The sequence below is a fragment of the Ceratotherium simum genome, chromosome 9 (assembly GCF_057802395.1).
Source record: "Ceratotherium simum simum isolate JZ-2026a chromosome 9, ASM5780239v1, whole genome shotgun sequence".
NCBI lineage: Eukaryota > Metazoa > Chordata > Mammalia > Perissodactyla > Rhinocerotidae > Ceratotherium > Ceratotherium simum.
Genome location: NC_141908.1, coordinates 83,216,763 through 83,288,017, shown reverse-complemented (window position 1 = coordinate 83,288,017; position 71,255 = coordinate 83,216,763). Strand labels below are relative to the sequence as shown.

The 71,255-nt window shown below is 45.4% G+C and overlaps 3 protein-coding genes across 6 annotated transcripts; all 3 read left to right on the top strand.

Moving 5' to 3' along the window:
• Window positions 1-21,368: 21,368 nt before the first annotated feature.
• Window positions 21,369-46,208, top strand: C9H2orf80 (chromosome 9 C2orf80 homolog). Its single transcript, XM_014784628.2, is given in 14 exon segments — window positions 21,369-21,454; window positions 23,155-23,236; window positions 25,200-25,282; window positions 26,567-26,654; window positions 27,031-27,102; window positions 35,046-35,130; window positions 35,413-35,534; window positions 44,354-44,437; window positions 44,536-44,698; window positions 44,701-44,801; window positions 45,939-46,068; window positions 46,071-46,106; window positions 46,109-46,156; window positions 46,159-46,208. Coding segments are annotated over 14 exon segments (1,185 nt in total). The 5' UTR covers window positions 21,369-21,413.
• Window positions 46,209-54,766: 8,558 nt separating this feature from the next.
• Window positions 54,767-56,607, top strand: LOC101403569 (gamma-crystallin B). 3 transcript variants are annotated; one of them, XM_004426851.2, is made up of 3 exons: window positions 54,767-54,775; window positions 54,864-55,106; window positions 56,332-56,607. In XM_004426851.2, exons 1-3 carry the CDS (start codon window positions 54,767-54,769, stop codon window positions 56,605-56,607), a joined length of 528 nt encoding a protein of 175 aa, XP_004426908.1. The 3 variants fall into 3 exon arrangements, with proteins under 3 accessions (XP_004426908.1, XP_087291092.1, XP_087291093.1); XM_087434966.1 differs by having other exon boundaries at window positions 54,864-55,110; window positions 56,336-56,607; XM_087434967.1 differs by having other exon boundaries at window positions 54,864-55,120; window positions 56,349-56,607.
• Window positions 56,608-63,248: 6,641 nt separating this feature from the next.
• Window positions 63,249-65,045, top strand: LOC101403302 (gamma-crystallin C). 2 transcript variants are annotated; one of them, XM_004426850.3, is made up of 3 exons: window positions 63,249-63,257; window positions 63,356-63,598; window positions 64,773-65,045. In XM_004426850.3, the coding sequence occupies exons 1-3, from the start codon at window positions 63,249-63,251 to the stop codon at window positions 65,043-65,045; spliced, it is 525 nt and encodes a 174-aa protein (XP_004426907.1). The 2 variants fall into 2 exon arrangements, with proteins under 2 accessions (XP_004426907.1, XP_014640257.1); XM_014784771.1 differs by having other exon boundaries at window positions 64,770-65,045.
• Window positions 65,046-71,255: the final 6,210 nt, after the last annotated feature.

Genomic DNA, 71,255 nt, shown 5'->3' with positions numbered 1-71,255 from the left:
AGTTAACAGAGCCAACAAGACTTAAGAAGGGAGGGACATGTGGGGACTGGCCCTGTGGCCTAGTGGTTAAGTTCAGCACTCTCCGCTTTGGAGGCCCAGGTTCAGATCCCAGTTGAGGAACTGTGCCACTCATCGGCAGCCGTGCTGTGTGTGGCAGCGACCCACTTACAAAATAGAGGAAGACTGGCACAGATGTTAGCTCAGGGTGAATCTTACTCAGCAACAAAAAGGGGGGAGGGGCATGATCATACTTGCATTTTAAAAATAGTGCTCTGGGCAGCTTAAATGAAGAATGGACAGTAGAGGGGGGAGTGGTGGGTGCAGCTGAGGAAGGAAGACCAGTTCCAAGGCTGCTGCCGTCCTCCCAGTGTGAAATGATGAGGCCCTGAGCTGGGGCAGCAGCACTGCGGGCAGAGAGAAGCGGGTGGACCTGAGAGGAGAATGCTGAATGGACGGGATTGGTGGTCCTGGAGATGCAGGGGGTGAGGGAAGGGAACAAGTCACAGGCTTCCCACGTTTCCACCTCCACCCTGGGACGGCTGTCCACATCCCAGCCTCGTCAGTGTATTGTGGGGAAGGGACTTGAGGCATGGGGAGGAGCTTAGATCAGGCTCACAACACAGCGGTGCCATCTGGCCTGGAATCCAGGACTCTAGCTGGGCTGGGCTCTTTCTGCTACTCTTGCACATGCTCAGGTTTGGACAGAAGAAGAATCACATGGACAAAAGGATGGCGTTGGACTGGGTGATCTTCAATCGTCCCTCCAGCACTCACAATCACCCTGGGTGTTTTCAGACGAGTGTTCGTGGCAGCAAAGCCCTGTTCCAACATCTGTCAGATTCAGCATTTGGCCAAGAACCAGTTAAAGTTCTAAAATAATCAGCAAATGATCAGATCTGACCATTACCTCCAGAGGCTAATGGATTATTGTGTAACAGCATCAGGATTGGAGTTGTTGACCTGGAAGATTGATGGCAGCAGGTCCAGGGACACAAGGGCTCCAGACGTCGAAATCCTCTCAATTGCAAGTACCATTTCTTAGGTGGAATTTTTTACTAAAAATATTTAAAATTTAATCTTAGCAATTAGAATCACAGCTCCGCTGTATTCTTGCCTGATATATTGAATCCTTCTAAGACATTACTGAAAAGTGATTTCCCATCCTCCATTTGAATATTTATATAATAAAAATTTCCCCAAATTAAGGGTCTTATCTCCTTCTGTTAAGAAGAAGATTAGAAACTAAAATTTAAAAAAATAAGGAAAACTTCAAATATGTATATAAATACTGATAAAAATTTTGTACTTTCATCACCTCTCTAATAGAGGTGTTGTTTCATAGTCCCCATTTTTAATATTAGGGATAATGTAGCTTCCAAATGCTAATTTCTCTGGAACAAGAAACTCGAACAACTCTGAATTTGGGTGGTATCTCAGACTCTGAAAGAGGTGAATTTTGCAGACATTGTAGCATTGTTTATAACTTTTGATTTTGACATTATTGCAAATTTACAGAACAATTGTCAGGATAGCATGAAGAAATCCCATAATCCTTTACGAATTTTTTACTTTTGCACCATTTCTCTTTCTTCCTCTCTCCATACACACACACTTTTTTTTTCCTGAACCATTTCAGAGTAATTTGAAGACATTGTGCCTCTTTACCCCTAAATAATCCAGTGTGTATTTCCTAAGAAGAACAAGGATATTCTCATATATAACCACAATGTGACTATCAAAATCAGAAAATTTAACATTTAACATACAATATGGTCCCTATTCAAATTTCAACCTCTTCTCCAATAATCTTCACAGCTTCCACTCCGGGATCTAATCCTGGATCATACGTTGCATTTAGTTGTCATATCTTGTCTCCTTTTGTTGGAAATAGTTCATAAGCTTTTCTTGTCTTTCTAGACCTTGACATTTTTTAAGAGTATAGGCTAATTATTTTGTAGAAAGTCCCTCAATTGGAGCTTGTCTGATGTCTCCTTGCAATTAGACTCAAGTTATGCATTTTTGGAGGAAACACCATTGAAGTGATGAGTACCCTTCTCAGTGTATGACAGTGAGGAGAGGGGGAGGATGTAGGGTATTGGTTGTCCCAATATTGGTGAAGTTTGCTTTGCTCATTTGGTAAGGTGGTAGCTGCCTGGCTTCTCCACTGTGAAGTTAGTTTTCCCCTTTGTAAACGTAAGTAATACGTAGGGAAATGCTATGTAATTATACTGTTCGTCATCAAACTTCACCCATAGTTTTAGCATCCATTGGTGATTTTATAACTCCATCATACCTTCTATACTTATTATATATATTATAAATATATTACATATTTCTACTATAGTGAACGACTTTCCCCTCCCATTTATTTATTCATTCACTCATTTGTGTCAGTACGGACTTGTGGATTCTCATTTTATTCAGTGGGTTATCATCCAACACTATCATTACGTATTTTGATGCTCAAGTTGCCTCAGAGTTTGCCAGTGGGATCTATCAAGCCATGTCCTGCAGCATTAGAAAGTGAGTATTTTGCAAGCAGTTAACCTGGGTAAAGAAAGATACTGTCCTGTATAGGAGGCCACCCAGTCTTAAGACACCTTTACTAAGTGAGGCTTCAGGGGCCTTTAGGAGCAATCTCCCTTTTCTAGCAATAGAATGTGTTGGTCCTTGTCTTCCTTTCAAGATCTGGCCCTCCAAGGGCTCAGCAGAAAGTGTTGTTGGAAGACCACCATTTTCAAGATGGATCTCCAGAGGCTGGAGACTTATTGAACAATTTAATGCTAACGTTAAAGGACAGATCTGGGCTAGAAGCAAATGAAGGCACGAGAGTGCTAAGGTCACTAGTTCCCGACCGTTTGGAAAGATGGGTATATCTACTTTTAAAATTCTATCAAGATGAAATTGTAGTCTATGGGATACACATTTGGGCAGTAATGGGGCAGGGGCAGAATATGGTTGGGACAGGCACGTGAACGGCTCCAGGGTGGTTGGCAGTGTTCTGTTAGTTGACATGGGTGATGATTACAAGAGTGCCTTGTAATAATGTATTAAGCTCTATATTCGTTGTGTGTGGTTTCCTGCACCTATTTTATTTTACAATAAAAACGTTAAAAAAATATTTTAGGAACCCTGTTCTGAGTCTCTCAGCAGTTGCACAGACCACACTGTCCTGGAACAAAGCCAAGAACTTTCTCTCCGGTGTTGGCCTTGCCTCCTGCCAGAGTCTTGGTCTGCCTTTGATAGAGTGACCCAATTCCAGGCACACTGTCTTTAACCTTTTCAAATACAAGCTAGAAAGTGTCTCTGAGAAGATGCCCTGCCTGTAATTTCTGCTGGATTGTACACTAAGTGTTCTGAGTGGAGATACCTGAGGGTCTCTGGTCCTTCCTTCTCTCACCTGGGTGAATCCATGACCCTTTCTTGTTAGGAGTATTGGGTGTAAAGCCTTCTTTTGGTTTCTGTGTGAGAATTATCCTCTTCTCGCCTGGCTTGGTTTTGCCTTGTGCATTACTTATATGTTCAGAGACGAAGCTTTGAGACATCTAACTGAAGCAAGTTTCTATTTTCAAGTCACTAATCCAGATTTTTCTCCTGTTTGTTTCCTACTTCAAGAGTTTTTCAGGCATTTCCACAAGATTTGGATACTGTAAATTTCCCAAGTAAATTCCAAAATATTTAAACTCTCTGATAGAAACTGAAAACTTAACTTTGACTCTGAATTTTGATTCTCATATTCTACACTACTCTCACCTCTTTAAAAATTTCCATATTTTCCAGTTGCAGTTACTCGGTTTGCTAGAATTACTCAATGACTTTATTTTTCTTTTAATCATGTTTCTGTTTTTAACGTTTGAGTTCCCTGTATGTTGGTGAGTTGTTTACTCCTGCTAATTTATCACCACACCCTTGTACTATTCCATGAAGACCTACAGCCTAGATTTCAGCCAAAGTTTTTAATCTGCTTTTTCCATGTGGATCAAATTCTTTATATAAGCAATTTTCTTTCTTTTATCTTTGAACACAATTCACCCAACAAACAGACTTGAGTATGTCCTCTAATCCTGATACTTTCTTGGAATATCAGTGTCCCATAAAACCCACAACCTCTCGATGAGGTACTTCTCTTACAGGTCAGGCTGCACCAGCTACTCGAATTGTGCTAGTCTAAGAGCCAGACAGCTGAGGTTTTGAGTCATTGGGTTTGTTAAAGTGTTTTGGTAAGATTCTCTTCTATTATAATGGGAGAGACTTTCAGGGTTTATTTGGAGTTAACTTGGATCTCATTTTCCAGAATACATTCTTCAAGTGTCCTAAAGCTATGGCCAAGTCAGCAACACCTTTATTTGCACAACGAGTGCTTTAATCCATGCCCTTTGGCACAGTTGTGACTAACCCATCTGGTTCGATGTCTTCCATTTCCTCAAGCAATTAAAGCTGAGCACAAGAGGAGATTTAAGACACGTCATAGGATGGAATTTTCCTGCTCACACATTTATTCCTGGGTCCCACTCTCCATTTGGGGAAGTGGTTTGAGTGCATATCTTTCTCAAAGTCTCTAGCAATGGACTCACTAGTGATTTTGTATACAGAAGTAGTATTCAAATATTATCATTTGGATTGTACATAAGGCCTTAACCCACTTGGATTCTCAACTACATTTGGAATGCTTTCAACATGTCCCATAAGAAACGAAGACGTGCACGTGATAGCTTTTCAGAGTCAAAAAGATGTTAGCCTTCCCATTTGAAATAGTTTGCAGATGGTTATTTTAAATATATAACATGTCAGTCACCTTTGAGGTATAGCAAGCCACTATCTTGCCTGTAAATAGCATAGTAGGAATCCAGTCAATGGGTTTATCTTCTATGTAGCTAATACCAGGTGTTTTTTTCTGAAACAAACTTCACTGGGTTCAAAGCCACAGATTAAAAATATAAAGACACTGCTATAACTATAATCTGACCTTGCAATAGATGTTACCAGGCCCCATTAAGAAGAATCTGTCAAAAGCCAATGACAAGGAGAAAACATTGAAAGCAGCAAGAGAGAAGCTACTTATCATGTACAAGTATCTTCAATAAACTACCATCTGGTTTCTCATCAGAAACAGTGGAGTCCAGGAGGCAATGGGATGATATATTCAACGTGCTGAGGAAAAGTAGCCCAGACACACTTGAGAGTAGTTGGATCTGGATGTGTGTTGTCCTGGGATTGGAGTGATTTCCGAGGGTGGTCAGGTCACCTTTGAGCTCCCTTTCTTACGACCAGGATCTATTGAGCCTAAACACACGTCAATGGAAGTGTCCCAGGGAAACATCCAGCATCTTATTGGTATCTCCCAAACAATTTTTCCTAATCTGTATAAAAAGTTTGGATTTCTATCAACCTCTGAAAAGCCTTGTTGACAGCTGTTAACTCTAACTTATGACATATATGTTTATATCTATCATACTTAGTTTATGTCTGTGGTAAACATATTAGGAAGAAATGCGAGTATTATATAGCCTGAAGCTCTGTGCTATCGATTTTGTTTTATCTCCTATCAACTTGGTTTTTTGGGTTAACATACAATATTCAGTAAATGTGCTATATTGGTAGAAGCTATTTTACATGTCGTTGGAATGACAGTATATTAGATTCCACATTATCCGCTCAGCAGTCAGAGATTTCACTGATAATCTCCAAAATAAAAAGAAGAAAATGCATTTTACAGATCAGCCTTTTTGAGTTTGGATAAGTCAATCACTTAAGGCACAACTGTCAAAAATAGAAAAGTCCCAAGAAGATTGCTGATTCCGAGCCAAAGATACGTTCAGTTATAGACACAATGAATTTGAGATGGGGCAGAACACCCAATTGGAGAATTCCAAGCAGGATTTGAAGATGAAGGATGGAAGTCAGGGCCAGAGATACAGACAGTAGTTGAAGTCTTGAAAATAGATACGCTCTAAGAAAGAATAACAAAATGAGAACAATAAGTGGTCAATGATTGGCCACATTCAGGAAGCAGGAAGAAGGAACAGCCTGAAAGATGGGAGGTCAGTGTCAAAGGAAGTCAGAGGCCAGGTAAGTCACGGAGAAGGGGGCATTCAGGTGGGTGCGAGGGAGAGAGATCAAGGTGAATGAAACAGATAAACTGTCACTGACGACTCGACAATCGTGCTCTAAAAGGTATCCTGGGATTTTTAAACAAACAAGGCTGATGTTCTTTGCCATCTGCAATTAGGAATCACCTTGAGGAGAGGCAGTAAAATCGTCATCATTGAGGGGACAAAACAAGGGGCTTCACAGAGCAACTGAGTGAAGTTCTAGCAGAAATTCATCCCTACAGAGACCCCAAACCCACGGGTTCATTCAACAAATATTTTTGGAGGGTCCGCTGTGTGCTGGGGCCCTGATCCCTGAAGCTTCGTATCACACCATATACATCCCACCAACAGAGAGGGCCTGCAAGATTATACAGCTTCCAGATTGGCATCTGGGGCCCACAAATATAAATTACAGGGACAACTTTTGTAAAACAAATATAAATCCATTTATTATTTCAATAATTAAGTCAATTGCTTACGGAGGATCCCATTTTGTTGTTTATTCAAATATAAAGTGAGTAGGCACTTTTGAAGTTTTAGTCTTAGTCGGCATAACTATGTCATAAACATAGTTTTCTCATTCTGGGCTGTGTTAACCTTATGGAAAATAAAGTAGTTAATAACATTCCATGGGGGTAGGGTGGACTAGGAGAGAAACACAAAGAGAAGAATGCACCCCTGCAGAATCCTGAGATGGGGAGAGTGGTTGGGATAGGTAAGTCAATTATCCCACGTAAGCAAGGTGGTGGAAACGCAGGGGACATACAACAGGCTGGGTTCCAGGCAAAACTCACTGCCTTAGCATTTCTGCTGACGGTCTGTAGCCTTAGAAAGTAAAGTGTTTTCTGGATACGTGGCTTTCTGTAAGTAAGGCTAACATGTACTAGGTTCAAGTTGCAAGCTTGCAAGTAGACCACGTTTCAAAAGTTTGGATAATTCAGCTGTTTGGCACTAGAACATAATTTTTTTGCAGAAGCGATGTAGTAAGCATTCAATTTCTAACTAGGCTAAAGGTTGAGGGAACTCACTCATTTGTGCATGTGGTTTTTTACACGCATTTTCAGTTAGTTCCCACCACATGCTATCACTGCATTTCACACAGGGGAAAACAGGCCCAGACAATAAAAGTGACTTGTGCTGGGTCACCCAACAGGTAGCAGAATTGAGGCCAAAACACCATTTCTCAGTCATCTGGACAAAAGCTTTCTCAAAACGTGAACCAAGGGCCACCTAGTGGGACTCACCAGGGGCGGCACAACACCCAATGGGAGAACCAGTTGGAAACTCCCAGTTGGATACCCAAAGGCAGATTCCCGGGCTCCACCTACTGAACCAGACTCTGCAGGCAGCATTCTCGGAATCTCCAGCTTCACAAGCTTCCCAGTGATACTTATGATGCTGAAGTTTGAGAACCATTGAGGGTAGAGAAGTAGTAAATTCACACAAAGTTTTGATTGGCTGATAACAGCCATTTTAAAAAGAGGATGATGACGATGAATTCCAAGTAATCCCAATGGGTACAATTCGAGGTGTGGTATTTACTTCACGCCCCTTGCTGGCAGCGGCAATGTTTGTTTGAAGGAGACTTTCTCTGAGGTCCACTCTCCAACCTGTTGTTTTCAACGTCCCTCCTCTCTTTCTCTTCTGAACCATAGACTCGCACACAGTTAAATTGGGTTTGGTGTCACTGTCATTCCTTTAAGAACCCCCATAGGGGGGTCGGGAAGGGGCAGGGCTGACCAAGGCCCTTCATAAAGCAGGGCCATTTGTGAGGCAAGAGTTCTCCATTCTCCAGCTGCCAGGATATTTTTCCTGGTTTCAGGCAACTCCACGATATTTTCCCCAGAATCTCCTGGACATTTGCACTCAAAGCCACTTTGGATGTGAAAACCTTCACAGTAAAGGCCATTAATCACAGATACGTGAGGAACTACACCACCACAGCACTGTCACAGCTGCAGCAGGGAGACCCGGGGAGCCCTCGTTATAGTTCAGTGTCGTTTTACAGTAACTCGGATGCACAGAATTCACATTGGCGATGCATTGTCCCATCGTGTGTGTGTGTGTGTGTGTGCGCGTGTGTGTGTCTGTGCAGACCCCCGCTTTCCCCAACATCCCTCTCCACCTCCCCCTGTCCCACACATCAGTGTTCTCTCTCGCTTCTCTCTGTCTGGGGATTAAGTATCACAGACAAGCTTGACTGTGCTGAGTCATGGTGAATCCAGATTCCAAGACAGCCTCCAAAAGCACATACAGACCAGGGGCAAGGACCCGAACCTCAGGGCTAACAACTTGGCATTTTCCAAAGTCTGAAGTTCTAAGCGTTCTTCCAAATGCTGCTTCAGGCTTCTATTGCAGCAGCACAACCCTGCCCGCCAGGCAGCAGCCATCAGCACTTTTGGGTGAAATGGCACCTCCTTGCTTTCTGACCTGGTGCCAGCCCTTGAGGAAATTCAGCCCCCCTGGGGGTAGTCTGCAGACCCCAAGCTCCTCCTAGTCAATCCTATCTCTTCCTCCTTCCAGAAGTTGTCTTCTGGCCTTACTCATGGCGACGCTGAGAACAACCATGTGGTCAGGAGGCAGGAGTAGAGCAGGAACTGCAGGATAACTTATTTTTAAATAAATGGTGCAATAAAAAGAGAACCTTACAGATACTCTGATTTAGCACACTCTGTGCTCAAATTAGCAAAAGAGAGAAGTAAGGCCTTCTATAATGCTTTCTATTACCAAAGGGACTCCCAAGTAGCTCACGTGGTCAAGCAACAGACACTCTCCGTAAGAAAAGGTTCTCTGCCTGCAGGGAGCAGACAGATACCGTTAGCTCTGAAGGCCTTTGTCCCAACAGCAGGAAAGTTATACCTCCGGGGTTGAAGAGGAGGGTTAACTTAAGAGAATGTACAGACAAACCAGAAGACAGAGGTCACCTAAGGGTGTGCTCAAGATAGAAGCCACTCTATGGCCAAGTTCTCGCGGCTCATTCTGTCTCTGGGGAGAAGAGGGGTCAAGGCATTCAGTGTCATTTTGGAATCAACTCAGAGCTAAACGGGCTGTTCTGTTTGGATTCACAGTAGTGACAACAGTAGCTAATGCTTATCCACCTCGTCTAAGCTCTGCCCCGGGGTCTCCCCTGGACCGCTTGTTTCTGCTCACAATAACCTGTGGTGCAGGCACTGCTATTTCTTCATTTCATAAATAGCACAGAGGTGCGCAGGTCACACAGATGGTGTTCTGGTCATCCTCTGTTGCATAATGAATTATCTCAGAATTTGGTGCCTTAACAACAGTTACGTCACTGTCGCCTCTCACGATTCCAGAGGTTGCCTGGGCTCAGCCAGGCAGTGCTCGGCGATTCTAGCTCAGTCTGCCGCGTTGCCATCGGATGGCGGCTGTGGCTGGGGTCACCTTGAATGTTTCCTCACTCATGTGTCTGTTGGTGGGGACCCCAGGTGGGACTGTCATCCAGAACTCCACACACGACCTCTCCACGTGGCCTGGACCTCCCCGGAGCACCACAACTGGGTCCAAGAGGACAGGTAAAAGATGTGTTGCCTTTTTTTAGAAAAACAAAGCAAATTTTATTGTTTTTATTTTTATTTGAGTTAATTATTGACTAACAGGAAGTTGCAAATATAGTAACAGAGTCCTATGAACCTTCCTTCAGCGTCCCTCATCGATGAGATCTTCTATAGCTGTAGACCAGAATCATCACCAGGAAACTGACATTTGCACAACACTGTTAACTAGACTATGAACTTATTCCTTTTTATCAGTTTTTATGTGCACCCATCTGTGTGTGTGTGTGTGTGTTCTGTGCAATTTGATTCCGTGTTAGGAAGCATATATTCACCATACAACAGACAAAACTTCCACTAAGGGCCTCTCATGCTATCCCTGTACAGGAGCACCCACCCCACGCTGTCCTCTGGCGACCACTCCCCTATTCTCCATCTTTACACTTTAATCATTTCAAGAATCTCATATAAATGGAATCATATGTATGTCACCTTCTGAGACTGGCTTTTTTCTCTGTGCCTAATGCTCTTCAGATCCATCCGACTGTGCACGTATCAATAGTTTGGTTTTCTCGTTGCTGAGTAATAGTCCATGTGTGCCTTTTAAGACCAGTCTTGGAAGTCACACAGTTTCACTTCTACAATTCCAGCCCTGTCCAGATTTAAGGGGAGAACTCCCCACACACACACCTTGATGAGGCTAGCGTCCCACCCCATTATAGGACGGGCATGAAGGAGGAGAACGCTGTGGCCAGCTCTGAAACATAACCCGCCAGAGACGGACCTGGCAAAGGTGGGTCCAGACCACGTAGTTTGACTCTGGAGCCTGTATTTTTAGAGTGATGCCACGTGCATTCTCGCCTCTACCGCGGGAATTAAATCATCACAGCCGACTGAGGAATAGGTCTATAAACACATTTTAAATACACGGCATTAATTTTATTTATTACCAGAGCATTCACACTGCCCCATACGGAGCTTGCAGACTGCAGGGGAGGCCAGCCAAGCAAACAGAGGACACGGCATGGTGTCATAAACCTATGACAGGGCACTTGGGGGAAGCATGGCCTAGATGAGAGGCAGGCAAGGGGCTCTCAGGGACACTTCCCAGCAGGTGAGTTTCCTGAGCTGAATTTTGAATTTTAAGTCCTCGGCAAATAGGACTTAGCGAAGGGACTAGGGGGTGAAGAGAGAGTGACGAGCAATGATCCTGGAGGTGGGGGTCAGTCACACAGTGAGGGAATCCAGGCCGCTGCTAGTTCTACACAGATTTTTGTGTAATTTAGAAAAAGGCCTCCCTGCCCTCCAAAGTGCCTTAGAAGTCACCTGCATTCATTTCCTAGTGCTGCTGTAACGAATTACCACAAACTTGGTGGTTTAAAACAACAGAAATTTATTTTCTCACGGTTTGGAGACCAGAAGTCTGAAATCAGATTGATGGCAGGATTGGTTCCTTCTGGAGGGTCCAAGAAAGAACCCATTCTGTGTTTTCCTCCTATTTCTGGTGGTTGCCAGCAATCTTTGGCTTTCCATGTCTTGTAGACACATCACTGCAATCTCTGCCTCCATCTTTCCAGGAAGGAACACTTCACTATGTTTCTCTTCCCCTCTCTGTGTCTTTCTCTTTCTTATATGGACACTTGTCATTGGATTTAGGGCACACCCAGTTAATCAGGATGGTCTCATCTCGAGATTCTTTACTTCATTCCGTCTGCACAGACCCTTTTGTCAAACAAGGTCACATTCATAGGCACCAGAGGTTAGCTTTTTTAAGGATCAACCACAATTCAACCCACTACAACCCTCTTGGCAGATCAAGTGGGCCCTGGAACACCCTAATTGTTTTCCAAGCATGTTTTGAAAACACGGTAGGGCTGGGCTTACCCACACCTCCTACTTCTCAACAAGCCTAAGGAGATAAGTCATCAGAGAAAGCTGTTCTTGCAAGCATCTCCCTTAAAACAACAGAAATAGCAACAAACGATTTAGAAAATTGTCTACCAATCCAACTGGAAGGATCACAAGATCACGCTTCAAAAGTTACCATTCTTTTCTTGTCTAAGAAGGAGTTTTACTTTAAAAATAAAAGGAGAATCCCACTTTCAAGAACTTAGTATAAGAATTGACAAAAAAAGTCACCCTTGAGGAAGATACTTCAGTGATAGTCGTTTCTTCCTCCAGCTCCTCGACGGTGAGATGGACTCTTTGCAGGAAGCCTGGAGGTTCCCCCTCGGAGCACGGTGGAGTCTGAGGGCTCTACCCTCATCCCCGCACACAGCCTGTGCTCAGACTCCTTCTCCAGGGTAAACACCTGTCCCGCACTGGTGTTTGTTGGAGGGGCTGCATTAAACCTCATTGAGTGACCTTTGTTGCAAGCACCGTGCTACCCTCTTTACTCACTGTTTGAGTTGATCCACACCCTCCACACACCTGTTATTACACACAATGTGCAAGGTTTACTTTAGAAACCTTTACAGCATTGCTGCTTAATGTCACACAGCTAGCAAATGGCAAACCTTAGATGCAAAATAAGATCTAAGTCAGGAGCCCACCCAAAGGAGTTTCCAATGGCCAAACGGTGACAAAGTGAGCAAAAAAAAAAAAATCAATAACAGTAGTATTGGACTGTAACCCATAGAATAAAATCAGTATCCGTGAGTCCATACTGATATAAATAATCAATTAGTAAATAAATGGGGGAAGCAGGAGAGGTCTTCCTTACAGTAGAATTCCAGCTGCTAAATGTAGACAGAAAGGGGCAAATAGAGAATTGCCACTAGGTAAACACCACAGTAATAACCGTTGCAGTGGATCCATGGACGGGTGCTCAAATTAGTGGGCAGAAGTTTGACGATAAACAGGATTTGCATAGTCTGAAAGTATCTCCCCCAACATATTTATTAACCACAACCTTACAAGGCTCTCTGAATAGTGACTGTAGTGGGGAGTCCCAAGCAGACCCCACTTCACCGAGTGAGGGCAGTTAATACTGTCTAGCAGGGCCGGGAGTCTCGGCACACGACGCGCTCAGAAGGACACAACGTCATTTCTGCCAAAATCGTAAGATCCCAGGACTAACTCAAATTGAGGCAGATTCTACAAAATATCTGATCTTCAAAAGAGCAAAGAAAAGACTTGTTTTTTACAAAAAACAAGGAAAAACTGAGAGGTGGTTACAGATTGGAGATGCCTCAGGAGAAATAACTATATGCAACGTGGGGTCCTGAATAGGATCCTGGAAGAGAAAAGTCACTGGTAGAAAAACTGGTGAGGGCCGGCCCCGTGGCTTAGCGGTTAAGTGCTCGCGCTCCGCTGCTGGCGGCCCGGCTTCGGATCCCGGGCGAGCACCGACGCACCGCTTCTCCGGCCATGCTGAGGCCGCGTCCCACATACAGCAACTAGAATGGATGTGCAACTACGACATACAACTATCTACTGGGGCTTTGGGGGAAAAATAAATAAATAAAATCTTTAAAAAAAAAAAAAAAGAAAAACTGGTGAAATTCAAACGAGGTCTGTAGTTTGGCTGATAGTGTGGTGCCAACGTTAACTTCCTGAGTTTGATCATCGTTCGATAGTCATGTAAGAGGTTAAACTGGGTGAGGGATAAATGGGAACTCCGCACTACTGTTGCGATTTTTTTCTGTGTCTATAATTACTTCAAAAAAATTTTTTAAATGAGTATTTCTGGCTCTGAAGTCTGCATTTTCCACTAACATGCTGCCTTTCAAGTCTCCCCATTTATGTCCAATATGGTGAAGAAGGAAAGTGTGCTCACTGCAGGCAGTTTTGGCACAGCGTTCCTGTTGCTGTGTATCAGCCTATAACAGGATCTCAAGGAAGGTGAAGGGAAGGAGTCGTTTCTAAGTGATGGTGGTAAGGACAGTGGGGGAATCTGACGGCCACTTCTTGCCAGAATACATATTTCCTTCCTGAGCACACAAGTCAGAAGGTAAGAATAAAGCGGTGGTGTCGCCCACGTCCATGTCTCCAGTCTCTAGCTGTAGCAGCTCCACACGAACCTCAAAATCCTGTCAGTCCCTTCCAGTGGTTTTAGGAGTTGCTGGTTGAAGTGTCATGTGTGATCTGCAAAGTGGGTCTCTAGGTCACCCAGCACTGGTCGTCTTTCCTATCACAGCTCCTTGGGAGTTGGGGTAGTGGTACTCTTTGGTTTCCAAGGAGGACCTGGTCTAGGAACTGACCTTCCCCTTCTCATCTGTGTGGCGCAGTGGGCCTCCGTGTTCCTCAGGTGAGACCCTGCTCCCTGGATGCAGCTGATGGGGCCAGTAGCAGACCCAAGCGGATCCATGCAATAACTTCTGGGGAACTCTCAGAACTGGAACAGAGCCAAGAAATGAGAGAGAAACATCTCTCTGTGTGGCTGGACGAAGTGTGAGAAGCTGGGAGTGTCAGAGGCAGGCATTTTCTGCCTTGGGGGCTGGTGAAGAGAGAAAGCAGGTGCAGAGACACAGAGGGAGAGGAATGGAGCAGACATCCAGAGACAAGCAGAGAGGGGAGATAGAGATGACTCCCGATTCTCCACATGCACACCCCAGCTCTGTCCCTTTGGCCCAGCCTGCTATACCCCGCCATTGGATTCTGTGACAGTTTTTTGCCTCCTTTCAATAAATTCCCTTTTTGTGTAAGATAGTTCAGGTTGAGTTTCTGTTAAATGCAGACAAATGTCCCGTAATACGTCTCTTGCTGCTGTCGTGGTTCTGCCTCAAGGGAAGATGGCAGCTGGTGCCCACAAAGGGCGTGTCATTGCTGCTCTCACAGACGCCCGGCAAGGTGAAGGGGATCAGAATATGCCATCCCACCATATGCCACTATGCTATGAGGATTATTTTGATTTGAAGGCAATTGAGAAAAGTCAGACACAGGAGAAGCTCTCTGCCCTCCCCCTGCCTGCTGAAAATCAGGGCATAAATTCCTCCTGTGACAGTGTCCCCCTCTCCCAGACCAGCAAGAGGAGGATGACTGTTATTACCTGGGACAAGGCGGCACCAAGATGAGTCTGCAGACACAAACTTTACTAAATAACCCTTATCAACCATTAGTTTCCCCCATGTGTTTCCTAGTCACTTTCTTACAATTTATGGCCCTTTGTTAAAACGGTACATAAGCGCCTGAGCCTAATCACTTCTTTGGATTTTCACTTCTTTCCTGTGAAGCCCCCATGCACATAAAAACACTAACATCAATAGAAATTGTTATACCTTTTTTCCTGTTAATCTGTCTTTTGTCAGTTTAATTCACAGGCCGCAGATACATAATCTAAGAGGATAGAGGAAAACTTTTTCCTTCCCTACAAACATCTGCATCAAAGCTACCGACGCCTAACGGCCAAGCTGCTGATGTCTGAAGTTAAGGATGCCTTCCTAGTTTGTGGCCACAGCTGGTGACCTCGCCTCCCATCGTGGCAGGAGCTGTGGTACCATTGCTGCTGCCAACTGGTGCTCCAAAGCCCTAGGTAATCACAGGGACTAATAAAAACACATGCGTTTTATTTTTATTGGCTCTTCTATTGCAGTCCCTTCTACTGAGGACCGTGGCTTGAGTTTCGGGGTTAGATTTAGGGGAGTGTATCACTTAGTCTCCAACTAAAACTGGCTTTAAAAATAAGAATTGTTTTAAAAATAAGAACTTTAAAACATAGAAACACGTAACTGGACGTTCTCTGGCTCTGCCCTCATCTATACAGTATCTTCTTCAGACTGGTGGTAAGTCGACTGCCACAGAGCTGGGTGTCATATCTGAAGACAACGACCGGAGGGAAAAAGTGGTCCATCTTCCTCAGGATTCTTTTGGAAAGTGAAGAAGACTTTCCCTCAGACTAAAGGTTATGTAACTGCAACAATGGGGCATTTCCCAGGATGTCCCCGGTCTCTCGCGAGCCGGTGGATCTCAACGTCATCTGCGTACGGGACCCACAGAGAAATTTAAAGAGTGTGGACGCCTGAGTCCTCCCTCAGAGATTCTTTTTCTTTCTTTTTTTTTTTTTGTGAGGAAGATCAGCCCTGAGCTAACATCCATGCCAATCCTCATCTTTTTTGCTGAGGAAGACTGGCCCTGAGCTAACATCTATTGCCAATCTTCCTCCTTTTCTTTTCCCCCCTTTTTCTCCCCAAAGCCACAGTAGATAGTTGTATGTCATAGTTGCATATCCTTCTAGTTGCTCTACGTGAGATGCCGCCTCCGCATGGCCCAACAAGCGGTGCGTGCCCGGGATCCGAACCTGGGCGGTCGGTAGCGGAGCGCGCACACTTAACCGCTAAGCCACGGGGCCGGCCGCCATAGATTCTGAGTTAATTGTTCTTCGGACTTGTAAATGCTCCTCAGGCGATTCTAAAGCACAGCTGACGGTGAGAACCACTGATGCAGGTAGAATCCTGGTACCTCCGCATCCCTTGTCCTCCAGACTTGCCCAGATGTGCTCAGGCATTGTCGGAATCCTGGGGTGAGCAGTCATAGCCTTGTCACCCTCGAATGTCTGGTCTCTGGTGTTCACACGGAAGATTCCTAAATCTCATCTCTTTCTCCATGCAAGAACATTGTGCTCACATGTGCTGGCTGACCATACGCTGTCTATGTGTGCGTACAGTGTTCCCCCTAGACAACGCAAATGCCAAAACACTACCATCTCATTGGCCCCTTCTGACCGCAATTGTTCATCCAATAAGAGCAAGAATGTTTCTACAAATGAGAGGGCAGAGATTGTATCTGCCGAGATGTGTTCAGAGTTCTCATTACATTCAAGACATTAAAAATTTCCCACATCAGATGATATTTAGTGAGTGTGTGATAAGCACAAAGCATTATAATGCATCTTATGTGTGGAGCACAAAGATAGAAAACATGATGTTCACATGTTAGGAGGTTACCATCGAAATAAGAACATTCCACGTAAACCCACCAAGAGAACACTTTAAAGAGCAAAGGACGAATAAATACAATTGAATGAGATGCAAACACTATAATGGTGATAACCACCATTTGTGAAAGACCTGTAACGTCCTGGGCCAAACATATACCCATGATATTTCCAACATGTGGAACAACGTGCGAGGTAGATATTCACCAACCGCACTTGACACAAGGAAGGAAATAAAGTGCAGAAGTTAAGGAACTCACTCAAAATCACGTAGTTATCATTCCATTATCAGACCATGTAGCAGTGTTACTTTTCAGTGATTTAAATATAAAGTTTGAGGAAGGTGAAAAATTCACATCAACATTCTGTGGAAATGTAATACCATCTCCACAGTATCCAGTCAATATATTATATGTAGACATCATGAATATTTTAGGAATTGTAAAAAGTTTGGAGACGTTAAAACGTCTGGTGAAGATGCAGAGCCTGGGAGTCACACCCGACCAGATGGACTTTCTCCTGCAAATTGCTCCTGTTTCAGTGCCTTGCTTTCCTTTCATGTAAAACACGGATACTGCCCTTACATCTGCCTCAAGGACACGCCATGAAAATGGGAACTTCCTCACTGTGGAATAAAAGTGGTGTTGGCTGTTGCGTTGTTTTGTTTTGATTTTAGTGTCTCGAGAACAAGAAGCGTGAGAAGAGGTGGGTTTTCTCCCAAAGCTAAATCAGCCTGAGTGGAGGGCCCCTCATTTTCCTGGGTCTTCCAAGGCCAGAGGTGTCCTCCAGGAGGGGTGTGGGGTGGAGGCAGCACGGCCCCAGCCTGAGGCCACCTCGTGCCTGGTGGTGGTCCTGGTGGTAGTCCTGGTGGTGGTCCTGGCACTGCTGTGTGCCGAGCACACTGTTAGCATTACCTCCACCAATGGTGGATCTTGGCAGCAAACAGCCCCTGAGGGACCGCTGAGCACCGGGACCCTCTCTTTGTCTCCAGAGACTGGAGCTGGGAGGGCAGCACCGGAATGGACGGTACTCGGCCACAGGACTGGACCAGCTGCAGCAGCCTCAGCTGAGGCGGGGGTTGGGGGGTGGTCAACAAGCCCAGTCAGGTCAAGGCTCAAGTTCTCCACGGGCTGTCCTTGGGCAAGGAGCACTCTTGAGCAGGAAACTGTGGAAAACGTTACAGAGGAGGCATCGCCAACACGGAGTCAGGAAGCTGAAAAACAACTCTCAGTTCATTCTAGTATTTTATTTATGATCAAAAATAAATTGTAAACAGCCACACTAGGGGAAAGACTGAAGTGTCTTTCCAATCTCTCTGTAGAAAATAATATTACAAAATCTTTGTCATATTAAGAGGTAATAAAAGAGTATATAAGAAAAAAAGATTTTAGGGTATGTCAGTCAGTCAATAAGAAAGATAATATTAATACTGATTTTTTTTCTACATTTTTATGTTTGTAGTATTTGTTAGCTCTTTGAAATCTGTAACTTGTGGTGATTAATGGTTCTAAATATTCAATTTTGTGTTCTTTTTCTTAAAGTGTATGAAATTCAAATTGTATAAACTTTAGGCTCACAAAGCCTGGATCCTTCCGGGTGCAGTATGAACTCAATGTGGACAGAACGGCCAGCTGGTGAGAATCCCAGTCTAGAGTCTTACTGTCCCTCACAGAGCACCTGAGGCAGCAGGCGCCAGTCAGTGGAGAGGTGTGGAATGAAGACGAAGTGGCTTGCTCACAGATGCCCAGGCCCAGACAGGCCGAAATGACAAGCTGGGCCCCTGCCCAGGGCATGAGGAGCCCCCTCCCAGGCCATGCTTAGGAGTTCAGATCTTCTTCCAGGAACAACGGGGAGCCATGAGCAAGGAGGGAGTCCACAGATGAGGAGGCGAGCGTGTGTGAGTCACAGAAGTGGCGATGGTTCCTCAGGGTCTCCACAGCTCATGTCTGTGTCCTCAAGTAGAATCACCCTAAGCCTGTGAGGAGTGGAGGGTCACTGGCCTCCTGGGCAACCCCCGCGCAGTCAGTCGACTCCAGGGTCTGCAGCCAGGCGCTACAAAACCCTGGAGGAGACAGGTTTCCTGCCTCCTCTCAGCTTTCTGATTAATCATTCAGATGGGAACCGGAGCCTACTAAGGTAAGGAGATACGTGAACTCCAGGTCAGGATCACGGTCCTGTCCCAGATAGATGACTTTTTTCCCTTCAGGGTAGGGACAGGTTGTTTTAAAAACAAATTATTTTTGTTCAGTCACTGTTGCCTAGCAACCAAAGAAAGCATCTGTCTCCTGATGTCTGTGAGCACCAGCCTGAGTGGAGCGATGCTCCAGCCGCCTTGAGAAGCAGGGAGAACACAAAGGCACCGGACTCGGTCTCAGTCGGTGAGAGATTCTGAAAGGGGAATCGTGAAGAGCTGGCACCTAACAGAACAGTCTGAGAGGCCTGTGTCAGAGACACAGGGGTGCAGAGGGGGCTGTGGGGAGCAGGCAGATGGTCTTCAGGGCACCACATCCTATAGAATATGGGGCTGTGACTGCTCGGGGTTGGTTTCTATGAAACTGCTATCGCCTGAGACAGCTGACATCTTTCCAGTAGGTTCTTTTTGTGTATTTCCAGCCAGAGTCTTGTTTTCGTTAAAGCTCTGTAGACAGAAAGGAAGAGTGACTGGCTGAACTCAGCTCTACACTGCGTGGAGCCTGTGCAGTGGCCCCTCAGCCAGGCCTAGCTCCTCAGTTGTGTGAGTCCCTGAACTCTGCAGCTGGGGGGCCCGGAGCACTCGGTGCTCACAGCAACAGAGAGGCAAAGTTACTTGTCCACGGTGACATGGCTAGCTGGTAGCCTCACAGGGTCTCTGGACCTCCAGCGTTGTGGTCTGGGGGTGGGAGAGGCTCATATTTTAAAGATTTAGGCCTTTGCATGTCATGCCACATTGAACGGCAGGGGGAGGGATGGTGGGTCTAAGAGGAAGCGTCACAGCAACTGAGAGATGCAAACTTTATCATCTGTAAGTCTGAAATTAAAGAATTACAAACCAAGAATGGGTTAAAACAAGTGAGCCCCCTTGCCCCGCAGTCAAGGAATTGAGGAAGGACAAATGTTCTACCAACAAATGACTTTCCAACTTACTGAATTAGAAGAATGATAATACACACCTGCCTTTACGGAGCTGTAGAGAGTTGGGGAAAAAGTGCTTGTGGTGATGCTAACCAGGCTCTTCGTGCTTTAGACGACCCTGAGGCTGGGGCGCAGAAGGGCCGAGAGACTTGGCCACAGCCGCACAGTAAGGGTGGAGTGGACACCACAGCCCGGCATCCGGCCTCCCCGGGCCCGGAGCTTTTCCTTCTCTGGGCCACAAAGCCATCTCTCTGGCTTGCAGTATCCTCTCCTCTGCCTTTCTTGCAGAGAGCAATGTGCTGTCTGTACAGCTAACCCGTGCGACGCTCCTGCTTTCTCCCCTGTGCCTTTCCCACACCCAAGGCTAGAGCAGGAGGAGCAGCACCAAGAAGGGCCCAGAATAACTCAACTCGTCCAGTGAAGAATTCATTTAAACCAGTTTCCTCTCTGCTTGTTGCTGGAGAGCTCAATCAGATGATGCTTAATGTTCATACGCTACAATTAAAAAAACAGTTTCTATAGTTTTTTCCAACCATTTCTAGAGTAATGCTTTAAAAACATATGCATAATTTCAAAAGTACAGGAGGTAATATAATGAACATCCATGGACCTATCATCCCAGAGTCGACAAATCTGAACGTCTTTCTCATATGTATGTGTTAGGGTTCTCCAGAGAAACAACGGACAGGATGTAGATACATACATAGAGAGAGATTTAATGCAAGGAATTGGCTCATGTGATTGTGGTGGCTTGGCCAGTCCAAAATCTGATGGGGTGGGCTAGCAGGCTGGAGATTCAGGGAAGAGTTGCAATTGAGTCCAAAGTCGGTCTGCTCGCATAATCCCTTCTTGCTGGGGAGAGGTCAGTCTTTGTTCTTTTAAGGCTTTCAACTGATTGGGTGAGGCCCACCCACATAATGGCGGGTAATCTGCTCTACTCAGAATCCATTGATTTAAATGTTAATCTCATCCACAAAACACCTTCACAGAAACATTCAGAATAATGTTGGACCAAATATCTGGGCACGTTGACACATGAGTCTACACGTAAAATTAACCATCACAATTTGCTTTAAATCTTTTTTAAGAAATAAAACATTGCAGATGTAACTGATATCCCATTTATACCTCTCCCTGGGCAGCTCATTCATAGTGAAGATTTTTATGTAAAGCCCTTTTTGTGACTTCAGACCCCTTTGACCTCATCACCTAAATTCCAATTTCTGGTTCAATGTTGGCATGGGAATTGAAGACGCGGCCTCACATTTGCCATCAGCACCTGTTCCTGCAAGGATCTCCCAGCCGTGGGAAGTTGTACATGGGTTCTGCAGAAAGCTCCATTACGAGCAGGTGCACCAGAGTGGATTCACTGGGAGTGACCATGTTGAATGCGCACAGAACTCAAACACGCTCAGATCACAAACCATCCGTGTTTGGATGGTTCTGCCCATATAGTCTCACCCACTATTACATGAGCCATGTCTGTCTTACTTGCTAGTTTATTGCAAGGATAAGTAAATGATGAATGTTGGAACTCTTGGAGGGAATAAGAGGTGCCAGATGAACTCAAGGTACAGTGTACTGGCCTCCAGACTGCTTTCCGACCTGGAACCTGCTGGACAAGAGGCTTGAGCCCTGCATGCTCTCGGATCCCTTCCAGAGCCCAGGACTCCATGACTGGTATTTGGAGTGACAGCATCCCAAACTCAAATTCTCTCTGATTTGCTGCTGTAGCTTCTAGGCTCAGAGAGGCTGGGTCTCCCCAAAGGAAATCAGGTGCAGTGTAAGCTGCAGATACCTGCTCAGCTGGATAAACCTCTGATCATGGAAAGACGGCTCCTGAAGAAGGAAATGGAAAAGCTCCTGTAAGTAGGACTGAGAATGACTTTCATTTACTACATGTGACGTCTCGTGGGTTTCACATCATAGGTGGTCTGGATATTGGCGGGGGGTAAAAATCTAAGGAAAATGTACTCCTGCACTGTAGGAGAAAGCCAGATGATCTGGCCTGTCTCCTGCTGGAGAGGCCTCATGTGTGATGCAAAGCAGGGTGCTGAATCTCCGGGCAGGTGTTTCTGCCAGCAGCTTGCACATCCATGCGTCACCCTCCTAGAGCCTAAGATCTGAGCCCCAGCCCGTGTCAACCTGTGTGGGCAGGGGGTGCCTCTGAGAGGGCCCTGCTGGTGAAAGACGTAGGAGAGATTTCTGAAAAACATACCCAGGGCCCAGCATTTAAATTGCAGCCTCTGCCTCTTTTATTGTCAGTCTTATCAACTAAATAATTCATCTCTTTTTTCTTGCCATCTGAACTGTTTCTTTAAACCAACAAAGAAAACATTAAGTTTTCCATGGAAAAATTTTTTCTCCTGTGGTAGCTTTTCTTTACCTTGGTACTTTATTAAGACGTTGGTGACAATCACAGACCGTATCAAAAGGGAAAAAAAGGTTATGTTCTATTTCACGTGTATTATAGGCTCAACAATAATACCCTTTTCATCAAAGACCTTACCACAGTCCTCATCAAAAGTCTTTCCTGTGCCTACAAGATAATTATCTTCTAACAAGTCCTAAAGAAACGCTGGAATAAACTATATATGAATTCACACGTTTACACATATGTGTTTGGAGGCCTAAGCAATAAAGAACAAATTGTAATCAGGAATGCCAATTCCTCCACATAGAGCTGGAATTTCAAAACTGATACAAAAATACTTTTGTATCCAAAGAACACATGCAGGCTACTTTAAATAAAGTACCTTGGAGTTACAAAGCAAAAATTCGAGAATATTTTTTATCACTTTAAGCTTAATAATTCAGAAGAAGAGCATTTAGGAGCCAGAAAGAAACTTACCCCCACAGAGCAACTTGCCCGAAGTGTGTGGTAAAGACGTTGACAGCCAGAACTGGCCCGACGTAAACAGATTTGGAGACTGACCCGGGATACCGCAGAGTCTTCTCCCCGCCCCTCTTCCTGACTCTCCCAGAACAGCGACCGGTCTAGTCTCCTCCCAGGCCCATATCCTGCCCTCCCTCATTATTGTCAGGAGGGGATCTGCTGAGGACACACTAGAGTGGAATTACAATATGTTTTCATGCATAGCTCCTCCTAAGGGTATCTGCATTCTAATGGGAAGAAGCCTCAGGCAAAAGAATCCATGTGTGTGGATCTCACATTAATGGAATTTATCCGCTTCGCACACTCTGCCTGTGCCTAACCCAGGCAGGAGGGGGTCCTTGCTGTAGAGAGTGGGTTTCAATCCTTCTGGTTTTGTAAAACCTCTTCTGTGTGTGGGGATTTATCATTCTCCCTGCTTTCCTATAAATTCTGTTCTATGTGAGTTTAATTTTCAGATAAATGAGATTTGTTAATTACGGTTAGACATTTTACACCTGAGGCATTGCAGAATTGCCATTTAAATCAAAATGAAATATTAACTCAGCTACCAGAGCATCGACAACCTGTCTTGAGTTTTGGTCAGGGGGAAGGGGCTGGGAAGGACCCTATTCTGCGGACTGAGCTCCCGCGTCATTCCCAACGGTTCAGTCCTGCTCTCTTGCTTTCAAGGGGAGACTATATTGGCCTCAGACTTCGGGAAAATGAATTTGACCCAAGAGGAAGAAGGCAGCCCACCTTTCTTGATGACATGGTAAAGAACGGCCTGTGAGTCTCGTGTGTTCTGTGTCTGTCTAGGGGGCAGAACGGGGATCCAACATGTCTCATAAACAAAGCCAATCTTCACTCCCCAGACGGCCTCTTACTCATCTTCTCATCCTACAACTGTCTGTGTGGTCTTTTCAACTCATTAAACTGAGGGCAAAGAATGAGAAAATAAAAGTCATGAGACTTTTCCTATTTGCCATTGGAAAAGATTAAAACCCAAGATGCGTGCCAGGTTAAATGTTATGTGCAGGATGTTAAAATGTTTTTGAGGGGCCAGCCCAGTGGCGCAAGCGGGTAAGTGCGTGCACTCCACAGTGGCAGCCCGGGGTTCGCTGCGTCAGATCCCAGGTGCGCACCGATACACTGCTTGGCAAGCCATGCTGTGGCGGCCTCCCATATAAAGTAGAGAAAGATGGGCACGGATGTTAGCTCAGGGCCAGTCTTCCTCAGTAAAAAAAGAGGAGGATTGGCAGATGTTAGCACAGGGCTGATCTCCTCACAAAAAATAAATAAATAAATAAAAATTAAAAAATGTTTTTGACAAGATTAGCTATCATGTAGTTCTCAAATATATATATATATTTTTACTATTTGTATTACTGGAGAAAACCAAAGAGTTGAATAATCCTAAAATTCTCTGTTATTATTCATGTCAAAACTCAGATTCGTTATGTAATGAAAGTTCACTTCACGTAAATTAAGGAGGAAGCTGTATAAAGATCTAATTCAAAAGAAATGAGTAAACCTCGGCTTTTTTGCGATCACCCATTTACTATTCTTGCACATTTAATAAGGAAGAGAGGGTTCCCCTCCCCCTCCCCCTCCCTCTCCCCCTCTGGTCTGACTTCCCCAGAGCTGAAGACGCAGATAAGCCTTGCTGTTCTAAAGTGCTTCTCTGTGCACATATCAAATGGAGAATTACATCTATTAGATAAGTGCTTCTCCAACTTTAATGAGGTCTTATTACAAGGCCGTTTTGATTCGGGAGTCTGAGGTGGGGCGGGGAACTGGCATTTCAAATAGCAATCTGGTGAGGCCAGTGCTGCCGGGCCAGGCATTTGACTTTGAATTCAGTCTCACAATTGATCACAATCCATTTTCTTTCTTCCTTTTTTTTGTTCTGGTTCACTTTTCTGTTTGATTCTGTCCCTGGAAGAAATAATTACATTGCTTAGAGAATGCTAGAGTCAAATAGAACCTTAGAACCCATCTGAAAACACAAAAACAAAACTGACCTTCCCTTTTCTGGGGGGATGGGGAGGAGAGAAGGAATGTTTGATAGATAAATGGTGAACATGCTTACAAATGACCAGGAGAAGGGAATCAGAGGGGAGGCATGGACATTCTGCTCACAGAATTGGTCGTCAGCTTTCGCTGTTCTATGAGACTCTCAGCAAGTCGCTGAATCGGGTCCACCTCCCGTCCCTTGCTCATGCTGGCCCTCCTCCTGGAGGTCCCTCTCCACCTGTAGACGTTCTCCTCCTCCTTCAAGCTCCAGCTCCATGGAGGCCTCTTTTCTGCAGCCTCTGGGATCCCCCGGCCCCCCCAGGTAGACACACCATTGCCCCGTGTCCCTGGGGTGTGTTTTTGACCCTCTGCTCACAGAATTAGAAATTGTCCTCTGTGTCCCTCTTCCTCCACCTTCATCTTTTTCTATTTTAAAATTTAAGGAATCTGAGGCCCGGACAACATCAGTTGCTTGCTCAAGGACACACCACGAGTTGTTGGCTAAACCTAGATTTGAACCAGATTCCCCGATCCCAGTTTAGTATCCTTTCCCGGAATCCATCCTTTCTTTTCCTGTCCACGCAAATCAAAGAATCTGGTCTAGTGGGAGGTAAATGTAACCCCTGAAGATCCCTAAGTATTCCCGTCTGAGCATCAGGTCACTGGACACAGCTGCTGATCCAGGCTGACTCTGCAGTGTCACTCTGTGCTTCCCGTTCCAGGCGCACTACGACCTGGCCGTCAGCGCTGCGTCTCAATGGCTGAATCACTCAGAAGACCTAGCTTGGCTGGAGTGGAAGGAAGGGTAAGCTGAAATCATTGTTTGGGTTTTTTTTTAACGTGTGACTATGAGAGATGCAGAGAAAGTTGCCCGGTGTCTTTCACCGTGAGGCACTCTGACTCGACAGCACTGGGAGTGAGTGTTCCTCTCCAGATAGAAACCTGAAGACACACCCCCGTTGTCAGCTCAGGATGTCATATACATGTTTCATAGTTTGCATCTCTGCTAACTGGTTTCTGTCGGATGAAGCTCTTTCTTGCATAGAATGTTCTGCCTTAGAGACGTGACTATGCTCTATCGTGCACATGCTGAGGTTCTGTGAGTAAAGGCTGCAGTCGTTCCTTAAGGACTTAAGTTCCTTAAGGACTATCAATCACAATTTCTTAGGCATTTAACCAGATCTGTGCCTGAGTTGAGCTGTTTGACTCACAGAATAACGTCCAGGATTGCTGGCACCTCTCCCCTGTATGCCAGGCAGACTCGCTCAGTTGTAAGAACATGGAACCAGTGGGGCCAGGACTGAAGGGCTTCTTCTAGAGGCCAATTATTCCTCCTGTTCCACAGCCTTAGCACACACATCTGGTCCCAGATGGCTGTATCAGTTAGCGTTTAATTGTAATGAGCAGCAAATCCAGTCTGAACAGACTCAAGCAAAAAAAAAAAAAAGGGGGATGAGGAGGAGGGGTTTATTGCCTCTGTATCCGAAAAGTCCGTGGGTAGGTCTGCGTTAGGAATGGCTTAATCCAAAACCCAAACCACGTCATCAGGACTTTCCTCTTGACTATTTCCTCTGGGTGGAAGTTATTCTTAGTGTCAGCCCACCCGATCACAACACTCAGTCCAGGGGAGAAATGTGTCTCGGTGGTCCTGCTGGCCCTGACTCGGCTGCGGTGGAGAGGGGATGAGGTGCGCTGACAGGCTTGGTCCACAGTGTTTTCCACCCTTGGAATCTAGGGGTGCTGTTGGCATCCCTGGAAGCACACAGGCTCCCGAAGGGAAAGGCAGTTCCCCCCACGCAAACTGCCACAGAAGGAAAAGGACACTGTGAGAGAACCATGACTGTCCACCATGGTGGCCTGTCTGCCAGTGTTTGATCGCTGAAAAAACATGGATAGACAAGGGCAAATTCATCACCCCTGCTGGAAGGTTTGAATTCAAAGTGTAAACTGTGCTGATGGCAGATTAATCACATCAATTTTGTAAATAAGTGTGTGGCACACGGCCACTGGAGATATTATCACAACCTTAGCAGGTGTCTAAAGAATAAGAATAAACCGTCCATTCTTATTTATTCATACTCTCCCTTAGGAAAATGCCATTTCGTGGCAGACCCATATATCCAAACCACAGAGAACGAGAAGCAATGATTTTATCATCTTACGCTGGACTCTTAATGGTAAGAAAAGAACACCATTTGCATATATGGAGATTCTATATCTACTATGTGCATTTTGATATTAATGCATATTTATTTTATTTTTCAACCAAATTTTTCTAAATGTTCAGGATTTACTAACATTAAATGTTTCATTTTTTTAAGATATAATAAAAAGACTTGACTTCTATATTGTATTTAAGGGGCAAAAAACCCCAGAATGAAACACATAAATAATTAGTATCTGGATACTCTGATTTACCCACTTATTCAGAATTTATTTACTTAGTGCCCATGCTATCCAGGCACAATGCTAGACGTACTGGAGCTATAATAGTTTTGTTGTGTAGTAAAAGAGAAGCCACGATCTGACAATACATTTTTTGCTGTTTAACAGAACAGTATCCCAATTGAGGAAGTCTTTAAAATTTATGGGGCTGATTCTTCTGCCAATTCTGGTGCTACCAAGGTAAGGGTGACCTGAGACTATCAATGTAAGGGAATTTTAGAGAGAAGTTCTTTATTTCATGAATTTACAATGTATTTTCAGGCATGAAATAACAGTTTTATATCAAATGTACAAAAGCAGACGTAGCCGTGTCTCCCTTGGGTGACAATGTTTGTAAAGTGCTTTCCTTACGTCCAGGACGGTATCAGCAATAACAGACAAGTTTTGTGAAAGGCCGGGCAGAGGCAGGAGGAGAGCACCAGGCCTGGAGTCCAGCTTCCGCCCGTCTCTGAGTCCGGTTTCTCACTCACTCTTGTTGTGACGTGGATCTCCTTGTATGATGACTGTCACTTCCAGAAACGAGCACGAGAGCTGCGAGGTTCGTCCTCACGATGATTGTCTGGTTACCTGTGCACGTCTCTCCTCCCCCCCAGACCACTTGGAAGTCTCCACAGCAGGAGCAGCAACGATCTGGGTCTGAGTTCTGACCCACAACCCTGGAGCACTGGGTCCCTCTCCTTCTTTGGGCTTCCGTAGACTGATCTAAAAAAAACCAGAGTATTCTGGATGGTCTTTACAGCCAGTTCAGTTTTGTGCTTTATGAATATAGGAGCGTTTAGTAGACATTACTCAGAGGTGGTCCCTTTGCCTGGAGCCACCCCTGGAAGAGGGACGGGGAGGGAAGGGGGCGGGCAGGGGCGTGCAGCAGGGCGGTCGCGGGGGAAGCGGGGAGAACCCACCCCTCACTCCAGGCCTTCCGCTCACTGTGGGTCTCAGTGACCCGCCTGGATCTGGAAGGGAGGGAGGGGCAGGGGGGCGACGCCACAGGGACACCTGCCTCCGCAGTTCCTCCACCTGCAGACGCAAACAGTGGGTCACACAGAGGCAAGAGCCCAGAGGCCCAGCCCAGGAGTCAAGTATTTACCCGTGTTGTAACTTTGAAACCACTGTCCTTTCATCTGAACCCACCTGTAACCTGACTGTGGTCCTGAGACTCAGGTTCCCTCTGTCACTCTGGTTTCAGCTCCATCATTCATTCATTTGTTCATTCATTCAGTAGAGTGGGGGCCAGGGGATATGATGGTGAGCAAGTCAGATAAGATGGCCTTTCTCATGGGTCTTGTCTTATTTCGGGGCTGAATTTCTACCTTGGCTGAGACAGAAGCCACCCCAGGCCTGATACTGTTCAGAGAACAAGCTGTCTTGGCTTTTAAAGAACAGCCAGCTCTTTGGGTTTCTTGGAGAGCCAAGCAAACTGTATTGCTTCATTCCTGCTTGTTTTTTCTGCAGGCTGCCCTCTTCCCCCATTTCCCCAAACCAACCCCTCAAGACAAATACCTGAACCCAAGCCCCTCTCCTTGGTCACTGTGTCCTCCTCATCTCCTGGGGCCTGGGAGAGTCTAGGGCTCAGCTGCTCTCCACTCACGAGGGCAGAGGGAAAATCTGGAGTGTCACATCCTGGATGGGTGGCGCTGTGAATCCCTCCAGGTTTGGCTGGGTCATCAGCCAGGAAGGCGTCTGCCCAGCTCGGCTGAGCCAGGTTCACTCCAGCGGTCAGAATGGGAAGCCATGCAGCTTAGAGGTGGGCCAGCCTATCTATCCTATCATCTGGTCATTTACTTCTTCAATCAAGAGCCTTTATCCACACCTTCTCTGTTCAGTTCACATGGTCCTGTCCTCACAAGCAGTGAGCAGTAATAAAAAGCCCAGATGTACACAGACTCCACAGTGGCCCGCTCTGGGGGAAGTAGACCACATCCTTATGGAGGGGGCTTTCCTTCACAGGCTGTGTCTGTTTATTGACACAGGACACGAGTGTCAGCTCATTGTTGGTTGGTACGTGAAAGACAGTTTGTGGAAGGGTTAAGCACGAGGATTCTAAAGCCAGGCTGCCTGGGTTTGCCTCCCAGCTCCACCAGCTACAAGCAGAATAGTCCTGGACAAGTCGTCTATGCTCTGTCACCCTGGATGTCTTTTGTGAAAGCAGGGACAAGAAGGTGAATTGTCATGGGAAATGGAGTGAGTTAGTCCGAGTGGAGCCCTCAGTGCTTGGCACACGGTGACCTCAAAACAACGCTGTAGTTACTGTAATTAAGGTTCTGGTCCTTGGGTGTCTGGGGTTGGGTATCTGATTTCCTCTAGGTCCTGTAAATCAGGACTTCTCAGCATTTCGGACAAGATAATTCTTTGTTGTGTGTAGGGGTGGGGCGGGGCTGTCCTGTGCATTATGGGATGCTTAGCAGCACCCTGGCCTCCGCCCATTAGATGCCAGTAGCTTCTCCCTAACTGTGACAACCAAAACGTCTCTCAACTTTGCCAAATGTCCCTTCAGAGGCAAATCACATCTGGTTGAGAACCACTGCTCTAAATATTCGAAAATTAAATTGCTCGTTAAGCATCCATGTGCATTATTAACACAGTGTAAATGTTGCTTTTTTAGACAAACAATGATCACAAAGGCTGTGACATGATTTGAGCTAAAAATACAAGAATCTGAGCCTCCTCTGTTCCTGTGGGCCTCACAGGTTCCCCCCTGTGAGGAATGCCAGCTCAGGCCTTTCTCTTGTGGCCACACATCAGCTCCACGCAGTGACCTTCTCCACGTCCTAAATAAGGAATGAGCAGGGCCCCTCAGTGGAAATGTAGCATTTCAAAAATTAAACTGTAAGAGCTACTTTAAAACAGTCTTTTGGGATTTAACATAATTTAAAAATAGTTTTAACTGGGAGATGAGATGGTTCAAAAAAACAGTTAATGCCAAAGGTCCTTCTTTAATTGCTGCATGTATCTGAACGACCTTTGATTCCTGCAGATAAAATGTTTCCTAAGCAACAGCTAAAATCCTTCCCAGGCAAAAGCCCAAAGCCTTGTTGAATTCTAATCAGATTATGTAGAATTTCTGGCCGCTGGACTGAAGCTCGGTGGCTTTCTTCAGGAGTATATGCTGCCACCTGGTGACAGAAAGCACCATGGGCCCAGAATTCGTCAGGCTCAGGCTGTACTCCTGATAGGGAGCTGGGTTTTCTGATAGGAGCTGTTTTTCTGCTGAGGACCTTGGACTCACAGAAAAAATTCAACTAAAGACCTCAAACAAGCAAGGGTCACCTACAGTTTGCTTCAGATAAATAGTAAACGTCCTACTCAACTTTGAACTGAAGAGAAAGGAGCATAAATCTTCCTTCAATAAATAAAGCAAGGAACAAAAATATTCTTCAGCTCCATTTGATGGAGAAAGAGGGAAGAAGTAAAGGGAGGCAGAGAGAGTAAAAGTTAGCGCAACAGAGGGAGGAGAAAGGCCAGGGAGGTGGTAGAGAACGTCAGAATCCCCACTTCCCTTCTCTTTCCGCTACACCCTGGTGTCCCATCTGCCGTCTGCTGACTCTCTCCAAGCTCACACCTACGGTCCAATGCGTGCTTTACAGAGGCAAACAGACGGGTGTCCAGTCCCAGCGCTGTCACTTGCCAGCTGTGTGGCCTTGGATAAGTTAGTTAACCTCTCTGATTCCCAATTTCCCTTACGTAAACAGGCATGATCACACTTATCCAACCACACCAGGTGTTCCGAGCATTCAGTGAGACTATGCATACCAGGTGAGACCATGTTGCTGGCACACGGGGAGCTTCAACTCGAGCCTTATTATTTCCAAACTCATCTCCCTCAGGAAGGCCGGCCTCCTTCCTCCTCTCCGCAGGAGCCCATTGATAGCAGCCTGGTCTCTGGGCAGTAGCCCGTCTCTACCCTCACCTCTGCAGTCCCAGCCTCCACTCTTACTCCATCATCTGCTGCCCGTCTTCTCTTCTCTTCTTAGAGGGTGTGACTTGCTCAAATTGCACAGAAATGAAGACGTGTTTTCATGACGAAGGGAGGGACCTGTGTTTAAACAAAATTCAGTACTGACAGATCTTCATGACGAGACAGTAAAAAACATGCTTTAAATCTCAATTATGTCCAAACGAATACTTGCAGTATATGTTTAAAGTATAAAGACCAAGCCAACCGCAAGTCCCCAGGTGTGTCAAGTGGGACAGCCCTGAGGGTCCTTTCACCTGGTTTCCACCGTCTTGAATTGTCTGTCATTCTCTTTTACTTCTTTATAGTTTTACCACATATGCATCTCTAATCAATATATTGTTTCGTTTTGCATGTTCTTTGAATTTTATATAAATGAAATAAAACAATATATATAAATGAAGCAACAGGAATGAAATGAAGCAGATGTGTTATTCCATGGCTTTCTGTTTCCACTCAGCATCTCGTTGCAGAAATTCATCCACACTGTTGCTTGTAGCTAGGGTTTATTTCCACTGTAGGAGTATACCCAATTTGTTTATGCATTCCTCTGTTTTACACATTTGCTTATTCCTTTGTGTGTCTCTTGGGGCACAGTGAGAGAGTTTCATGTGGCACATGCCCAGGAGTGAAATTGCTGCGTCGTAGGTTATGTGCATCTTCAACTCACTACAAAATCATTTTCCCAAGTGATTGCACCGGTTTACTCCTCTCCCTGCACTGTGGGTTACCTGGCTGCTACCAATGCTTGATGTTTCCAGGCTTTTTATTTGTCAGTCTTTTCAGTGTGCACGGTGGTCTTCATTCACATCCCTGATCACCAATGGGTAGCCCTTCACAGGGCTCTTCTTCTTCTTCTGTAAAGTGACTGCTAAAGTCTTTTGTCCATTTTTCTGTTGGGTCATTTGTCTTTTTATTTTTTATTTATACAGAGCCTCGATTTTTAGAAAAGCTGAGGTAGGATGTAATCAGTCAAGTCCTAGATTTTCCAGTACACTTTCCATTTGAAATTTGCCCTTGTTCTTCATAAATTTTAAAATGTTTAGAAAATATGATTTTGCAACATTCCAACCACATTTGGAAAACTCTTTGGACAGATACAAACTTTCCAGACCACATGCTTGGCTTTTACTGTGGAAAATATGGTTGTCAAGAGCATATGTTCAATTGCTTTGACATTGATCTTTGATCAGAAATTCTCCACCCTCCATCTCAGGGATATCAAAATGATGTTTTAATAAGTTATTGATCCGGGTTGAAGGGCAGGTAAAGATTACTGTCTTCGCTCTTCATCGCTTAACGATGGACTCTTGTGCACATTCCTACATGCCTTTCCACATCCGCGTCTCCTCCTCCTCACCATTCCAGTTAGAAGAAAGTTTTGTTGAATGTACTTTGGACGTAATTTGGCACTCGATAAATACTTGAATTGAGAAATAACAATCACAGCAATACTTTTACATTGATATAATAAGGATATTAGTAAGTAGCCTTAGAGTAAAAAAAGAACATACGATTAACTCTAGGTTTAGGATTTAAATTTCATTCAACTTTTTAAATAAATTTTTCATATGAACCACACAGGAAGCTACATTAACTGCTTGCATGAGTCATCAGATTATCAGGACTCTTGCATATTTGAGCTGGAAGTGACTTGCAAATCATCAAGTTCTGTCTTTCCCAGTGGATGGGGAAACCAGTAGGAAAAGCATCAGTCTTTCATTTTCTAAGGCAGAAGACGTATGACTGGTTCTCCTTTCCTTATACCTCACGTCCATCATCCTGGAGGGCTGCTGTCATGGCCATAACTGCCCCACCCTGACACAAAGCCTCCTACCATCACTTCCACTTACACTTAATTCTTTACAACACTGGATATGAAGTAAACTCTCAATAAATATTTTGCCATTTGAATAAAAGGCTGAGGTTAAATTTAGAAGTGCCCGTGCAGTGGTGGCCGTAAACTGTTCTGTCAATAAAGAGAACACACCTCATTTATTATTTGATCCATGTTTTCTGTGTGATACAACAGAAAACCCACAGCAATCATGAGAAACAAAAGTTGACTTCTCACATGAAGGGAGTCTGGAGTGGGCAGATCAGGGCTGGCACCACGGTTCCAAAGTCGTCAGGAACACAGGCATCGTCCAGGTCCCTGCTCAGTCATTCCTGTTCAAACGGCAAAATAATATACAAATACAGTCCTTGTCTTAACAAAAAAACGGCAGACCAAAAAAACCTATATGTAAACACACCATTATCCTAGAGCTCAAATTCTTGTGGAAATACAGATTTCTACCTACTTTGAAAAGATACCAATTATGTGGGAACTTGATCAGTAACAGTTTTGGGTGATAAAGATAGAGACAGAGAACATTCTACTGACCGGAGATCTAACAACGGTACCTGTCTTGTCGTCCTCGTTGCCGGGTCGCCTCAGTTATACATCCTGCAAGGTGTCCTGTTGATGAAAAGATGGATTTGCTGAAAGACACACGTGAAGAGAATGGTATAATCGTTTCTTGCTCCTTAGAAATAAGAGTTCTGTAAACATAAGGGCTGAAACTCTGTCAGTAAGAGAGCAGGAAAGTGTTGATCTTGCAGAGGAACGTTAATTATTTCAGACCTCCCGCTCTGATAGAGGAAATGGTGGCCCAGGAGCCACCGTGGGTGACTGTGCAGCAGAAAGAATTGAATTGGGGAGAGAAATGATGAGGATGGTGGCAGAGATAAGTAACAATTACTATTATTATTATTTTTAAAGCTAATGTACTCTGGGCCAGGCACTGTTTTGAGTGCTTTACAAGTGTTGACTCTGTGACCCCACCACACTCTGGAGGTGGTCACCCCTGTGATAACCCCTTGAGGAAAGAGGCCCAGGAGGTCAGGTGACACACCCGAGGTCACGACTTGTTGCTGGCATGGTGCAGCTTGAGTTCAGGTACAGCCAGGCTGACGCGTTGTGCTGTTAACCTCTACTGCCTTGACTAGAACGGCGGTTACTCAGCTGGTCAATAAGGCATGAGGGCCTCCTGTGTGCCGGGCCCTCTCTGAGGCACTGGAGATAAAGGTTGACTTGGCTCCCTGGACCCCTGTGCCACTCTCCAGTCCTCTCTCCACAGGCGGCCAGGCTGACCTTTGTTTAAACCTAAATCAGACCTTGTGGCACTACTGCTTAAAAATACGTCAAAGGCTCCACTGCGGCCTGGAGTCAGTGTCAGGCAGTTGTGGTGCAGCTCTGCACTGGGGCCACCAAGGACACAGACCTCTGGGCCCCTCTGCCTCCTCAGCCTCGTCTACAGCCGCCCCCTCCTGACGCTGCTCCAGCCCCATCCGCCCCCTTTCTGGTCTGGAAGCACAAGCCTTTTCCAGGAAGACCCTCTGGTTCCCTCTGCCAGGAACACTCCTCCCAGCTCTTCCCATGGCCGGCTGCTGCTCACCCCGAAAGTCTCTGCTGAAGCATTGCTTCCTTCTAGAGGCTTCCTCTGCCCATTCCGCCCTACAAGGTGGCTGCCCAGTGACTCCCCAGCACGGCACCTTGTTTGGTTTATTTATTAAACTCGTCACAATGAACGGTTACGCTGGTGGTCTAATAGTTAGTCTACTGTTTGTTTCTCCTCACTCAGCCCCAGAAAGGCAGGAACCTTTTCTGTCTTACTAAGAACCGCTCCTGGAACAGGGCCTGACCGTGGGAGGTGCTGGCTGAAAACTCGCGGAGTGAACGAGAGGAGGGGCAGTCCTGGCCTCTGGTGCAGCAGACAGCGGGTGACAGCTGGCTGTGACAGGCTGGGGCTGTCCCGCGTGGCAGCATGCTCTGAGCTGCAGATGAGCGAGTCAATAATTCTGCTTGGGGGGTTGGGGGTGCCAGCAGCGGAGAGCGGAGGCGGGGAGACGTCGGGGCAAGTGTCTCAGAAAAGGTGATGTTTGAGCTCCGCCTCGAAGGAGAAGCAGGAGCCTGCAGGCAGGAGGGAGGACGGCGTTCCAGGCAGAGGGAAGCATGTGAAGCGCACCGTGTGTGGACAGGCGCCCGGGCGCGTGGACGCGGGCCGCGTGGACCCGGCTGAGGCGGCGGCCGCGACTCCGGGCCCGCGCGCGGGCCAGGCGCTGGGACAGCGGGTCGCTGCGGGCGCCGGCAGCCCCGCGGCGCTCACAGGCCGCCCTGCTTCCCTTGCAGGCCCCGGGGGCTCCCTTCCGCCGCTCCCTGCACCCTTTCGCCGTGTTAACAGCGCCCAAGGCCGCGGAACACGCCCGCAGACAGAGTAAGCGCTCGCCTCCACCCGCTGAGAGCAATTCCGGGAGAACCAGGAGGGAGCCACACGGTGGGGTCAAGCTGTGGCCAGAGGGTCTCTGTCTGGCTGAATTTAGAAGAATCAGGAGCGTTTCTCACTTGATTTCCCTCCATTATGGAAATCAGGGAAATCTTACTTCTCAGACCCTTTGGTGATAGGAGCAAAGCTCTCTGGAGGGGAAGGACCCCAAACTGTGGGTAGACTCATTGAAAAAAGCTTTTCATACAGATAACGGTTACTCCGTGTCTCCAGGTGTCAAGTTAAGAAGGGGAGCAAAGAGTCAAAACGCCTCCAGCAGCTCTGCAAGGGAAGCAAATGCCACGGATCGGAAATCATCAAAGAACTTATCTTTGGACACACGGCCAAAGAACAAAGTAGGTCTAAAAACATGAATTACACCAAACTGATACCAGATACTTGGGGAGTTCTTCATTTATTGTGTGGTTAAAAGTCTGGCCTTTGGAGTTAGATGCTCTGGGTTTGACTCTAAAGCCCACTACTTACCAGCTGTGTTACTTCAGGCAAGCTACCTAACCTCTCTGTGCCTTAGTTTCCTTCTCTGCAAAATGGGAAGAGTAATGGTACCTACCTCTTAAGGTTGTTGAGATGATTAACAAAGGTTATGCATACCAAGAGTTTAGAACAGTGTTTGGCACAGAGTAAACCCTAAATAAATATTAACCATTGTTATCTTTGTAGCATTTCAGAAATACTCTTCACCAGTTAATCAGCTATTGATTCAAGGAAGTGTGTCTAGGAGAAGGTTTATATTGCTCTCCGTGTCAGATGTTTCTGTTCTTGGTCCCATTCTCACTAATGAGAGATGCTTTGCGTCTCTGCTTCTTCTGTCCTGTCCATATGATTCCTGCTGCAGAATTCAGAGAATGGTCAGAGAGAGGCAGGAAAGAAAGGAGAATGGGAGGAGGGCTCTCTGCTGTTCCAGCTCTGGGCTCCTAGTTGTAATGTGCAAAGTGAAAAGGACATTTAAAAAAAAGTCAGGGAGACCGAGTTGGTCCGAGAGGGGAGAGAATCAGAAAGTGGTACAGGCGGGTTGTCTGGATGTTGTAGGTTTTGTTGAATGAGAGACTCTGGGTCAGATGGAGGGTTGTAAGATAGGAAGGAAAAAGGGAATTTTGAAAATTGATGCACTGGGTTATGCATTGGGTTTGCTTCGAGAAACACAAGTGAAATTGAAATTCCCTTTTAATTTAGTTTGGTTGCTGTACTGTGCATTTTTAAAATGTGAATCTCTGAGTAGACTGGGCCACACGGGGCTTAGGATTATTCAGGTTTCTGAGGCAAACTGTTGGCTGATTAGAAAGGTGACCTTACGCAGCAAATGCTCTAGGAACCACCTGGCTTCTTTGGTCGCCTCCGGTTTTAATAAGTGTTTCTCTGGTGATAGAACAATCACACTACTGGGAATGCTCACTACATGGAGTTTCTTCTAAAGGCATTTGCCAAAAGGAGATTTGAAGGTATAGCTTTTCTAGAACCATATCTTTGTTACCGAAGAAATTTTTGAAGTAAAATCACCCTATTTTTTAAAATATGAGTTTGGGAGTAACAAGCTTTAGAAAGTAAAACAAAGCAACGGAAAATCAAAAAACAGTAATAGCTCCAGAAGTAACACACACACACACACACACATTCACACACACACAGATCATCTAGACTTTAAACCTCATCATGAATAAACAGCTCTCTGAGGCAGCTTCATAGACCCTGGAGGCTCATCCATGCATCCGAGGTACTGGAAATCTAGCTCTCAAGATTACCCACTGGTATGTTATTTTAAAAATATACTTTGATTCCCTATGTGTTTCTTTCACAACCTTGAAGACTGTGGCTTCTGGATGGAAGCAGACCTTCTCTTTCCTTGTTGTTCCCTACATGTGTAGAAAGTGCTTTGCAGGCGGTAGATGTTCAGTACTTCCTGTCCACTGGAGAATCAGCGGTGAGTGAATGCTCCTCGGGCGAGTCCCCTCAACCGCTGTGCCCCGTCTACACTGATCCAGAGGCTCATTTCAAGGGACCAGCTATTTCTATAGGCTAATCGATGCTTGTCAGCCCAGGAGCGTCAGAAGAACAGAGGCCTGTTTTGCAGTAGGGCCAGATCTTGAGATGAACTCGTTCCATAAGGGCCCCTTCTTGATCACCAAATAGCAGAAAACACATTTGGGGGTTTCTTCATGCTTTCTTATTTGTGTACTTTAGGCATCTTTTCCAACTCCTGGGTAATGTACTTTTTAAATTTGTTTAAAAATTATCATAGTAATACATGCTTGTATTAAAAATTTTAAACAATACGAAAAATATGAAGTGAAAAGTAAAAGACTCCCTCTTCCCCAAACCCTGTCCTACTGCTCAGAGATAACCACTGTCACTATTTCTTGTGATGTTCAAATATTTGCTGCACATGTAGATACAACTGTACAGACATATATGCCTGATTGATTTGTTAGAAATAACAAAGAAATAAATATTTTATTAAATGTGTGAAAATCATGCTTTCACAGTTTATTGTTTGAAAAAGTTTTTCATTTTATATATTTGAGCTTCTTATTCTTTTCCTTTATGGCTTCTGGATATTATATCTTAATTATAATATTAAAATATTATATATTTTAGCTGACGAACGATTTTTTTAACCTCGAGATAAAACAATGCCTTATTGAGAATTTTCTATTTATTTCCAGCCACTGAATTTCTTCATAAAGTAAGAAAAAGGAGAAATTATTTTTAAAAAATCCAGGTATTCTGGGAAACAGTTTTGCAGATTTCTTTTATACTGTGCCGGTATTAGCAGCTCCTAGTTTAGTCAAAATGGGTAGGAGCTACGTGGTACCCTAGGGAAGTGTTGGTTCGGAGAACGTTACTAGGAGTCAGGCTGGGCATGGACAGGGCCGCACCAAGGGCTCAGAGCAGAGACGACGTGATTGGGACCGGCTCTGCAGCGGGATGGCCTGCTGGAATCCTGGATCCCCCGTTCCACACCTCGGGCGGGTTGTCAAGTGAGTCCCAGCGGGCTTCAGTTTCTCATCTGTAGAGAGGGTTCCAGCAGCACCCGCCCCCTGAGGGCGTCCCTGGGACTGACCGAGCGTGGGTGCGGAAGGGCGCAGAGAAGGGCCGGGACCACGGCCGGCGACAGCGCAGTGCTCCCCGTATTCCCACTCCAGGAGCCGCGAAGGGACACAGCGAGGGCGCAACTCGAGGGACTCGGGTGTCCGCTTCACACGAGAGGAGCTCAGAGACCACCGCTCCGTCCTAACAAGTAAAAACGCCGAAAGGACAGAAAAATCAGCAGTCCCCTTGGATCTACAAGGCAGGGGAGGACGCAGGGCAAACCGCGGCCCCGGAGGTTGGAGGGACAGACGGGAGAAGAGGGGGAGTGACGGCGCACGGAGCCGAGCCCCCCCCCCCCCCCCCCCCCGCCCCGAGCGCTGGGCAGGGAAGCCTGATCTGTGACTGACGATCGCTGCGGCTGGGGGGGGGGGGGGGGACAACTCTGAGAGTCATAAACTCCAGGGGACCCAGTCATGGGCCTGCAGTACTGAGAGATTTACCTCCAGGAGCTCCCCCAGGCTCCCCCAGTAAATATTGGAGGAAGATCCCCTCGTGCCGTTTGAAATAGCCAGAACTTCCGTTCTTAACAAGGCCTGCCTCAGGGGAAACTAGTTAACAGAGACTAACCTGCTGGGGTATTATCAGAACCTGACTGACCTAGAGGAAGAGAAATACCCAACTCCAGCCCCGTCTAGCCATCCTATCCCACCAAAGGGAGAGAAAAAACTAAGAAATTCTTGTGACGTTCACTGTCAGAGGCACAGGCTCACTCAAGATAGACCTAATCACAGGATACAGAGCACTCCCCTCCCACACCGCAGCTCCGCATCACTGAGGCCTAGTCACAGCTGTTCCTTTTACTCAGAACATCATGTCTGGCTATCAAGAAAAAACTACAACACATACTAAAAGGCAAAAAACATGATTTGAAGAGACAGAGTAAGCATCACAACCAGACATGGCAGGGATATTGGAATGATCAGACCAGGAATTTAAAACAACTATGATTAATATGCTAAGGGCTCCAATGGATAAAGTAGGCAGCACATGAGAACAGATGGGACACGTAAGCAGAGAGATGGAAATCCTAAGGAAGAACATAAGGAAATGCTAGAGATCAAAAACACTGAAACAGAAATGAAGAATACCTCTGATGGACTCATTAGTAGACTGGACATGGCTGAGGAAAGACTCTCTGACCTCAAGCATATCTCAATAGAATCCTCAAAAACCAAAAAGAAAAGAGAACAAAGACTGAAAGAAAAACCAGAACAGAATATCTAAGGACTATGGGAACTACAAAAGGTGTAGCGTATGGGTAATAGGAACACCAAAAGAAGAGAGAGAGAGAAAGGAACAGAAGAAATATTTGAAACAATGACTGAGAATTTACCCAAATTAATGTCAGAGGCCAAACCACAGATCCAGGAAGCTCAGAGATCAACAAGCAGGAAAAATGCCCCCAAACTACACCTCAACATATCATTGTCAAATCACAGAAAATCAAAGATAAAGAAAAAATCCTGAAAGAAGCCAGAGGAAAAAACTCCTTACCCACAGAGGAACAAAAATCAGAATTATATCCAACTCCTCCTTAGAAACCACACAGGCAAGAAGAGAGTGCAGCAAAATATTTAAAGTGTTGAGAGGAAAAAAAACCCCTAGAATTCTGTACCCTGTGAAATTATCCTTCAAAAGTGAAAGAGAAATAAAGACTTTCTCAGGCAAACAAAAATTGAAGGACTTCATTGCCAGTAGACCTGCCTTGCAAGAAATGTTAAAAGAAGTTCTTTAAAGAGAAGGAAAACAATAAAGGTCAGATCCTCAGATCTACTTAGAGAAATGAAGAGCATCAGAGAGGGAATAAGTGAAGGTAAAATAAACACTTTTATTCTTCTTATTTGTACTTGATCTAACATATCAGATATTGTTCAAAATAATAGCAGTGGTGTATTTGGTTAGGTATGCTTATGTATATATTTTATGTGTATATATGTATTTGCTCATGTATTATTATATATGAGTGGCAGCAGTGATGCAAGGATGGGAGGGTGGACTTGGGACTATTTGGTTATTATAAGGTACTCACGCTGCCTGTGAAGCAGAATGCTGGTACTTGAAGGTGGACTTGGATTAGTTGTAAATGTATACTGCAAACTCTACGGCAACTATCAAAAAAAGGTAAAAAGAGAAATAATTGATATGATAAGAAAGGGGGGAAAATGGAATCATTTAAAATGCTCAGTTAAAACCATAAAAGGTAGAAAAAGAGTGGAAGACAGGAAAAAAGAACAAGGGCAACGAATAGAAAACAGGAACAAATGTGGTCGATATTAATCCACCTGCATCGGTAATCACTCTGGACGTCAATGGTCCAAATGAGCCAATAAGAAGACAGAACTCAACAGCCACAGGTGTCTAGTGGCTGCTGTATCTGAACTGCCTGGACCAGTTCCATCACTGTGGACAGTTCTATTGGACAGCGCTGATCTATATCTTGCTAGGGATGCATTTGTCAAAATTCATAGAATGGTAAAGTTAAGATTTGTGCATTTCACTTGTAAAATTGACCTTTAAATATATTGAACTCATTTACGGCCACCTAGACTGATGAATTTAGGAGTGGAGTGTGCTGCTGTCTGCAGCTTACTTTCAAATGCATCAAAGAATAAGATGGAGTGATGGACGGGCACAGGGCGGGAGAGATGCACTGATGCATGTTAAAGCAAATACAGCAAACTGTTCACTACAGAATCCAGGTGGTGGGCATGTGTATGTTATTGTACAATTCTTTCAACTTTTCTGTATGAAAATTTTCATAATAAAATTATGAAGAAGAAAAAAAAGACAAATTGTCGGAGTGGAGCAAAAAACAAGACCTGATTACATGTTGTCTACCAGAAACCCACTTTAAATATAAAGACACATATAGATTAGAAGTAAATGTATGGAGAAAAATAAATCATGCTCGCACTATCAGAAGAAAGAAAAAGGAGCTCTATTAATTTCAGACAGGGCTGACTTCAAAGCAAGGAAAGTGATCAGGAATAAAGAAGAGCATCACACGATGTTAAGGGGTCAATTCTCCAAGAAGACACAACTGTCCTCAACATGTGTGCCACCAACAACCGAGCGCCCAAGCAAGTGGGGTTAGAGCTGCTGGGAGAAAGAGACACCCCCCTCTCCTTGATGGCGATTCAATACCCTCTATCAGAAATAGAGGGAGAGGGCCCTCTGAGTTTAAATTCAAAGCAATATATAAGAAATTCAAAATAATATGCTAGAAGCACAATACACAACCGCTAAGGGGCAAAGAAATGATTTGCTTTGGGTATGGTCAGCAAAAGAAGTATTACTTTTATTAGTCAATTTTTATTCAGAAATAATTTCGAGCTTAGAGGAAACCTGCACAAATGGTACAAAGAGCGCTCAAATACCTTTTACTCAGATTCATCAACTGGTAACATTTTGCTCCATCAGCGTTACACTTCCTGTCTCCGTCTCTGTCTCTCTGTCTCTCTCACTCTCTGTCTCTCTGTATGTAGATAAATAATTTTCTCTGAGCCATCTGAAGTTATATCTGCCATATCCCTTTACCCCTATATACTTCAGTGTGTGTTTCCTAAGAACAGTCATTCTCTTAAATAACCACAGTATAGTTATCAACTTCAGAAAATCTGACATTGATACTTTTATCTAATTTCTGTCTATATACCAATTTTGTCAATTGATCCCATAATGTCCTTTTTTAAACATTTTTTCCTTTTGTACAGGATCCAGTATGTGATCATATATTGTATGTAGTTGAGAAATATAACTCAATTTCCAAATGTCTCAGAATAATTCCATGGAAAATTCCTTTGTACCTACATGTATTTTAATCCATCTTTGTCAGTAACTTAGTATCTGATATTTGATCTTAACTCTACAGATTGAAAACCAGTGTCTGTGTCCACGTTAAATTAATGGGCTTGATACCAAAATCATCTTTTTATTCTGCAGGTCACTTAGAAACTTGGAGTTGCACCGTGGGAGTTCTTGACAAAGTCTCTGGGAGAGGAAGAGAAACATCACCTTAAAGCTGCAACTCTCGTGGGCACATGTCCCTCTACAGTGAGCTTTTGATGCAAAGTGTGTGGAAGTGCTATGCTGGATGTGGAGCTTTCTGCTCTTAGAATCATACTGTATGGCCATATTATGGGGGTGGGGGGGAGTGGGTGTTTTATGCTACTTCTTTTGTGACTGGAACACTGTGGTTGGAGAATTCCCAGAATATAGTATTTCTATCTCAGAGCAGGCTGGCTCTGTAGCACCGTTTACAAAGGTTTAGCACTGAATGTTGCAGAGTGGTGGGGTAGGAGGCAGTTTTCCAAACTTTCAATCCAAAATAAAATTAATCTGTCATTGATTGCCTTTCCTATGTTCTCATATGGAAACATTTAAAATCATTTCAATAAAGCATTAAAAGAAAAATGGGTGCAGGCTTTCTTTCAGTAGAATATAATAACTACTAGGGGAAAAAACGTTCTGATCTTTCAGCACCTTTCCAAAATGCTGATCAGGCACATGGTTTAGCTTGTAACTACATGCAGAAACAATTTGACCAAATGGATGTGAGTACGGATTACACCTTTCTTAAGGTTTTGATGAGCCATCTTCCTGCAGAACAGTTTTCTTTAACAGGTGCAAAAACGGGTGTGTGGTTGGTTGACCTTTGCTGAAATGGTGGTGTGCTCTGAGGTGACGTTGTGGCCGGAGCTCTGCGCAGCCTTTTCACACTGGTTCTCCAATGGCTGTGACCAAGGTTCACACAGACCTGCTGCATGAGGAGGAGACGGAAGAGTCCATCAGGGACGGGTGGTCCCTAGGTCACCGCCCCACTTCACAGGACTTTGCCCGGTTTTCTTTTGTGAAGCTCTGCTGGTTGTGAGGGAACATTTTTTTCTCTGTGGCTGTTGCTGTCTCTCCTTCTGACATCTGCACGTTTGCTTCCCATACTGCCCGAGGACCTTCACAGAGGGCATTCTGGACATATTGCTGGCTGTGCTGGGATATCATTTTAGAGCCCCTCCATGGGTCGTGACCACGATGGGATGAGTTCATCTTTCTACGCGCGCACACACACACACACACACACACACACACGGATGACAAAAGATGAGTTGGGACCGGAGTCATCCTCAACCCTGTGTATCTGTGGGCCTCAAACCAATAGCTCAGCAGCAGTGGAGAGAGCTCCCCAGGCAGCCCCCTGGGCCCCCTGGGACAATGACGCTGCAGGGAGGGAGACCGGGCGGGTCAGGATGCTGGCTCTGAAAGCAAAAAGCAGCCCTGGGAGATGGGTGGTGGGAGGAGGGGCCTGGGCAGACCCCGTGTGTGCCTGCTCTTGGGGTGTCTCGTACAGTCTTGAGACCTCTTTATTTTTAGCCCAAGGAGAAGTGTTTAACCTCAAGACAAAACATACCTATTTCCAAAGTTTGCTGCTTTTCACCAGCAACTCAAAGTTATACATTTACAAATTCATTTTATTTTTTCATCTCATGAAAGTAATATATATTTATAATAGAAAATTGAGACAATCGAAAACCATAAAAGGAGAAATAAAAACATAAAACTAGGACCTATAACCTTGCTCTTCATTGATAACCATGACTGACATTTGGTGTATACATACGTTCTAATCTTTTTTTCCTACATAAACATATGCAAAATATTTTTATCAAAACCATATGATACTGATGAGATAATTTAGGATGTAATTTTCTTTCAATTAGAGAATTTTTTGGTTCCCTTAGCACTTCAAGTCTTTCTGAAACTCATAGGATTGTCACAAGTCACTCCAGGTGGAACCACCAACCTCCTCTCTGCAGTTTCCACAGGAAGACGTTACAAAATGTGGGGCCTGTAACGCATTTCCAGACAGACAGCTGCATACGATGAGAAGTGCGCCCTTAGTCTCCAAGGTCATAATGGCTCTGCTGACTTCAGGTCCTCTCACTGGAGGTAGTGAGGACAACCGGAAAATGCCAGAAAGGAGAGTCCTTTGCCACACGATCCCAAAGGAAAAAAAGAGAGAATATAGAAATCGCTCATGCACCACTCCGAGGCCCCTTTGTTGCCAATCCAGCAGCCGCCCTGCTACAAGGACCAGCTGCCACTCTTGTCCCCACACACTGGAGGCTGGTCATCACTGTCAACAACCATGGCGAGGGTAAGCCGACGAGGGGCCACACTGTGTCCACTGAGTGTCTGCTGTGTGTGGGGGGCCCTCCCAGCTGACGTCTGGCTGTCACCTCGTTCTCCCTGCAGATCACCTTCTTCGAGGACAGGGCCTTCCAGGGCCGCCGCTATGAGTGCACCAGCGACCAGCCCAACCCGCAGCCCCACCGGAGCCGCTGCACCTCCGTCTGCGTGGACAGCGGCTGCTGGATGTTCTATGAGCGCGCCCACTACCAGGGCCTCCAGTACCTGGTGCCACCGGCGACCACCCCGACTACCAGCACTGGATGGGCCAAGGCGACTCCATCCGTTCCTGCCACGTGATTCCTTGTGAGTCTGGCTTCAGCTGGGCTGACGTGAGACCATTGTTGACGTGGCCGTGAATTCCTGTTTACAGAAGTCAGTTTGTTTCAACTCAGGACTAGTGTCCACAGAAGGCATAGCAATGCCTGATGCTCAAACATTAAAAAAAAAGTGTGAGCAGGATTACAAATAACTGTAACCTCTATTTTTTTCTTACCTAAGCACAACAAGATTGTTTTTAGGGCATTAGAATTCACAACATAGCCTCTAAAATTAAATTTGGTAGCATGTAGCTGAGCTCTAATTTCTAAATAAAAATCACCTGTTCAGTAAATAAAAAATCTATCTAGAACATTATTTTTTAATGATAGAAACACTAACAGACTATGAGAGAACAACGAGGCGTAATGTATTCTGGCGGTATTGGCAATTGTTTTCAACACCTCTGTGACACACGGATCTAGAAGCTAGAACAATGTGTTTCAGCGTGTCATTCCCAGGCGTCATCATCAACAGTTTCTGACAACGGGCGGAGACAGATCATCCATTAGGATTTCATGGACATGGTCCTCACCAAAGTGCTGCCTAATGTATTTTAATCATGTGGAGTTTGTGTTTCTGCTTTCTGATGACACCAAATTCTATGGTGTGGCAAGCAGATTCGAGAAGTGAAACCAAAATTCGGCTGGAGAAATTTGCAGATGAAAAAAGAGATACAAATAAAATAGAGATTTCTTTGAGGCAAGAAATTCAAATGGTACAAGTGACTTGGCAAAATGTTGGACATGTGGACTCAGAGTAAATACGAATTGTTGTAAGTTACGAAAGCAAAAGTGACTTAAAAACAAGCTTGATGGGACTCAATTATATGCAGTCATAATGGAAAAGGAGTTACCATCCTCTCTGCAGACTCACTAAATACAGTTGTGACAGATGGTTTTCTACAAAGGAACCCATTTATTCCCTTTATCTCAATGTTTGTTTCTTCCACAAGATAGTCCACTGATCAGGTCAGTTTTATGTTAATCCTCTTCCTAATTTGTTAGACCAAGAATGTAAGGAGAGGATACATGTATGACAGGATGGTTTGAAAACCACGCTTCATGAACATGCAGGCTGGTTGAGTCACTGTTATCAACATCAAGGATGCACACAATTTATTTTTCTTCTTTTGTTTATTGTCACAACAGACCAGCTCCCACAGGACAAGGCTGTACAGGAGAGATGACTAAAGAGGTCTTGTGTCTGAGCTCACGGAAGACTGCTCCAGCATCCATGATGGCTTCCGGCTCAGCGAGCTCCACTCCCTCCACGTGCTGGACGCTGCTGGGTCCTCTGCAAGACCCCCAACTACCAGGGTGGCAGCACCTGCCGAGGCCACAGGACGACAGGTGGTACCTCGACTGGGGCCCGTGGATGCCAGAGTCGGCTCTCTGAAACAGGTCATCGATTTGTACTAGGTTGTGTTTTTCTTGTTATGATCCACACAGAAATGCAATAAATACACAGATTGTGGCACTAAACTAAGTGACTCTTGTTTATCTTTAAATATTAACTGAATTCTAATAAATGGTGACCTCCAACAACTTACCTGACCCCGAAGGTCAGGTGTTTTGAATGTCTACTTACTTCTCGTTGGTCAGTCAATAGTATTTATGAAGTCCCCACTCATGTCACGGGAAAGAGGGAGAAGCACTATCTCTGCCTCTATGACCCACAAGCTGAGGGAGAGAGGAAAGACAAACGTAAGAAAAATAATTGGAACCCATCTCCAGGAGAAAATACAGAACTAGTCGTGGCTGGGACACCCAAGACAAGGGATTGTTGGAGAGGTCAGGGCAGCTGAAGTCTCAAATAAGATTAGTCAAGAAAAGCTGAGTTGAGCCAGCCCTGATGGCCTAGGGGTTCAAGTTCGGCGCTGTCACCGCTTCGGCAGCCTGGGTTCGTTTCCTGGTCTCAGAACCACATCACCTGTCTGTCAGTTGCCATGCTGTGGCGGGGGCTCACAGAGAAGTAAAAGGACTTACCACTAGGATATACAACTATGCACTGGGGCTTAGGGGAGGAAAAGAAAAAAAAGAGGAAGATTGGCAACAGGTGTTAGCTCAGGGTGACTCTTTCCCTGCAGAAAAAACCAAAAAGGAAAGAAAAGCTGAGTGAATAGAGTGGCTTCAAGCAGAATTGCCAAAGTAGAGGAGGTCAAGCCTCCTGGATGAGGTCGTCTGGTGGGCACAGTGTTAAACCACGAGTTACAGGATCTGAGCTGTTACCCTGCCTCTGCTACTTGCTAGTGGAGTGACCAGCTCAGACTGGTTTTCCAGGACTCTCCCAGTTTTCCCACTATACAACCTACGTTCCACAAAGCCCCACAGTCTCAGGTGAACTGGGATGGCTGGTTACCCTATTTACTGGCTTCTCGCTTTGAGCAAGTCACTTCTTATCCTCTCTGTGCCTAAATTACCTTATTGAAAACTACAGTGATAATAAATTCCTGCCTCACTAAATCCCAGGATAATTATGAAGAGATGATGGGGAAGCTTGCAAACACACACTTTGTTATCTTTAAATTACTGTACAAATGGAAATGTAAGGAATTAACATATCCTCAGTGTCCCCTCAAATCCAGCACTATAATGTGGTCATCTTTATTTTGGACTCCAGTATGAATTCTTATCAAGACTCAATTATGCAGAGTGAAGTATTAGTATTTGCTCTCCTGTACACTTTTGGAATTTCTTTCCACTATAGTAGAGCTGCTATCCCAGAATGCTAATCCTTTTTCCAAATTTATATAAGCAAAAATAGTGCTCTGTCCCAACTAACTTCTTTGTAGAAATAGTTAAGTTGATTTTAAAATTCATATGGAATTGCAAGGGACCCAGAATAGCCAAAACAATCTTGAGAAAGAAGAACAAAGTGAGAGGACTTACACTTCTCAATTTCAAAACCGATGACAAAGCTACAGTAATCAAGTCAGTAAGATACTGGCAGAGGATAGACACACAGATGAATGGAAGAGACTTGACAGTCCAGAAATAAACCCATGTGTCTATGTTCAATTGAGTTTTGACAAGGGTGCTAAGACCTTTCCCCATTCAATGGGGAAAGAGTAGCTTTTCAACAAATGGTGCTGGAACTACTGGATATCCACATGCAAAAGGATGAAATTAGACCCCTACTTCACAACATATACAAAAATTAATCAAAGTAGATCAAAGACTTAAATGTAAGAACTCAAACTATAAAACTCTTAGAAGAAAACATAGACATACATCTTTATGATCCTTTATTAGGCAATGATTTCTTAAATATGACACCGAAACACAAGCAACAAAAAATAAATAAATTGGGGCCGGCCCGTGGCTTAGAGGTTAAGTGCATGCGCTCTGCTGCTGGCGGCCCGGGTTTGGATCCCGGGCGTGCACCGACGCACTGCTTCTCCGGCCATGCTGAGGCCGCGTCCCACATACAGCAACTAGAAGGATGTGCAGCTATGACATACAGCTATCTACTGGGCCTTTGGGGGAAAAAAATAAATAAATAAAATTATTAAAAAAATAAATAAATAGGAGTTCATCAAAATTAAAACATTTTATGCATCAACAGACACTATCAAGAAAGTGAAAAGGCCCACAGAATGGGAGAAAATATTTACAAACCATATATCTGATAAGGGTCTAGCATCTAGAATATATAAAGAACTCTTACAACTCAACAACACAAAGACAAACGACATGATTAAAAACCAGGCAAAGAACTTGAATATACATCTTTCCAAAGAAGATACACAAATGGCCAACAAGCAAATGAAAAGATGCTCAAGATCATTAATCACTAGGGAAATTCAAATCAAGACCACAATGGGATACCACTTAATACCCACTAGGATGGTTATAATAATTTAAGAAGAAAAAAAGAAATAGAAAATACCAAGTATTGGTAAAGATGTAGAGAGACTGGAACACTCATAAATTGCTTGTGAGAATGTATAATGGTGCAGCTGCTATGGAAAACAGTTTGGCAGTCCCTCAAATAGTTAAACATAGAGTTATCATGTGACTCAGCAATGCCACTCCTATGTATGTAACGAAAAGGATTGAAAAGGAGTGTTCAAACAGAAACTTATACACAAATGTTCATAGCAACACTATTCACAATAGCCAAAAGGTGAAAATAACCCAACGTTTATCAATGGATGATTGGGTAATTAAATGTGATACATCCATACAGTGGAATATTGTTCAGCCACAAAAAGGAATGAAGTACTGACACATGCTACAACATGGATGATTCTTGAAAACACTATGCTAAGTGAAAGAAACCAGTCACATAAGACCACATTTTATAGGATTTCATTAATATGAAATACCCAGAATAGGCAAATCTACGGCGACAATAAGTAGATTTGTGGTTGCTTAGGGCTGGGGGGTGAGCAGACAAGGGAATGATGGCTAAAGGGTACAGGATTTCTCATTGTGGTGATGAGCATGTTCTAAAATTGACTGTGGTGATGCTATATACACGGACTTTATAGGGCAAAAGGGCCAGAATAAATTAACTATTTTCTAGAAAAATTCCTCTAACTCAAGGAAATGTGAACATCCTCAATGTCCTTTTGACAGTCACCCATTACTGCTGTCATAGAAGTCTACACACACATCAGTGAATCAGGGACTACGGAGCCCTTTACAGTCAGTCAATGCTGAGATCTTAGAGCCAGGCTGAAGAAATCAGCCTGGCAGCAATCAGTCAATTGAAGAATCCACTAGAATATACCGGAACTCCTGTTAGAGCAAAGATTCTCAGGGTTGGTAGGGACACAGCAGGCAACTTGGGTGCTAGACCTTTTGCAAATTAAAAAAAAAAAGAGTATAACACTGAACCTACGATAAGTGTGTAACTTAGGGAAGATATAAAACGTGTTCGTCTAGAAGGTAACATCCAACACAAGCCGTGTTACATGCAGAGGCATCAGTCTAGGCCTCAGAGGCTGGCAGACTTGAGTTCAGCTCCCAGTTCCTCCATTCCCGAGCCATGTGTACCTTTTTGGATTTGTTTCTCCACAGTGCTCAGTATGGGGTTAGACTCGGTCAGCCAGGGACCAAGCTGGCTGCCATCCTCCTCACAGGACAGGGATCTGTGGGCCACGGGGACACACCACACTCCTCCTTCTAGAGCACGCTCCTTATACCTGGGGCCCCAGAATTCCCTGCATTTAGACGCTTGCTTCCCAGACCTGAGAGTCTTCACCAGGCCTGTCCTCCAGAGAGCAGCTGTTTGTGGGGAGGGAAGGCATGTGGATGGGGCTTGGACATGTGAGGGAGTGAGAAGAGAGGGAAGTCCATGGAGAGGGGTCTCTACTTATGCTCTTGCCGCAGATCTCACAGATGTTTGGGGAAGTCCTGTGCTGTGCTGGCTACATGCATACTTTGTATAAGATTCCTGGTCAATGTCTGGAACACATGACACACTCTTTACGCAGGAGGCTATGATTAGGAACTGTTATTATCATCATCATCATGAGCCTGATGAGCTCTGCACACTTGGCGGCAGGTTCAGTCCTGCCCACTGAAATGAAAGGGTCCACGGCTTCCTTCCGCAGGGTCGTGGCAGTGATGTGCTGAGGAACTCAAGAGGTCTCACCTGGGAGACGCGTAAGTGACTACCAGAGAGTCAGGAGAGAAGTCTGCAAACACGCCAGGAAAACCCAGCTTATAAACCAAAACATCTCTGCAGGGAGGGGGTGGGGAGCTATTCACACTCAGGCGTCTAACAGGCCTCAGGTAACTTTAATGGCTCCTAAATGAATGATTTTGTTTTTGGAAGAAGCCAGGTTTATATCAGATCCATTCAAATACTTTGATATGCAAGCTTATATATACAAGCTTTGATATACAAGTTTATTTAACTATGAGTTTCTAGAGAAACTTAAATGTGTTTATAATTTTTTTCTGATTTAAATAAGACTTGACTTTTTAAAAAAGAGTTTTGCAGTTATTTTTAAAGAAAAAAAACTCGTATATAACTTAAGAGTTAAACTCGGTATTCAAATATTTGTCATAAAAGGCTCATTGCCCTCAGTCCCTTAATCTCCCGCATAATTTAGGTTAGGGTGTTGGCTGATGTACAAGGAGCCATGACAAGCATGACTTGCAGCATGCAAGACCCAGTGTCTCATTCCATTGACCCATCCATCTTCTAAAATGAAAGGAATTGGCTGGGAATCTCTTTCCTTATTTTCCTTCACAGAAATGTTGCTTATCACTTTTTCTTTCATTTCATTCTCTTCCCCAGGCCACACCTCCTGTCTCTCCTTCAGCTGTTAGAGGGAAGTTCTGAGACCTAACAGGATGGCCCTGGAGGTGCTCTGATGCTCGCCACCCTCAGGAAGGCCTCCTGCTGTCGGCCTACACCAGCCTGCAGGTTTCTGGGCCGTTACTACCTCCCTTCATGTCTTCCAGGTCACTAAGACAGGACAGAACTGGAGGGTATCAGAACCAAGGAACGTGCTGGAGGAGTGAGCGGGAGAAAGTGGCTTCCGTGTCTCTGATCATCCACACAGGTAACTCATGACCTCTCGTGGGAGAGTTACTGTTTCCCAAGACAGAATCGGAATCATTATTGGTAACTATTTTCCTGTTTCAAGGGCTCTATTTATCCACCTAATTAATTAATAAGTAATTATGGGGGATAAGGAAGTGTGATATGGTCCTTACCCTTGAGCTTATAACCTTGTTGAAGACACTAAACCAGGAAAGGAGGAAATTACATGAGAAAGGCAATGCTTAAGTGCTAAACTGGGTGGTGACGAAGTGGAGGTAGACGTTCACAGAAGGAGAGACTGGTAAAAGCTGGTTCTAAGAGGAGATGTCTTGAGAAGAGACCTAGACGGCCTTGAGGATTGGGTGGAATTTGATAAGCTTTGGGAAAGGGAGGTGTGGCAGGAGTATTGGGGACCATGGGCCCAGATCATCACAGACATCTTGAATTTAGAAGGCAAAATGGGAAAAATTCTCCGTAGTTAGCCCTTCTGAGCTGCCAAGATTTAAAACAAATGTACCCACAGTTTTCAGTGTGGATGTGTTTACTACTACTGTTTCTTCACAAAAGCATAAAAGCGTTCAATAAAATAATGAGAGCAAGGACACTTGTTCTGACTTGTTCTTTCTATATCCACTTTCCTATTCCACACTGCTTCAAAGACTTCCAAAGCACTTAACAGAAAGGATACATAGTTATAATGTAATGAAAAATCAAGTTAAACACACAAAAACACTGCATTGGTGATATGGAAATGAGAAAAATGGAGAAATTCTACTGTTAGCCAAATCAGGCCTAAATCACCTGATAGATCTGGAATGTGCACACCTACACACACACTCAAGCATGCACACCCCCAAGCCTCCGTTACAGCTGATGACACCCCTGGCTTCTGCATCCGCAGTCCACCAGCCACAATGAGTAGGTTTACAACAGGGGCTTGTCGACGAACTCCTGGCAATGTGTTCTTGGGAGGGTTTCCCTTCCTGTGGACATGTTCCATGGCAGATCACCTCCTGTGAGTGCAGCCAGTCCAACCTGCAGCCCTGCTTCAGCCACAGCAAATGGGTGCATGCAGGGAGACTGCAAGAGGCGATGCTCTGGGCTGGGGCATCCACCACCAGCAGGGGGTGGACTTCAACGACTCCATGCCCCCTGACTGCACAGTCCTCATGTACGTTATTCCTCCCCTGGGCATCTTGCTCAAGACTACACACAAACAGTACTCATCGTTTGATTGTGAAATCAAAATTACCAAACAGAAGATCTTTGCTAAATTAGACCAAAGTGTCCCAATATTTGAAATTATCCATTGATTACATTGAGTTTCCATACCATAAGCAAAAATGTAGACACTATGACATTGAAGCCCAGAAACACAAAGATTTATTTTTGATTGATGTACCAAGGAATTCTATTAATTTTATCATTTTTAGTATTTATTAAAATATGAATGATATAATATTTTTTCACCACTGGTATTACTTTACAATTTACTATGTGCTTTCAAGTCCATTATCTCATTAGATTTTCCTTGTCATTCCTATTTTATAAATGGGGAAACTGAGGTTTGGGGAAGTTATGTGACTTTCCAAAGACCGCCTGAGCAGTAGCAGAAACTGCAGAGGTGCGTGTGGACGTGTGCAGCCGTTGCTCCTTGATTGTGTTCTCCGCAAACAGTGCCTACTCAACAGGTTCATGGTGCCTGTGAGCACGTCTTTCTGTGGAGAAAATAACTTCAGAGGAAGCGGTGTGAAAGCTGGGCCCTGGGACTGGCAGGGCAGGTGGTCTCGAGGTGTGTCGTCTGCACCAGGCAATGGTGCCGGCCACGGAAGCACCACTCGCCCGACCCGGCCCATCCGGGTCCCCAAGGCTCCAGCATTGGACGACGACCGCACGGCTGGGAGGCCTTGAGTGCAGGCCTCTGACTCCGAGACCGGACTCCCCACGACTTTGGAATCCACAGACACCAAGTCTCTCACCAGCTCTGGAACCAAATACTTCCTTTCCAGGTCTCTTATCTGATCCTGCATATGTCCTGACGTAATTATTGGCCTCGGGGCTCCTGTAGTGCTCACTAGTCTTGCAAGCGTCTGGGAAGATTCTACAGTGTCACAGCGTCAAACAGCACAGGCTGAGAGGTAGACTGGGGCCACCCACAGGCTCTACTGTCTCACGGAGACTCCTGCCTGCCTGGGGATCAGCTGCACACTGAACTGCTTCTACTCCAGCAGAGGACACCCACCCCGCTGGGTTTCCCTTGTTATAGGAAGGGACTTAGTAATACATGTTAACACCAATAGCATATTTTTATGAATAATAACCGTATTTTCCAAAGCAAAAACAATTAATGAAAACATTGGCTTCGTCTTACATTTTTACAAATCTCCTCATTGTCACACAGCCTCGAGAAAAACTCCACTGTCCACTTGAGAAACAGTAGGAGGGAGGAAGGCAAATAACATCTTGGTATTGTTGCAAAGACTGTTTCGACCTTCTGAACCCCTTGAAAGTGTCTCGGGGGCGTCCGGGGTCCCCATGCCTCACTGTGAAGTCCATACTTGCAAGAGGCTCTGTCGTCTGCCTCGGTGCTGCCGGCATCTCAAAGCCCGAGGAGGCAGGCCGGCGCGTACCTGGAGAGTTCCCCACCACCCCTCCCGCGGCCTCCACCCCCTCATCAAGCGCGCAGGAGTTTGCAGGGAGGAGGGCAGAGACCCCAGGAGCTCTGAAGGGGGCAGGGAGCCGGAGGGCAGTCACAGCAGAAGGAAGGGAGGCTCGCAGTGAGGCGTGGGAAAGGGGGGAGGCCATGACTGTCAGCTCCCTTCGCGTCAAAGCGAGGACTGAGGGCCTGCGATGTGCCAGCCCTCGCCCAGGGCCCAGGGGCAGAGGGAACAGAGCGAATTCCCGCCCCCAGGAGCCTACAGATTTCCGGTCAAGTATCAATTTTACTCAAGATAGGCCCCAAGTAACAGCAATGATCACAGAATCATGAATGTGAACTAAGCTTTATGCTTTTCAAAGCACTTTCACAGATGACTTCACTTGCTTCCCTCTTCCTTAAGATTCCTTATTATTTAAATTCCAGTTTTTAAGAAGTTTTTTTTTAACACCCCAGTCTCTGAGCAGGCATGCTGCTTACTTTAACTACTTTGGAGGAGTCAGTTAAGCGGAGTAGGCTACGGAATAAAAGCGTGAGGACAGAATTTCGCTCATCCTTTTGCTCAACTGAAAGAGTAGACGCTTTTCGTTTTGGTGGCAATAACAGCTTTAGTGAATTAGAACACCCCGAACCTCCCAGAAAGAATGAGAGTGACCCGGCCAGCTCGCCCGACGCCCAGGGGGAGGGAGCGGGAGCTGGCAAATCCCCTTACTCACCGAAATGGGCCCCTTTGTGCATTTCCTGCGGACGCAGCAGTCCGGCTGCTATATAGACAGCGGCCTCCCAGCCCCTCCACGCCAGCCCCCTGCGCGCTCCAAGATGGGAAAGGTGAGTGCGGGCCCCGGTGCGCCCCCGTGGGACCGAAGCATCCTCGGCGGGGCCAGCGCTTCATGCCCCCACGTCTTCCCTCCTGCAGATCACCTTCTTCGAGGACCGGGCCTTCCAGGGTCGCCGCTACGAGTGCACCAGCGACCAGCCCAACCTGCAGCCCCACCTGAGCCGCTGCAACTCCGTCCGCGTGGATAGCGGCTGCTGGATGCTCTATGAGCGCGCCCACTACCAGGGCCTCCAGTACCTGGTGCGGCGCGGCGACTACCCCGACTACCAGCACTGGATGGGCCAAGGCGACTCCATCCGCTCCTGCCGCCTCATCCCCCCAGTGAGTGTGGCCCTGTCTGTGTCTTCCGTCTCTTTGGAAATGAAAGCCGCTTAAAAATCCCATTCTTCCTTCCAACCAGAGCGCAGAAAGTGGAAGGGAGCCTAGTGGATGCAGTCTGGTCTAGAAGGTGCATCAGATGGGAAGCCATTCTTCACCAACTCTGGTGGTTTTTTAAAATCACACGTTCCCAGATTTTGTATTTTAAATGTAATCAAAATTAAAAGACTAAGGACTAATTAAGAAAAAGCAGGGCATGGAGGAGACTGAAGTTACCATCTATTCAAGATGTAATTTCTTAAAGTGATCATTCTAAGCCATATCAACTCAGAAATCCAGTGGATCAAAATTTATTGATACAATCTGAGTCTGTTTAATTGATAAAAATACTTTTGCTGGCTTTGGCTTCCTTTTCTGTTTGATTATATTCCTGGAGAAGATAGGCCCCTGTCTTCTGGTTTCGGTTCTGATTTCGTGGTGGATAGCTGCCAGCTGCCTTAGAGGAATACATCAGAGGAAGGACCAGAGCCAGCCCATGTCTGAGAGTCAACACGGTTGGAGCTTGAGCGCAGAGTTCCTACAACTGCACGTGGGAGGCGTGGGCACAGTGTCACCCAAACTGGGCTTTAGGAGGATGATTCATGCAGCTGGGGGAAACGAGTAAGAGGAGGAGAAGGAGCCAGAGAGGAAGCTGAAGTGTTGGACAGGTTGAAACCCGAACGGAAACTGAGGCCATGAAAATAGAGATGAGGAAAACGTGGCATCTCATTTTTATGAGAGCTTAATAATCCTGTGTTCTATAGTGTACCTCAAAACCAAAACATGGGTTTTACAGAAAATAGCTAAACATTGATTCCTTTTTAACAAGAGTAATATATCAAATGAGACTTGACTCTCACTTTTCTCCTTTGAGAAGGACTTTCTCTAATAATAAGCATTAGATTGACAATTTTATTTTAGGCAAACCTTAACTGCCAAGGACAGAGACTGGTGGAGAGCAGCTGAATGGCTGCTGAGTTCTGTCCCCAGCTTTGCCCATAAATCATCAGACTCAGTATGGGTGGGTGGTCAGGGCCAGGAAGTCTCTTTAACTCTGCAACATGGCTGTTCTGGAAGCAAGTTTAGACCCAGAGAACTTCTGAGCAGGTGTGGCCGGGGAGGTGCAGGGGCTGGAACTTTAATTTCTGTTTGTGTTCATGTGCTTTTCCTCTTCTGTCTGCTTCTCCAGCAAGCGGGCCCTTACAGGATGAGGATCTACGAGAGAGATGACTTCAGAGGACAAATGTCAGAAATCACAGATGACTGTCTGTCTCTTCAGGACGATTTCCACCTCAGTGAAATCCACTCCCTCAGTGTGCTGGAGGGCTGGTGGGTCCTCTATGAGATGCCCGGCTACAGGGGAAGGCAGTATCTGCTGAGGCCGGGGGAGTACAGGCGCTACCACGACTGGGGGGCTGTGAACGCCAAAGCTGGTTCTTTGAGACGGGTCATGGATTTTTACTGAAGTATTTACATTCTTCACTTTTCTCCTTTAGAATCTAATAAAATATTTAGCTTGTCTTTCTGGCACTAATGGAGTCCTACCTTTCTTTCAATCTATTAAGGCTTCGTAAGCAATAATGGTACTTGGCCAAACAAAATGACATGTTTTCAAGATAAGAAATGATGTCTTGTAAGAGGAATGAAGTAGAGGATGTTGTTGCCAGCATTCTTGTAAAGACTATAAACCATATAGGCTCAAAGTTCTATTCAATTGGGCCAAAGCCATTTGTGGTTAGTCTTACAAACATATATTTGCAGCTACAATGATACATTAGTACTCGTTGAAACACCTCAAGTTATCCCGGCCATCTTCCCTATACAGTCCAAGTCTTAGCTGATGAGGAAAGTCGTTCTCAGCATCTAGACTCAGCTCCATAAACAAACAAACTTGTCCCTCTCACCCATTGCACCCCATTGCACCCCATCCTTCTAGCAGCCACTGTTCCTTTTCTCCCAATTCCATTTCCAATACTTCATTCCTCCGTAAGATTCCCAGTCCAACTATAATTCACTGTCTCTTTGCTGTAGGTGCTTTGTAGAGAATTTCAGGATTTCTACCAAAACCACATGCTCACAGGGAAACTCAGCTTCCTAGCATTTTAATAGGAAGTAAAGTATTATGACTACTTATTATCAAAAGTAACACTAAGTGGAAAATAAGGAACTGAAATTTTCTAGAGAAGTTTGTTTGTATGTTTGTTTATTTTTTAAAAATGGATTGAGGTCACTAATAAAAAATTACAGTATAATAATTAAAGAAATTTAAAATAGGAGAATGAGGAAATTGAGTCAGAGGAAAAACAAGAGTAAGAGAGAGAGAGATGGAGGCAGGAGTGAAGTTCGACCCACGCCGTATACTGTAAGGCACTTTGCTGGCTGTTGATGGAGAAGATCTGGATCCAGCAACTAAGGCCGAGAGGGAGACAAGATCAGTTCCACGACTCACAGACTCTATAAGGCAAATAAATTAATGATTCAAAACAAGCCTAACCATTTCCAGTACTGAAACCTAGAAGAAAGTTTTCCTGTGGGTCCTGGTGAAGAGGTTACTGAGTAAACAGCATCCTCACTAGCATCCTGCAGTAATCAAATATGATTCTTAGGGCTGTTTCTTCCAAAGTTCCTCAATAAAGCTGGTGGCTTCGGGTCAAGATTCATCTGAAGTAGCCCATCCTTTGAGATTATAATGAAATGGCTCAACTCTCGTCTCACGGGGCATGGGAGACTTGTGTCCCACTTCATCCAACACATTATACCCAAGGTCTCTGTAATTCTGCAGAGGGGAAAAGTGGTTTGTGCTTTTCCCAGGTGCCTTCCACTCTGGACTCCTGTCCCTTCATTGGGGACAATCCTGCTCTCCCATCTGTGCCCCTTCCCCTCCCTGCACCACACTGATCCAGACGGGAAACACAACTCCTCTTCCTTAACTCCTGAGCCGTCTCTCACATAAAGCATTAATGTGTGCAGCAGCTCTGTTGTAGAGGTTCTGGAGAGAGATGCGAATTTAGATCATACAGCACCAGAGTATCAAATTTAGTACCAGGGGGCCCTGCTCTGGACGGTCTGCAAGCTCCAACCTGCCACTGGGTGGCCTGGTCTTCTTTACCTCCCTTGCTCCTCTCTTCTCTGTTCTTAGCTGTACCCACATGATTGTTCATTTTTCATAGAGTCTCCTTCCAACCCATGCTCTCAAGGACTCCATATCTGCCACCCAAGTTGCTTATAAACAGAGCATTTAATTTGTTGCTTAAACTAAGTCATTTTTGAGAGTGAAAGTGTGTACTATTAATGATTACACTGGGACAAGGGGCACGAACCAAGACCATTCCAGGCAAAGCGGGGCATATGGTTAGGCTACTCATAAAGGTTCCTTCCCTGGAAAATAGTCAGATTCTTGAATTATTTCATATTAATTGTTCCTAAATCCCAGTTCTTTAACCTTTAAACTCCCAACAGTAGTGTTGGCTTCCTGGAGACGTTAACCAGAGTCCTCTGTTTGTCAATAATAATATATCAAACATGAATTGGAAAGCCAAAAGCTCCTCGGAGTGCTGAGTTTTACACTAGTTTACTAGTAGGCATAAAATCACAGACTTCAGACGTGGAAACTTGCCTGAAACACCTGAACTGAAGGTGCATACAATTAGAGACCCTGGATCTCATTGACCAAGTTTTTCTTCTTGCAAATCGGTTTCTTCCATCCCTGAGGCAAAGAGAATGGGACCTTCCCTCTACTCTTAACATAAAGAAAAAGTCCACAGTGGGGAGTGGCCGGGGAACTAACCCCTAATTCACCCCCTTCCTCCTTCTCTCCTCCTCCCCCTAAAGTAAACCCTGGACCTCCAAAACCAGAAAGAGTCTGGGGTGGAAGCAGCCTCAAGAGTGGAACAGGAGAAGGGACACTCTACGGGATTCCACTAACCTTTTCCCCCTTAAGGTGAACCAACGCTTCAAGGTAATCCTACAAGCTGACACACTCCAGTATTTCCTGCGTATCCTGACTCGTAATGCTAAGCCCAGAGTTAACATCTTCTTCTTCCTTTTCCCCCTTCCTCCCTTTGAATCTACGATGTCTTCCGGCCTATCTAACCATATAAAAGGCCCACCAAGCAAGGAAACTGAGGTAGCAGCTATTCCATGAAGGAGGGCCAAGAGCTGCTGTACTGAGCTGTTCCCTCAAAGGGGTCTCCTCATGGTGGGTTCCCTCTGCAGTCTTCCTGCTCTGCTGCCATGGGGCTAGGTCCTAATGTTAGTGTGTGTCTTATTCCCTCCCCTCCAGACTTTGAGATCAAATTTTCTTCTTTGTGGGTTTGTTAAAGTAAAAGTGACAATCACAACACCTGTTGCTTAAACAGGAAGAAATGTATTGCTTTAACACAAAAGTCAATTTGTTCCAAAAGGAATGCCATAGGAGTTAAGCAAAGGTGGGTCAATGACTGCTTCCTGTCTTCCTGTCAATTATGGAACAGTCATCAAAGACACACGGAGAAAGAGGCCAGAGGCTTGCGCTATGATGGAGATTCTTGGTCCTTTCCCCAGTCTCCTTAGTTGGGGTAGTTTGGTCTACATGGCCTCCAGTCAAATGACTTCTTCTCATTCAACCAAGCACAGATATGATACAAATGCCGCATTAATTACTAGGAAGCAGGAAGACGGGTGGTAAGGTCAACTGCTGGCTGGACCTCAGACAAGCAAAACTCTGGACCTCGCAGCTGCTGTTGTGACATTCATTGGCATCTCAGACAGAATTACCAAGGAGCAGAGGGTTTAGGGGACAACACAGTGTTCCTGTTTGCTCTCTTTTGCTTACTCGTCTCCCTATGATGAAGGCCCATTAGATCAAAGGCAGGGATCTCGTGTCATCCCACACACTGAAAGTTGCAAATGCTGAACTCTGATGTGACTGTGTATGCCTGTGTGCGTTGAGCGTTTGAAATAGTCCCCATGGATTATCACAGCAATGAATTTCAGACTAGGGAATAACATTCATACCCCCAGGCATTTACTGAGCAACCTTAAAGTGCCAGTCCATTTCGTCAGTTAGTGAGAATACAAAAATAAAGATGGAATAGGGGCTTTCCTCATTTATTTCAAGGAACTGATGTCTAAACAAAATAATTAGATAAGCAATCGTTACCGTTACAATGGTATGAACAAGATGCTTGAGGAACAGTATTAAAATCAGCCTGGAGGACTAAGAACGATTCCAGAAAATCTTTACAGAGGAATTGACACTTGAGCTGAACCTTGAAGAAAGGGTAACATTTCTCTGGATGAAAAATGTAGAAGTAGTGTCTTGGCGAAAAGGATCAATACACTCAAAAACAAGAGAAGTGTGAAAATAACATTGTGCATCTGGGGAACTGCAAGTGGTTCGGTGTGCTCTGGCAGCACATCTGGGGACACACAAGATGTCAGATTGGTGTGCAACGCTAAGGAGTCGGTGCTCGGAGGCAGCGGGAGTCAGGAAGTGTTTCCAGCAGGTGAGCGGCCATCTTAGTTCAGTGTGCTATGATAAAATCACCATGTACTGGATGGCTTAAACAATAAACATTTATTTCTCAGTTCTGGACGCTGGGAAGTCCCAGATCTGGATGTCGATAAATCCCGTGTCTGGTGAGAGCCTGCTCCCTGGTTTGTGGACGTCTTCTCGTTGTATCCTCACCTGGCAGAGAGAGAGAGGAAGCTCTCGAGAGTCTAATTTTAAAAGCACTGATCCCATCACGAGGACTGGACCTTCATGACCCGGTTACCTCCCAAAGGCCACATCTCCAAGATGCCATCATGTTTGGAGGAAGGCAAGACTGGACCGAGTCAGGAGACTGTTGGAAGTCCAGCTGAGATCTGATGAGAGTCCAGGTAAGGCCGCTGCAGTTGTGGGGGTGGGGGCGTTTTAGGACAGCTTTATCGCTTTCCCGTGTCACCAGCACTGTCACTTAAGGGCTGGGACTTCTGCTTTGTTCTCTCGTTATGCACATATGAAACTTTATAGAACAAAGCAGACAGCGTTTCTGCCTACATGTTTAAGGAGAAAGTATCTGTGCTAAAAAACACTACCTAGGGATGGCTAAAACACATCTTTCCCTTACCAAAAAAATGAATGAATAAGCTGGAATACTGTTTTTTACTACCCTGTTTGATCCAAGAACAATCTGGTGCTGGTTAAAAATACAGATTCCTGGGGGCTGGCCCAGTGGTGTAGTGGTTACGTTCGCACATTCCTCTTTGACAGCCTGGGGTTCGTGGGTTCAGATCCTGGGTGCGGACCTACTCACTGTTCATCAAGCCATGCTGTGACAGCGTCCCACATACAAAATAGAGGAAGATTGGCAACAGATGTTAGCTCAGGGCCAATCTATCTCACCAAAAAATAAAAAATAAAAATAAAAATACAGATTCCTGGAATCTTTTCCAGATCTAATGATGCAGAATCTCTAGAGAGGCAGGACCTGGTAGTTTGCATTTTTAGTAAGCACAGGTGGTTCTTATGCATACCAGAGTTTGAAAATTCTAGATGATTTCTAAAGTCCCTTCCAAATCTACATTTTTTTCCTTTTATCACCAAATGGCTTCCTAGCAGAGAAATTTTTCAGGCATTTTTGAGAGGATTGAATATCTTTGAGAAAGATGAAAAGGCTGAAGTCATCCTTAATAACGTTGAACTATTACTAATATCAAACATTTATTCAGTGCTCATTTGTGTCAAGTGGATGCCAAACACATTATACACAAAATCCCAGTTATTCATGTCAATGTCCTTTAGCCAAAGACCACTAGGAACACTGGTTGTGAAACAAGGTGGGTTCAGTACTTGTTAGGGCGGGGAGAGCACAACATGGGGAGGTGTGGAGTGCCTCAGTGAGAGGGTGTTTGAAAGATACAGGATTTGTACTTTGGTTGGGTGATTTGGGGAAGGGTCTAGAAAAGCAGGGCTTTGCTCTAGATGGAATGTTGTCAGGAAGCGGGGGTAGTTTTATGATTGGATGTCTCCATAAATCCACTCCGGGCGGGGCTTAGGACAAGGATAGAGCTGTGATTGATAAGGAAGTTTCAGTTAATCTTTTTGGCTGAGGGGGTGTTTGGTGTCTGTGGGTGGCACGCTGTTTCTGCCTGTGCTCAGAAGAACCACGAAGTGGCCTTATTTGGCCTTGTTTCATCGTGGTCTCAAGGTCACCTCGCCTGAGGTTGGTGTTTTGTGTGATTGTTGATGTCTAACAGGGAAGTACCACTGCCTCGCTCTGAGCCAGGCCAGCTTCCAAATGTCGGAGGCGGCTCTTCCTTCCTTCCGTTCTCGTTCGACCAGTCTATGTCCCGTGAGATAAGTGCGATGAAATAATTCATGGTCTGAGAGGTCACATGGCTCGCCAAGTTCATGCAGCTCCTCCGTGGACATTCTGAGTCCCTGAGGCTTTACTGCCTCCCGCAGCCCTGGAGAAGAGAAGCAATCTATAAAGCAGTATACTTCTCTGTCTCAGACCCATTGACCAGAGAAACCTTTCCCCTGGCTCTTATCAGAAGCTGGCTACCAGAGCTGATTTCCAGAACACCCACCAGAGGGAAGTTATAGCTATGTCTTCAAGCATCGGGTCAGCACAGTCAAAACTAGCAAAACCAGAATGCAGACTTGTGTCTTGCACTGGAATGGCAAACTGTGTAAAGAAAAAAGTGTTCAGTTAGAGTGGTCTCTGTCACCATTGTGCTTCACCAGGCCTCTATGGAAGTCTGGGCACTTCTCTGAAGACACAGGTTTATCCCAGAAAATACATGGGGCATAATTAAACCATATGTGTAGAGACATGAGTTTCAGGTCAAAATAGGACTGAATTGCTGATAAATTTAGAAAACACTAACAATCCAAATGAAAGCAAGTCTCGGGAATCATCGAGGACACGCACAGAACAGCATTAGAAAGTACCAGAGAGGGAGGGCAAATCTACAGGAATTTCCATTGAATGCAGCACGTAAAAGGGATCTATAAAATCCCCTTACTCACCCGGGGCCCCTTTTGTGCTGTTATTGCCAACGCAGCAGCCGCCCTGCTACATAGAGCAGCTGTCACTCTTGTCCCCACACACTGGACGCTGGTCATTGCTGTCAACAACCATGGGGAAGGTGAGCCGACGAGGGGCCACACTGTGTCCACTGAGTGTCTGCTGTGTGTGGGGGGCCCTCCCAGCTGACGTCTGGCTGTCACCTCGTTCTCCCTGCAGATCACCTTCTTCGAGGACCGGGCCTTCCAGGGTCGCCGCTATGAGTGCACCAGCGACCAGCCCAACCTGCAGCCCCACCTGAGCCGCTGCAACTCCATCCGCGTGGACAGCGGCTGCTGGATGCTCTACGAGCGTGCCCACTACCAGGGCCTCCAGTACCTGGTGCGGCGCGGCGACTACCCCAACTACCAGCACTGGATGGGCCAAGGCGACTCCGTGGGCTCCTGCTGTCTCATCCCTCAGGTGAGTGTGACTTGATGGCAATCATACCACCTGAGTGTCCTCATGGCACTGTTGATGAGGGTTGGGGTGAGGGAGATTTTCCCTTAAAAACACCACAGGTTTAAGTGGGCTTTGGATTCCTGCCTTATCCCAGATAGATACATGCACAAAAACAGAAGAGAATGTAAGGAAGAATTCACCTCTGGGAAGAGTCACCTGTATTTTTAATTTTCGGTACATTAGATCAAACAAAAGTTGTCCTTAACAAATGTAATATCTTAGTAGAATGTGAAATGAAACTTGCAAAAGAGGAAGCTCGTTGGGCATGAGAAGGCAGTATTTCTGTCCAATTCATCTTTACTCGTAGTAAAAGAATTGATAATGAATGAATTAGATAGGTTCCACGGTAGATGGTAAAAAATGGAAAACTCTGTTGTTAATATAGGCTATTCAAAGGCAGTATCCAACTTTAGAAAAGGTAATTTTCCGTAATTTGGAAAGTCAGTAGAATTCTGGTTCCAAGTGACTATTTAAACCAATTTTTCACTGAAGTATGTGATTTTTAAAATCCTACTTAAGTGATAAATTTATATGTATATAAACTTGGGAGATAATACTCATACTAAAAAAATACTAGTCAAAATACTTTACATCTTCCCCCAAATATAGGTTTGAATTAACACAGGGCATCAGGAATCAAGATTTTTGGGTTTGTGTGTGTGTGTGTGAGGAAGACCAGCCCTGAGCTAACATCCGATGCCAATCCTCCTCTTTTTTTGCTGAGGAAGACTGGCCCTGGGCTAACATCCATGCCCATCTTCCTCCACTTTATATGGGACACTGCCACAGCATGGCTTAACAAGAGGTGCATCGATGTGCGCCTGGGATCTGAACCGGCAAACCCCGGGCTGCCGCAGCTCAGCGCGCGCACTTAACCGTTTGCACCACCGGGCCGGCCCCAAGATTTTCAAGTTCTTAGTGGATTCTAACCCAGACTTTGAACCTCTTAAAAATTCCATCTCCTAAATAGGAAATAGAAACTGAGTGTGCAAATATCTGTAAAATGCTAGTGGGAGACAGATCCGTGCATTCACAGCAATCCCAGTCTCAGTTTGTATGCTGACAGTCCCGGGACCCGCTCACCAAGTTCACCTGTTGTCGGGTTGCTTCTTCCTTCTCTCTGTGGACCCAGCAGACCCGCTCCCACAGGCTGCGCCTGTACGAGAGAGAAGACCACAAGGGCCCCGTGATGGAGCTGAGCGAGGACTGCTCCAGCATCCAGGACCGCTTCCGCCTGAGTGAGGTCCGCTCGCTCCACGTGCTGGAGGGCTGCTGGGTCCTCTACGAGATGCCCAACTACCGGGGCCGGCAGTACCTGCTGAGGCCCGGGGAGTACAGGCACTACCACGACTGGGGGGCCGTGGACGCCAAGGCAGGCTCTTTGCGGAGGGTGGTGGATCTATACTGAAACAGGTTCGCACTACCATTTTCTCAATTTGGAGCCTAATAAAGTATTTAGTCTGCATTGCTGGCAATTGCTGGCTTCTGTGTTTCTTCCATGTGTGCCAATTAATTCCCCTGTAAGTGGTCCCAGCCAACAAGTGGGGAGGATCTGTCCCAGAAGAGCTTCAGGGTAGAATGAGTGCCCAGAAGTGGGGCGGAGGGAGGAGGCGGCCTGTCTGAGACAGAAAGGCAGGTCACAGCCAGAGCAAGCAGAGAGGGTCACTGGTGAGAAGGGGGCATTCAGCTGAGGGCCTCAAGGAACAACATTCAGGAGTTTTCTTCTGACCCCAGAGGTAATTGGAGACCAAGGGGTCACAGATGAGTGGTAAAGGGAAGCCCACTTGGCAAAAAGCCTGATTAGACAAAACAAGGAATAATGGTTCTGTTCACTTTCAAGCACAGTGCTGTATAACTCATGCCAGGGCTGCCATTGGCCATTGCCTACCCTGGGACTAAGTTAGAGACCCTCTCCTGTTCTAAAGGCTCCTAACCAGTACAGCCCCTGGGCTGAACACTGCATGAAGGGCAGAAACCGCACAGCTAATGAAAATAAATTAGTGAGAGACACACGCTAATATTTTAAATAGAGTTGCATGATATTGTGTACCACAAGCATAAAAAGGCCTTTAAGTGCAGAAAAACAGGCTTGGATTTAAAGGCACGTTGAAGCAATTCATAATTCCCAGAGCCCTTTGACTGAACTAGAATCTGCTTGCTTACAAGCAAAGCCCTGCATATTAAAAAAAATAAAAATGAAAATCTTTTCATCAATAGAGAATTAATTTATTTTTAACTTGAAAATGTTCTTACTACTTTATAAATTCTGTAAAGAAAGAAGTAGGGGGTCCTTCTGACCCCACTCTTCATTGCTAACCCTTGTTGATACCAGGAAGGTGCCTTCCTGAAGTTTTCCCTCATTTATCTAGATGTCCCATGAAACATAGGCTATTTTTCTTTAAAAAAATGGAATCATGCTGTACATTTTAGTCTGCAACTTGTGTTTTTTTTCAGTCTATGGAATGGGTTTAAAGTTTAATAGGAAATGAAATTTTAGAGAACCTTATTAGGCCTGTTATGGTACACAGAGTCGGTAACACCTCCTGCAATTTAATAAATCTGTCAAGTTTGCCGCACTACGTCAGCGTTTTGGTTGTAGAACACCTTCAGGCCCCAGGGGATCGTTCCATGGGATGAAGTTAAAACAAAAGGCTATTCTGTCTTAGTGATGTTACCTTCATGCAATTAAACCAAGGTAAAGTTACTCTCATGGTTGGTCCATTTACCCCACCAGAAGGCTTAGGAATACACAGGAGGAGCCCATTTTTCTAAATCATGTTTTCTATTAAAACTAACTTGAGTAGGTCATGAATTAGAATGCCAAAAACATATAAATTCTTGACATAAAGCATGAAGGCTCTAAAGACATTTCAGAACTTCAGTGGAAACCTTTAGAACCCTGTTTCTAAGTTTAGGGGATATACATGTATTCCCCTCTATTGCTATTATTAAGGTTTGAAAGTTTTGAGACGCTCTTTCCTAGAGGTCTCTGTTTATCTGTTTGGGTTTTTTCGGGAAATAATTGACATGCATCACTGTACACGTTTCAGACGTGCAGCATGATGGTTTGATTAGCATATATTGTCAAATACAACTTGCTTTTACTGTGTGATCTGATATGGACATACATCTAGGTCAGTACCTTATTCTGTCCAGTGGCTGTGCTGTGCTCCATTGCTTGGAGGTCCCTGCCTTCCTTCCCCATTTATCCACTGGTGACTGGGCTTTCCCAATGTTGCTTTCACAGACAAGGCCGCAAAGAATTTCATTGTACATATACCTTTATCTACACATGCCATAATTTTGGGCAATGACTAAAGTTAAGTTTTCTCTCATCCCAGTGGAATAAGTCTTAGATTCCTAAAATATTTTGAGTTATAGAAAATAGTGATATTTCTTACATACTTCATTTTGCAGACTGACATTTACACCAGCTACACAATACACTGCATGCAGCAAAATCCTCATCTGAGTTAGTCTCTTTTTCCTTCCCTTTTGTTTGAAACCAGCTGAATAATTAGGGAGCGACAAAGGGTCACTTTCTGGACTAGAACTCAGGACAACAGGTGGCTGATCCTGACTTGTTCTCCCTCCAAGGACTGCCCCCATCAGGCATTCCACACAGCTGGGGTCACACTCCGCTGCGCCCCGTGTAAAGATTCTCAGGTCCTAACTTAGGTTCACCTAGCACACTGAGTACAATTAGGCCTTACACACATTTGTCACTCCCACAATTTTCTGCAGAGCATTGAAACCAAGCCACATTTTGGCCCAAGCAATTCACTTTTCAGCTCTACGAGAAGTGTGGGGTTTTTTCCCTGTTTCTTCCCCCGGGCTGAAATAAAGCCTTCTCTCTTCCTAGATACTGAGAGAACCAAGCCCAAAGTTCCCTTGTTTGGGTCCTCCCAATGGATCCTAAATTTCAGGTGTAACTGTGCGTCGCTGAGGTGGCCCGTTCAGACACTCCCACTGTGTTCCTCCAGGTGTTTGCTGGGACTCTGTCCCAGCGCCTTCTCAGAGTTTACTGTTTTCATCCATCTCTCCCCACAGAAACAACTCTGAGCAAAATGATGATTTTTTAATTTATTTTTTATTCTTTAAATTTTTAATTCTGGCCCCGTGGTGTAGTGGTTAAGTTCCCACACTTCGCTTTGGTGGCTGAGGGTTTGCAGGTTTGAAACCCGGGCGTGGACCAAGGGACCACTCGGGAAGCTATACTGTGGAGGCGTCCCACACACCAAATAGAGGAAGATGGGCACAGATGTTAGCCCAGGGCCAATCTTCCTCACCAAAAAAATAAATAAAATGATGACTTTCATTCTTTAGATCACGGTTGCTTATTCCCACTATGTAAACATAAGTAACTCAGCAAACACATCCTCCACACAGTGGGTCACAGGAACTGAAAGCAGCATACTGTACATGGTTGGTGTTCAACCCATAAACATTGACTTACAAGATTTATGACCCAAACTCAGGACAAAGTATTTCCATGAGTCAACACAGGGCTGTGGCGATTCTCTGAACGTGAGAGGGGCTGATGTTGCAGGTCATCTTCCTCTCCAGTGCTCCTTCCAGTCCATCACACTGTGCGCTTCCAGGCCGATGAACACGCTCTGAAGTCTTCCTCGAGTCCCAGAGTCTGGACGTTTATTCCTCCTCTCTCTACACCATTCCAGCTCTGTGCGTGCAATTAATTTTCTCTGAGTCAAAAGCTCTGTGTACTCTTGTTCCCTGCAGAACAAAAGTGTATCTAGATCCCACCAGAAATGGATTTCTTAGAAATATCCTTTTATTTATAATAACCTAAGAGGTAACCTGTCTTTGCGTTTTAAAAGTATTGCTTTTTCTTATTTCCTTAAATTTAGAAACTTCCCTTTCAGTTCTTTTTTGTGAGATTAAGCATCTTAAAACTATTCTCCCTTTTGAATCACAATTAGCCAAGATAAGCTTCTAGGCACCGCTGCAACAAATTCAGACTAAATACTGTGTTTGCTGTTTTTTTTTACCATATTGAAAGTTTGAAATTCTGTGAACTCCCTTAGTAAAACATTCCTTACACCTTTTTATGAGGAAGTTCTCTTGAAGGACTAATTTGGATTTTCAACGTTAAGGTAATTTCTTTCTTAATAATTATATTCAACGTTGTGGCATGTAAACAATATGACAGTCCTTACAGATTGAGTTTGTATTTACCTTATTAAGACTGCCTTTTTTGCTCCCTCACTTAAACACTTGTTGTCTCTCCCCAACCTATACAACTAAGAGTGCAGACCACGTATGACATGGCTGAAGCTCTGCTTCTATTATCTGGTAGACAATGTCCCAAATTCCTTTTTTTTCAAACGTCTCCATGGCATCAGCCAGTGATAGCAGCCCGAATACTCCAGAGAGGACAGGACTGTGGCTTTGACAGCAGAGAGGAAACCCCACCTCACGGCCTTTGTGTGGTTCTTGCCAACGCAGCGGTCATCCCGCTTCAGGGACCCTGCCCGGGGGAAGGGAGCCACGTCCACCTGCCCAGGAGGGTGGGGGGGAGCCGTGTCCACCCGCCCCAGGGAGGGGAGCCCCCTGCCCAGGCCCAGGGAAGGGGGCCTGGTGGACCGGGGCTGCAGGCCAGCCCCTGAGCTGGTCCTTCCCTCCTGCAGATCACCTTCTTTGAGGACCGGGCCTTCCAGGGTCGCCGCTACGAGTGCACCAGTGACCAGGCCAACCTGCAGCCCCACCTGAGCCGCTGCAACTCCATCCGCGTGGACAGCGGCCGCTGGATGCTCTATGAGCGCGCCCACTGCCAGGGCCTCCAGTACCTGGTGCGGCCAGTGACCACCGCGACCACCAGCTCTCCTTCCGCTCCTGGCGCCCGCCCCCACGTGAGCCTGGTCCTCGGTCCTGCTGAGCCCTGAGTGCCATCCTGGCCCCAGGTGTAGTATTCCTACTAGAGGATCGTAGCCTTCTGTGTCTGGCTCTGACCATGTTCTCTTTTCCTTTATTAACACAAAGCTTTTAACTGGAAGTTTTATTTTGCTAAAATTAACTCACCTCCACTGGGAGGAAGTAGTGTTTGTTATTAGTTCAGTGTCTATGCCACAGGTGATGAATAAGCAAAGGATTAGCTCCTTACTACCAGGTGGCCTTGGGATAGTTCCTTGGGCTGTTTCTCTCTTTCCTCATCTGTGAAATGGGGCTAATAAGAGCAGCTCATTCACAGGGTTGCGATAAGGCCGAAAGCAGGGCACCTGGCACATGGCAGGCCATGTGGGGAGTTAATACTCCCCAAAGTATTAACTATTATTTTTATTTTTTTTGTGAGGAGGATCGGCCCTGAGCTAACATCTGCCAATCCTCCTCTTTTTGCTGAGGAAGACTGGCCCTGGGCTAACATCCATGCCCATCTTCCTCCACTTTATACGGGATGCCACCACAGCATGGCTTGATGAGCGGTGCCTCGGTGCACTCCCGGGATCCCAACCGGCGAACCCCGGGCCACCACAGCAGAGCGTGCGCACTTAACCGCTTGCACCACTGGGCAGGCCCCTTAACTATTATTATGAACATCAAGGCCTCTCAAGTCCTGCTTTTCGATTAGGCAAAACTGGTAACCAACAATGTGACTCCAACAGCTCCTGCAAAGCCCACTCTCTCCCATAGAAATCTCCAGCAGCCTGGAATTCCACAGTTAGGGATGCTCTACTTTGACTATGACAGAGTCCTGCAGAAAATGTGCCACTTGTGTGAAGCTGGAAACCCCCTTAGAGGGTTTAACACCTTATGGGACCCAGGCTGGCATTCAGAGCCTGAAAACCTGGGCTTCCACTTTCCTTCCTGACTCTTCTAATCACAGACTGAAAGCTCTAGGCGTTAGTTTTTCATAACGAAAGAAAAGCTTATAAAGGTTTCTGCACGTGTGAAGATCAAACTAGATACCGCAGGTGCGAGCCCTTTGCAAACCATGAGGTTGCCTTAGGAGCAGTCGTCTAGGCCGCAGAGTGATGCTTCTGAGGACCTTTCCTGAAGAGGATTTGGCGGTGGAGGAAGGAAGACGCCGAGCGGCACCTGCGGGAAGGAGCAGATAAAGAAGGGCAGCGCTCAAGGAGGGACAGACGGGACTTGCCCAGACAGCAGCCTGCCGTTCCATCTTCCTAAAGGTTCTGTAATCTGTGGTCTGGAAAGTCCTCCCTCGGGATCTTGAGCTTCCATTTTCAGTAATTACCCAAAACTGCTTTGCAGGAGCACGTGCCAGAGCTGAGAACCGAAACCGCACCTGTGCCGGCTCTCGCTCTTCAGGATTTTAGGGCAGCAGCAGGGCGTAAAGCTTGAAGCTGACATTAGGGACTGCCCGGGCCGGACTCTTCCTGAATCGCCACCCAGCTGTGCCCCACTTTGGGGAAAGCAATTGGACTTCCTCTCCCTAGCCTCTTCTAATGCTGTTGTCCTTTTATTTTAATGTCTAATTATTTGTATATCATCCAAGGAGAGCGTCAGTCCACCGTAAGTCTATGAAGGAGAGAGCAAAACAGATGTATAAAAATTGTTACTTAAGAAGGGTACTAAAATGGCCAGTGTGTATGGTTCTTGTCGGTTGCCGCCCAGACAACTCTAGAGAGCACCATTCAGGTCA

Coding starts and splice junctions, on each gene's coding strand:
- LOC101403569 (XM_004426851.2), top strand. Junction 55,107..56,331: donor CCTGCCGCCTCATCCCCCCA/GTGAGTGTGGCC, acceptor CTGCTTCTCCAG/CAAGCGGGCCCTTACAGGAT.
- LOC101403302 (XM_014784771.1), top strand. Junction 63,599..64,769: donor CCTGCTGTCTCATCCCTCAG/GTGAGTGTGACT, acceptor CTGTGGACCCAG/CAGACCCGCTCCCACAGGCT.